We start from the raw sequence: 53,863 nt of genomic DNA on the forward strand, positions 1-53,863 counted from the left end.
ACCTTTTTTCTCCCCAATTTCGTGGTATCCAATTGGTAGTAGTTACAGTCTTGTCTCATCGCTGCAACTCCCGTACGGACTCGGGAGAGGCGAAGGTAGAGAGCCATGTGTCCTCCGAAACACAACCCAACCAAGCCGCACTGCTTCTTGACACAATGCACATCCAACCCGGAAGTCAGCCGCACCAATGTGTTAGAGGAAACACCGTACACCTGGCGACCTGGTCAGTGTGCACTGCGCCCGGCCCACCACAGGAGGCACTAGTGCACGATGAGACAAGGATATCCCTAACCCCATACCCTCCCTAACCCGGACGACGCTGAGCCAATTGTGCGCCGCCCCATGGGCCTCCCGGTCGCGGCTGTCTGCGACTGAGCCTGGGCTCGAACCCAGAATCTCTGGTGGCACAGCTAGCACTGCGATGCAGTGCCTTAGACCACTGCGGCACCCGGGAGGCCGGATTGGCCTGTTCTTTTGTCCTCAGGTGTAAGTCTCTGATTGTTCACAAGATGTCACAATGTTCTTTCTCTTAGTTGTCTGTTTTCTTGCAGTCGTTCTGTAAGAGTGGTCTTCTCAGGATGGCTAATCAGACATGTAGATGATCCCAGCGTGGCACTGAGAGCAGTGTAGATAAACAATGACTTGAAGAGAATAACGGGGTGGTCCTGCTTGAATTCACCTTCCTAGATACAGTACTTAGGACAGCTACTCAACCGTTGCATTGATTGTTAAGAGGTTCCTTTGTCTTCTTCAGCCTGGTATTGCATTTGGGGTCGTGACTTATCAGTAAACCTCGGCTGCAGCGCGCGGTCATCTAGTCTAGTATGTTAATTCTTAACTCGCATGCTTTATACCCTCGGGTAAAAAGGTGTGTTTCCATCTTCATGACATGCTCTCTGGGTTCCCTTGGGCGTGGCTAGTTACGAGGCAAGGTATTAGAATTTACTATGACACAATGCCCATCCAACCCGGAAGCCAGCCGCACCAATGTTTCGGAGAAAACACCGTACACCTGGTGACCTGGTCAGCGTGCACTGCACGCGGCCCGCCACAGGAGTCGCTAGTGCGCGATGAGACAAGGATATCCCTACCGGCCAAACGCTCCCTAACCCGGACGACGCTGAGCCAATTGTGCGCCGCCCCATGGGCCTCCCGGTCGCGGCCGGCTGCGACTGAGCCTGGGCTCGAACCCAGAATCTCTGGTGGCACAGCTACCATGGGGCGGCGCACAATTGGCTCAGCGTCGTCCGGGTTAGGGAGGGTTTAGACAAATAAAATCACTTATCGTCACAAAAACATTCTCTTTAATCTGGAGTTTTTCTACACTACGTAAAGTATGTAAACAAGTACACAAACTCTTTAAGTTAAAACGTTTTCGTTATAACATCATAAAATAGACATTTAATTTTCATATTCCATCATTATTCCCATCCATTCGGGTGATGAAATATATTGTCCCAGAGTCCATTTATTTGATCTAGTTTTGGGCTGTAAACTCTTCATAAGGCACAAAGACATTCCAGACACCCGTACTAGGTGTCATAAAACCACCACATTCATCCCTCCCCCTTCTGCGGGGGAGCTGATCTACTGTAGCCTGATCCTTTGACCCTCCCAGAAGTAATGACAGTGTCCTTTAGTAGTGGTTTCTTTGCAGCAATTTTACCATGAAGGCCTGATTCATGCAGTCTCCTCTGAACAGTTGATGTTGAGATGTGTCTGTTACTTGAACTCGTTGAAGCATTTATTTGGGCTGCAATCTAAGGTGCAGTTAACTCTAATGAACTTATCCTCTGCAGCAGAGGTAACTCTGGGTCTTTCTTTTCTGTTGCGGTCCTCATGAGAGCCAGTTCCATCATAGCGCTTGATGGTTTTTGCAACTGCACAAAGCTGTCATCAAGGCAAAGGGTGGCTACTTTGAAGAATCTCAAATATAAAATATATTTTGATTTGTTTAAAACTTTTTTGGTTACTACATGATTCCATATGTGTTATTTCATAGTTTTGATGTCTTATTCTACAATGTAGAAAATAGTAAAAATAAAGATAAACCCTTGAATGAGTAGGTATGTCCAAACTTTTAACTGGTACTGTATATTTAACCTAAATGTCCACAAAATGTATAAGTATACTTTCAAAAACGCATGTGAACAAAAATATGCATATTACCCAGCATCCTTTTCTGCAACTGAAGTTTTGATTTTTAATCTGATACAGTTATTCATTTAGCTTATTCAAATGTTTTGATGTTAATTTTCAAACTGAATATTGTTTTACTTTTACATATTACACATTATTGAAATGTTAATTTATTACAGTAAGATGAACATCTAACGTGTGAAATGCCAATGGTGCACAGTTCTCAAAAGTGTTTCTTTTAAGTTGTTGCTCCAGCCACAACTGCTTTGTAAATATCATGTTAACATTTGCTGAGAAGACACCTTGGTCAATCAAGGTAACCTTTACATGGCTGATGTAGGTAATTGGTAGAAGTGTATTTGTAAAAGTATACTTGAAACATTATAAATACAATTTGTTTGTCAAGAAAATAGAGGACTTCTAATTTAAATACAATTTTTGTATAATTCTAAATTATGTGAAATATATATATATATACAGTGGGGAGAACAAGTATTTGATACACTGCCGATTTTGAAGGTTTTCCTACTTACAAAGCATGTAGAGGTCTGTAATTTTTATCATAGGTACACTTCAACTGTGAGAGACGGAATCTAAAACAAAAATCCAGAAAATCACATTATATGATTTTTAAGTAATTAAATTGCATTTTATTGCGTGACATAAGTATTTGATCACCTACCAACCAGTAAGAATTCCGGCTCTCACAGACCTGTTAGTTTTTCTTTTAGAAGCCCTCCTGTTCTCCACTCATTACCTGTATTAACTGCACCTGTTTGAACTTGTTACCTGTATAAAAGACACCTGTACACACACTCAATCAAACAGACTCCAATCTCTCCACAATGGCCAAGACCAGAGAGCTGTGTAAGGACATCAGGGATAAAATTGTAGACCTGCACAAGGCTGGGATGGGCTACAGGACAATAGGCAAGCAGCTTGGTGAGAAGGCAACAACTGTTGGCGCAATTATTAGAAAATGGAAGATGTTCAAGATGACGGTCAATCACCCTCGGTCTGGGGCTCCATGCAAGATCTCACCTCGTGGGGCATCAATGATCATAAGGAAGGTGAGGGATCAGCCCAAAACTACACGGCAGGACCTGGTCAATGACCTGAAGAGAGCTGGGACCACAGTCTCAAAGAAAACCATTAGTAACACACTACGCTGTCATGGATTGAAATCCTGCAGCGCACGCAAGGTCCCCCTGCTCAAGCCAGCGCATGTCCAGGCCCGTCTGAAGTTTGCCAATGACCATCTGGATGATCCAGAGGAGGAATGGGAGAAGGTCATGTGGTCTGATGAGACAAAAATAGAGCTTTTTGGTCTAAACTCCACTCGCCGTGTTTGGAGGAAGAAGAAGGTTGAGTACAACCCCAAGAACACCCTCCCAACCGTGAAGCATGGAGGTGGAAACATAATTCTTTGGGGATGCTTTTCTGCAAAGGGGACAGGACGACTGCACCGTATTGAGGGGAGGATGGATGGGGCCATGTATCGCGAGATCTTGGCCAAAAACCTCCTTCCCTCAGTAAGAGCATTGAAGATGGGTCGTGGCTGGATCTTCCAGCATGACAACGACCCGAAACACACAGCCAGGGCAACTAAGGAGTGGCTCCGTAAGAAGCATCTCAAGGTCCTGGAGTGGCCTAGCCAGTCTCCAGACCTGAACCCAATAGAAAATCTTTGGAGGGATCTGAACGTCCGTATTGCCCACCGACAGCCCCGAAACCTGAAGGATCTGGAGAAGGTATGTATGGAGGAGTGGGCCAAAATCCCTGCTGCAGTGTGTGCAAACCTGGTCAATAACTACAGGAAACGTATGATCTTTGTAATTGCAAACAAAGGTTTCTGTACCAAATATTAAGTTCTGCTTTTCTGATGTATCAAATACTTATGTCATGCAATAAAATGCAAATTAATTACTTAAAAATCATACAATGTGATTTTCTGGATTTTTGTTTTAGATTCCGTCTCTCAGAGTTGAAGTGTACCTATGATAAAAATTACAGACCTCTACATGCTTTGTAAGTAGGAAAACCTTCAAAATCGGCAGTGTATCAAATACTTGTTCTCCCCACTGTATATATCTAGTGTACTTAAGGTGTATTCAAAGTATATTTGTTTTGCTCTTTATCGAATATACTTAGAACAAAAAGTGTCCCAATTTAGATCATTTTAAGTGTATTTAATATACTTAAATAAAATGGACAAATACATTAAATGTATTTAAAATGGTTCCAATTTAGATCGTTTTAAATATATATTTCAAATATGTTAGTAAAGTAGGGTTCTAGTTCTTGTACTGTTATTTGAGAGAATTCAGAAAAGGTTGGACACTTTTTTAAATGTACATATTGTTTTACCATTTGAGACATCGATTCAACATATTACCCCAACTCATTATATATTTCTGAAATTCTCAAATGTTTCCTAATCACACAAAATGTAATTGACTTGTCAATGGGGTACAGTTAGGCATGTAATAATGGTGTCCAAGTTTATCTAACCTGCTGTCCCAGTCTACCAAATGCAAACTGAAAATATGGTTTTGACTCAGTGTACACAAATGGGTGTGTCATGCCTCCTGTGAATATGATATTAACATTAGTTTGTTTGTGTGTGATTAGGAAACATCTTGAGGATTTCAGAAATGTATCATGTTAGGCTAATATCTAGGATAGATGTTGAAATTGGTTATAGGAGACGGAAATGCAAAAAGTGTGTCAGGACCCGGTGAGAGAAACAGTCACTAATAGTCGGCAGAACCCAGAAGATGAGGCAGACTCAGCAGTACTAGAGATGGTGGTTTAATAAAAGGACAAGATCTTCAGGCAAAGAATATAAATCCACCACGTCCACAAATAAAGCCAAGAGGCACAAAATGGATATCCTCCAAAAATACAAAGAAACTCCACAAAGTGGTAAAAACAGCAGGGAAAAACAAACCTCAAAAGACTACTCAAAAATACACAAGCACTAAACCAGAGAACCTCTGGAAAATCCAATAAGAGAAATATATGTTACAACAAGGCTGGGGCTGGGTGCTAACATACAAACACTGAGCAAAGAACTGAGGAACACACAGGGTTTAAATACTAACAAGGGAACGACACACAGGTGCAAACAATAATTAGAGCAAGGAAAAACAAAAGGTACAAAAAAGGTGCAATGGGGACATCTAGTGACCAAAACCTGAACAGTCCTGGCCAAAACCTGACAAAGTGTCCCAATTATTCCCGAATTCACACTACCTTTTAATTAGAATTTTGTTGACAGACCAGAATACATTAAGAGAACAGGTTCAGAATATATGGATCAATGAAAGAAAGCCATGTAAATATATACATATTCGTCATATGCTCAAAATATATTGATGACTGAAATACAGTGGTTTGAATCATCTTGAAAGTTGTCAAATTAAAGTTCAAGCCATAAAATATTTGGAAGGTGGAAAAAGTGTACCATAAGGGTTGAACAATAGACCTATAAATCTACCATAGTCCTCACTAAACATGGAACTGTATGACAACAGTCGTCATTGACCAGGCTACAGGTTTAAAGCTGCAACATGTAACTTTTTGGGTGAACTGACCAAATTCACCTAGAAATGTGAGTTATAGATCTGTCATTCTCATTGAAAGCAAGTCTAAGAAGCGGTTGATCTGTTCTACAGTGCATTCGGAAAGTATTCAAATCCCTTGACTTCTTTCACATTTTGTTACGTTATAGCCTTTTCTAAAATTGATTTTTCCCCTCATCAATCTATACACAATACCCCATAATGACAAAGCAAATCTCGCAAATTAACTCCAAGCTGTTATTGTTACCCTATGGAAGTAACGGGAATTTTAACAGTGGATACAGGGTTCTCCAGAGGGTGGTGCATTCAGCCAACGCATCACCGGGGGGCAGACTGCCTGCCCTCCAGGACATCTACAGAACCATCAAGGACCTCCCCCACCCGAGCAAAGGCCTGTTCACCCACTACCATCTAGAAGGCGGAGACAATACAGGTGCATCAACAGCTTCTATCTCCAGGCCATCAGACTTTTAAATAGTCACCAATAGGCGGCCCCCGCCCAGTACCCTGCCCTGAACTTTAATCACTGATACTAGCCGGCTACCACTGGATACTCAAACCTGCACCTTAGCGATTGCTGCCCTATGTACATAGTCATTGAACATTGGTTACTTTAATAATGTTTACATACTGTTTAACCCACTTCATACAGTACATTCGGAAAGTATTCAGAACCTTTGACTTTTTCCACATTTTGTTAAGTTACAGCCTTATTCTAAAATTGATTAAATTAAGGGTTCATAAGGGTTTCATCAAGGGTTCAATTCTCGGGCCGATTCTCTTCTCTGTATACATCAATGATGTCGCTCTTGCTGCTGGTGATTCGCTGATCCACCTCTACGCAGACGACACCATTCTGTATACTTCTGGCCCTTCTTTGGACACTGTGTTAACTAACCTCCATACAAGCTTCAATGCCATACAACTCTCCTTCCGTGGCCTCCAACTGCTCTTAAATGCAACCAAAACTAAATGCATGCTCTTCAACCGATCGCTGCCCACACCTGCCCGCCCGCCCAGCATCACTACTCTGGACGGTTCTGACTTAGAATATGTGGACAACTACAAATACCTAGGTGTCTGGATAGACTGTAAACTCTCCTTCCAGACTCAGATTAAGCATCTCCAATCCAAAATTAAATCTAGAATCTGCTTCTTATTTCGCAACAAAGCCTCCTTCACTCATGCTGCCAAACATACCCTCGTTAAACTGACTATCCTACCGATCCTTGACTTCAGCGATGTAATTTACAAAATAGCCTCCAACACTCTACTCAGCAAATTGGATGCAGTCTATCACAGTGCCATCCGTTTTGTCACCAAAGCCCCATATACTGCCCACCACTGCGACCTGTATGCTCTCGTTGGCTGGCCCTCACTATATATTCGTCGCCAAACCGACTGGCTCCAAGTCATCTATAAGTCTATGCTAGGTAAAGCCCCGCCTTATCTCAGCTCACTGGTCACCATAGCAACACCCACTCGTAGCACGCGCTCCAGCAGGTATATTTCACTGGTCACCCGCAAACCAACACTTACTTTGGCCGTCTTTCCTTCCAGTTCTCTGCTGCCAATGACTGGAACAAATTGCAAAAATCACTGAAGCTGGAGTCTTATATCTCCCTCTCTAACTGTAAGCATCAGCTGTCAGAGCAGCTTACCGATCACTGTACCTGTACACAGCCAATTTGTAAATAGCACACCCAACTAACTCATCCCCATATTGTTACTTATCCTCTTGCTCCTTTGCACCCCAGTATCTCTTCTTGCACATCATCATCTGCACATCTATCACTCCAGCGTTAATGCTAAATTGTAATTATTTCACCTCCATGGCCTATTTATTGCCTTACCTCCCCACTCTTCTACATTTGCACACACTGTATATAGATTTTTCTGTTGTGTTATTGACTGTACGTTTGTTTATGTGTAACTATGTTGTTGTTTTTGTCGCACTGCTTTGCTTTATCTTGGCCAGGTCGCAGTTGTAAATGAGAACTTGTTCTCAACTGGCCTACCTGGTAAAATAATAAAACACTAAGACAGTTGTGAAGAGGGCACGACAATGCCTTTCCCCTCCCCGGAGACTCAAAAGATTTGTTATGGGTGCCCAGATCCTCAAAAAGTTCTACAGCTGCACCATCGAGAGCATCCTGACCGGTTGCATCACTGCCTGGTATGGCAACTGCTCGGCATCTGACCGTAAGGCACTACAGAATGTAGTGCGTACAGCCCAGTACATCATTGGGGCCAAGCTTCCTGCCATCCAGGACCTATATACTAGGCGGTGTCAGAAAGGCCCAAAAAATTGTCAAAGACTCCAGACACCCAAGTCATAGACCGTTCTCTCTGCTACCGCACAGCAAGTGGTACCGGAGCGCCACATCTTGGTCCAAAAGGCTCCGTAACAGCTTCTACCCCCAAGCCATAAGACTGCTGAACAGTTAATCAAATGGCCACCCAGATTATTTGCATTGACCCCCTTTTGTTTTTACACTGCTGCTACTCGCTGTTTATTATCTATGCATAGTCACTTTACCCCTACCTACATGTACACATTACCTCGACTAACCTGTACCCCCGCACATTGACTCTGTACCGGTACCCCCTGTATATAGCCTCGTTATTGTTATTTTGTGTTACTTTTGTTTATTAAAAATAAAAATAAAATTATGCCAGGAGAATGATACCTGCCCAAATGCATAGTGTCAACTGTAAAGTTGGAGGAGGAATAATGGTCTATTTTTCATGGATCGGGCTAGGCCCCTTAGTTCCAGTGAAGGGAAATCTTAACGCTATAGCATACAATGACATTCTAGACGATTCTGTGCTTCCAACTTTGTGGCAACAGTTTGGGGAAGGCCCTTTCCTTTTACAGCATGATAATGCCCCCATGCACAAAGCAAGGTCCATATAGAAATGGTTTGTCGAGATCAGTGTGGAAGAACTTGACTGGCATGCACAGAGCCCTAACCTGAACCCCATCAAACACCTTTAGGATGAATTGGAACGCCGGCTGCGAACCAGGCCTAATCGCCCAACATCAGTGCCCGACCTCACTAATGCTCTTGTGGCTGAATGGAAGCAAGTCCCTGCAGCAATGTTCCAACATCTAGTGGAGGCTGTTATAGCAGCAAAGGGGGGACCAACTCCATATTAATGCCCCTGATTTTGGAATGAGATGTTTGACGAGCAGGTATACACATACTGTTAGTCATGTAGTGTATGTGTCGTGCCGGGTCCATACGTCAAGTTAATCTGACGCTCAAACCACCAAGCAGACAATGTAAGCACAAAGCACCATCAATCATAAATGTAACAAGGTAGGCGCTGTCTCCTCTCATAACACTACCCCCCTCAAGCAGGGCAGAGTCCCTTCGGCATCTATACAAATAACTTGGTGACATTTATTTATCAGAATTGGCAGTAGGAATTACAAAGTCTTTATGACTTTTTTCTTTTTTCTTGAACAGGTAAGTAAATAATAAACAAATGTCCCGTGCTCAACAACAATACAATAGTCTTTGTAAGTTCTCAACAGGCTCTCTCAGACTGGCTGAGCAGGAAAGCAATGGACATGGCCACTTTGAATTTTAGAACAAGACAGTGGCTGGTATAGCAGCAAAGGGGGGACCAACTCCATATTAATGCACATGATTTTGGAACGAGATGTTCGACGAGCAGGTGTCTACATACTTTTGATCATGTAGTGTACCTTAAATAAATGGTTGAGACATTGATCAGAAAACCAGTCAGTATCGGGTGTGACCACCATTTGCTTCATGCAGCGCGACATCTTCTTCGCATAAAGTTGATCAGGCTGTTTATTGTGGCCTGTGGAAGGTTTGTCCCACTCCTCTTCAATGGCTTGCTGAATATTGGCGGGAACTGGAACACACTGTCATACACGTCGATCCAGAGCATCCCAAACATGCACAATGGGTATCAGGTGAGTATGCAGGCCATGGAAGAACTGGGACATTTTTAGCCTCCAGGAATTGCGTACATGTCCTTGTGACATTGGGGCTGTGCGTTATCATGCTGAAACATGAAGTGATGGCTGCGGAATAATGGCACGACAATGGGCCTCAGGATCTCATGATGGTATCTCTGTGCATTCAAATTTGCCATTGATCAAATGCAATTGTGTTCATTGTCCGTAGCTTATACCTGCCCATACCATAACCCCAGCGCCACCATGGGGTGTTGACATCAGCAAACGTTGACATCAGCAAACTGCTCGCACACACGATGCCATACACGTGGTCTGCGGTTGTGAGGCCGGTTGGACGTACTGGCAAATTCTCTAAGACAATGTTGGAGGCTGCTTATGGTAGAGAAAGGAACATTCAATTATCACGCAGCAGCTCTGGTGGACATTCCTGCAGTCAGCATGCCAATTGCACACTCCCTCAAAACTTGAGACATCTGTGGCATTGTGTTGTGTGAAAAAACTTCACATTTTAGAGTGGCCTTTTATTGTCCCCAGCACAAGATGCACCTGTGTAAAGATCATGCTGTTTAATCAGATTCCTGACATGCCACACCTGTCAAGTGGATGGATTATTTTGGCAAGGAGAAATGCTCACTAACAGGGGTGTAAACAAATTTGTGCACAAGCTTTTTGTGCGTATTTAACATTTATGGTATTTTTTATTTCAGCTTATGAAACATGGGACCAACACTTCACATGTTGCATTTATATTTTTTGGTTCAGTGCATATCTGATTATTTGCCAGTTGAACAGATTTTTTTTTGTAGGCATTGTTGAGCACAGCGCTCAATGCACCAAGAGTAACTAGAAACTGTGTTTCCAACTACTAACGGTGGATGTAAATGTGGGAAAGGTTGGTCTCATCATTGAACGCCAATTTGTCTAAGCACAAAAGGCTGCTTGATACTAATATAGAATAATACTTACCTTTTTTCTAAAATGCGTACAACATCGTGTAAAGTAAGAATAAAATCTAACAATGTTGAATTACCCACAATCCTCCAAAAACTGAGCCACATGGAAAGATAGGAAGTGCAAGGAGAGTAAAACCAAAGTACCAATGAGTTAAATCACTCAAATGTTCTCTATCTTTGGATATCCACATGAGAAAAATTAATTTAAAAAAAAATTAACAATTAACGATTTGCATTCAATTTGTATTAAGTATATGTTGGTTGTTTTTTTGAGTCAATTTCAATTCACCCCAGAATATTTTTGTGTGTGTTGACTGTGTAACATTCTAAAGAAATTCCAATGAAATGTACAATCTTACTGCCCCAGAAGTCAGGGGTTCAATTCCCGCTTCTGCCTGTCCCACATTCGCTCCTTTTCTGTCTCCTCCCTTTTCTAATCTGTCTAAATAAAGCCTTCAAAAGATGAAGGATGCAATCAATCAATCAATATATAGGCTATAAATGATTTGCATTTCGTATTCATTTGATTATATGAGAGATACAGTCTGCAAAAAAAAAATATTTGTAGGTGTTTTAATGCTGCCTTTTACATGCACTGAACCCCCAAAAAGTGTTTTGACAACACTTAACCTAAAAACACTAATACTCAGATTGATTAACCACTTTGGGTGTTTCAGTGTACTTTTATACATTGGGGTTTACATTCAAACACCAGCTCTCAGGTTAGGTGCACTACTTTTCATGGTTTAATTACACAAATCATTGTGTTTTGAGTCTTTCTATTTTTACTGTGCAGTATTTCTCCCAGGGTGGGACACACAGTGCAGTGAGTGCACCCAGTATGCATACATGCCTGTAAATATATACAAAATGATCAACAACTTACATCACTACATTAAACATGTCTAACAAAACCAAACACAGGTAAATAGAACCTGTTGTTGTTTCTGTCCATGACGATGACATCACTCTCAGAGGTGCAGTCACAAAATGTAGAGATTCACACAAGCAAACCATTAAGTAATGTAGCGATTTTGGTGAAAAGGGGGGTTACATGCTTTTCAAAACAAACGTTTTATTCAAATGTGTGTGAACCTGTAAAGCAGAGGTAACATCCCATGCCTGTCCTATAAAAGTGGACCCTATACTGTATTTTGTTGTTGGTGGCCTCTGGTCATGGGTACTAAAATGTAATGAAACTCTCTCACGGTCATAAACATAACAGTAACATGGGGTGGGAAATCACAGATGAATTTCGGATATTGACGTCAATTAGCAACGAACTAACAAATGAAAACAGTGGTCTGTCACCAAGTCCTGTTCGAAAGTGTTAAATTCAGCACGCTCCTCCGAAAGCCAGGAAGGAATGGTCGGAGCCTACACACCCCAATGAGAAAGCTGTCAATGCCACTATCAGCAAGCCGGTAATTAATGAATGCCTTAGTCAGACTTCCAACACCGTTGGGAGGAGGATCTCAGTTACAGATGATAAAACTCTCAATATAACAGCACAAACTACGTTTCAGAAAAATGCCTTTGACCCGATTTACGGTCAGCTGTGATCCAAACACAATGTGACGCGGGAGAGTCAATAAAGTTTGGCACACGAAAAGCTCAGCTTGTAAAGGGAACGTATTGGAAGTTTATGGAATATTCTGCATAGCCTCCTTACAGTCAGGCGTTTCTGTCTTGTGTTGTGGTAACCAGCCACTGTTTGTACTGCTGCACAGTTATGCCCACACGTTTCCATGTACGCACATCACAGGGAAGGAAGAGGATTCACTGACTCGTAATAGGTTCTAAACAATTTCCTCCATCAATCAGAGGTTTGGTTGAGATGGTTTGACTCTCATAACACCATTGTACTACGTATTTGTAAAGCAGGTCCCCACGTAGACGTTATAGAACAGCCAACAGGCATCAATGTTGAAGTGACATATTAGTCAGACCTTCAGAATCGGAAGACAAGGGACAGGTAGGATACCCAGTTACCCAAATGCCCATCTCAAAAACTGCTAATCTCTATGCCACTACAATTACAAAGCAATTACTAAACAAATTATTATTATGAAACAAAAATGTTGTCACTGAGGTAATGACAGTGTTATTACACAGGCATATGAGCAATTTAATATAAAGTCTTAACTCTGTTCCTGTGTGGTACTTGCTGAACTAGTCACACCACTTGAAACATGTTTAAAGGTGAAAGCACTGCTTACATTTTGTCATCATAAAGATTAAGCCACAACTTTGCTTTTGATTTTATTTAACCATTATTTAACCAAGTTAAAGCTCAGACACACCGGTAGGATTGTCAAACGTTTTCCCTCTAAAGAGAGTGTCGGCAGTCAGTCACTTTAGTGTTCACACAGCAAAGACCTTGAAGTCGTCAGCTACTCAGCCTTGTGAAAATAATCCAAACCAGAAGGTGGCAGTAGCGTTGTTTGGCAATGCATGTCCGTGTGTGTTGCTTAGTTTATGGTCTAGATTTCAATGTTAGCTAGCTAGCTGCACTACTGTTGCTATTTTGTAGAAAGCCCTTGTTGATACTAGTCAGATGGCCACAACTAGATAAGTATCTAGCAAGATGACAAAGAAACAATTTAAATCACTCTCCATAATCCCATACTGCCAGTGCCAGCCCATAGCCAAATGTTTAGCTAGCTAACTAATGCTAGCATATTCGCTAGCTAGTACAACATAGTATCAGTACCAATGGTATCTAAAGATGAGCACGTCCCTGCTTGACTTCCAGCATACCCAACTTCTCATCAACCCAAACTCCCAGATATGTGTATGTTTTGACTTGCTCTATGGAATGATCTCTAAGTTAGCAATGACATGGTTTTAGTGTTTAGTTATGGAAAATACCAAGCATTGGCATAGGACCAAAAAAAGCTCTGAAGTCGACACTTGTGTGCTGCTTGTTTACATTGGCCCACAGCACAGCTACCCGCATGGGGGATGCACTATGTACTGTCCCGTCCTAGGTCTGACAAGAATTGTTGCTGTTTTCATTTGGTTTACATAATTAGCATACAGCCATTTAGCTGTGACAAAGGCCCCAGACATTGAGAAGAAGTCAACATTCAGGGACAATTGTTGCATTAACACGTTTATCATAATCTAAACTGCAATTAGGAATACCTTTTGACTTGTTATACTTTCATGCGATATGCTGTCAGAGGGAATTAAATCTCTCTTGACACCAGCCCAAATTAAACTCATGCTCTGTCAAACTCAGTTCCCTAAACAATACAGAAATACAGTATACACACCAGTATCTTAAGAGTTAAATATTTCACTACATACATACAGTATAACAAATGATGTGTAATCATTGAAATTGAAGGGGAAAAATCCTGAATAGACTATGGTAGGACCCCAAATACATAGCAGTTTCCTTTGCAGCTGTAATAAATGCATTCAGATCATATTTCTGTGTGACTGAACAAATAACTGTAGAGGTTGTGCGAGTTCTCCGTCCAGGAACACTGTCTGACTTCCCCAAACTGTCCATGGCAGCCTGAAGAAAGTATAACGTTGATGAAGATGTCAGATTAGAGTTTGACGAGTTCTTAGAAAAGGACAATAGAAAATGATGGCATTATATGAGAGATCCTTCTCTTACAAGTCCTGCTCAGATTTTCCCTGAGCGCGTTTTCCCCTCCCTCTCTGTATGTGTTCGTGAGAAGACGGTGCAACAGGAAGTCATCAGGGCAGAGCCGCCACACGAGATATACTATTCTATAACAATAACACTGTGGCAGCTCCTCTTACCTCTGTAAACCTTGATGTCTGACTGGCATAGAAACGTGTAGTAGGCAATCAACAGAGTCAGGAGAGGCACACATTCAAACAGAACAATATATCACAGTATTCTATGACATAGTGAACAGAGCATATAGACGTTATAATTTATGACACATTTACTTTTGCATTTTGCATAATGCTATTTCCCCCAAACACAAAAAATGCTTCATTTTGAATCACTTGAAATGTTGATACATAAAGAGACGTAACATATTATAAGACTTATTATGAGACATTATAAAGTCTCATACAGTACATGCTTATAATAAGTTGCAATGCTTTAAAGAAAGTGTTACTTATACTCCTAATAGCCAAGTATTTCTTAAGTGTATTCCTGTCTTTAGAAATGAACTGAAGAGTGCGGGTCTGGTTCTGTTGTAAGGGGTGTGTTTTTAAATGTGGACGTGTTAGCGTGCGAGAGTCGGGAGATTACAGAGCCCCCGTGTGTGTTTATCCCGCTGCGACCTTGCCAATCCAGTTTGCCGTGTTCTATTCAGCTTGACACAAAATCCATTTCCTGGTTACATAAACGGATGTAAACTACAAGGAATGTAATGAGCCCTCCTGTAAAAAAAGACACTGTCACATTCTACAGAGCACAAAACTTTTATCAATGGAAACACAAGAGGGTAAAAATGTCATAAATCCACCATATGTACACAACTACTAGGTAATGTATTCCTGAGCAAACATAGGCCGTTTCAAAGGCTGAATATAGTGTGATAAAATCACTTAGCTCTCAGTCATAGTGCCAACACGTGCTGCACAATCACTGATGGACTATTATCAATAAACTTTTCAATAAATGCATATGACCAAAATGTAATCGGAAAAAATGCACATACAAAAACAAAAGCCGCACACACAAACACACTTTGAAAAGTTATTATTGTGGGAACCAAAGAATTGATTCCCATCCAAAATCCTATTTTCTCTAACCCCTAACCCTAACCTTAAACCTAAGCCTAACCGTAACCCCAAAGCCATAAAACTATATCTAACCCGAACTCTTAACCAAAACCATAACCCTAACCCCTAACCTTAATTGTAACCCTAATTGTAACCCTAACCCTAAAATAGCATTTTTCCTTGTTGGTCCGGCAAAATGTCCCCACCAGTGGAGAGTCCTCCTCAGAGGAACAAAATTACCATCCTCCTCAGTGAATTTTTATAAAAATAAAAATAGTGAACCATTTAAAAAGTTATTATTTTTAGTTAAAACTATACTAAATATATTCACTTCATTAAATAATTGATTAAAACACACTGTTTTGCAATGGAGGTCTACAGTAGTCTCAACAGCCCTCTGTAGGGTAGCACCATGGTGTTGACTTCAATACAAAACCTAGGAGGCTCATGGTTCTCATCCCTTTTCATAGACTTACACAGTAATTATGACAACTTCCAGAGGATGTCCTCCAACCTGACAGAGCTCTTGCAGCATGAACTGACATGTTGTCCACCCACTCAAAGGATCAGAGAATTAATCTAGTACTGAAAGCTTAAGCTACAGCTAGCTAGAATTGCAGTGCATAAAATGTGTTGAGAAGTTGACTCAGATAAAGAAAGCCAATAGTTGAACAGTTTTGAAAAAATTAATTACTTAAAAAATGAAGGAGAAACAAGAGCTCTCTCTCTCGCTATGTGTCACCTCAAAATTATCTTGACCTGTGTGCGCCTATGTTGCAAACCTCCATTCATAGGCCAGGTTGTAGCAACCTCATGATGGATACAGGGAAAATTTGAGTATCATGTAGTAGACAAGATCTTGTTTATCCAAGATGGCTTAGCAGTCGGTCGTGTGTTTGTCTTTGTCTTATCCTGTGTCTGATCCCGTGTAAATAGACGTTTAATTTTTTTTCTTTCTCGTATACATTTTAATCTCACTTTCTATCTACGAACTAAATATACTTTCCTGCAACCCGCCTCACCCAATGTGGTACGGATCTGCTATTTTTATTCCTTATAACTGGATCCTCCATCAGGAGCTAGCCAGCTAACTAGCTACTAGTCTTTGTTAGCCACGGCTAGCAGTCTTCACCTTTTAACTCAGACACTGCCAGCTTTAGCTCTAACAATACATGCCAGTCTGCACAGCGCAATATCAACCCAGAGCATAGCGGACTGCTTCTCCCTACCACATCACCGGATTCCTGCCGCTTTGGATCATTACACCGGGTCATCGCAGCTTGCTAGCTGCTACCGAGTGGCTACTGTTAGCTATCGCCTCTGTTCCGAAGCAAGCACCAGCTAGCCTTGAGCTAGCCATGAACTAGGCCCATATACCAGCTAATTCTAGGGCTACAATACCTCTTTTGCCAATTGGCCTGGACCCTTTGTTGTCGACACGGAGCCCCGCCGATCCATCACGACTGGTCTGCCGACGTGGTCACCCGATGCGGTCTCAACGGGCTTTTCCGTTGCGATGTCGCCGAAGACCCATCTTCTTGCCCCGGCCCGCAAGCTGTCTAAGCGCCGTGTCTCCCACTCGCCTAGCATAGTACTGACTACTGAATGGCTCCCTGACTCACCTATTGCTGTTCTTTGGATCCTATGATCACTCGACTACACAGCTGATGCCACCTGGACTGTTTCAATAACACGGTACCTCATTTTGATTATCTGTCGGCCCCAGCCTCGAACTCCTGAGGTCCTGTATGTACCTCACTGACCCACACTGCCCATTCATCACCATTTACCCGTTGTTGTCTTAGCTCTCCCGATCAACAACTGTGACTGCTTTATGCCTCTCTCTAATGTCAATATGTCTCTCTCTAATGTCAATATGCCTTGTCTACTGCTGTCTCGGCTAGTCCTTATCATTTTATTTCACTGTAGAGCCCTCAGTCCCTCTCACCTTGCCTTAGATAGCTATTTTGTCACACCCCCCACACATGCGGAGACCTCACCTGGCTTAACTGGTCCCAAAAGAGATGAAACCTCTCTCATCATCACTCAACGCCTAGTTTACCTCCACTCTACTCACATCCTACCATACCCTTGTCTGTACATTATGCCCTGAATCTATTCTACCACACCCAGAAATCTGCTCCTTTTATTCTCGCCAATGACCTAGACGATTAGCCGTACCCTTATCCTACAACTCCTTTGTTCCTCTGGTGATGTAGAGATTAACCCAGGCCCTGAAGACCCCAGTACCACATCTATTCCCTAGGTGTTATCATTTGTTGACTTCTGTAACCGTAAAAGCCTTATTTTTATGCATTTTAACATCAGAAGCCTCCTCCTTAAGTTTGTTTTATTCACTGCTTTAGCACACACAGTCAACCCTTATGTCCTAGCTGTGTCTGAATCCTGGCTTAGGAAGGCCCCCCCCAAAAATCTGACATTTCCATCCCCAACTACAACATTTTCCGCCAAGATAGAACTGCCAAAGGGGGTGGGGTCGCAATCTACTGCATGAGTTCCGTCATGCTATCCAGGTCTGTGCCCAAACAATTTGAGCTTCTACTTCTAAAAATCCACCTTTCCACAAATAAGTATCTCACTGTTGCCGCTTGCTATAGACCCCCCTCAGCCCCCAGTTGTGCCCTGGACTCCATATACGAATTGATTGCCCCCCATTTATCTTCAGAGTTCGTACTGTTAGGTGACCTAAACTGGGATATGCTTAACACCCCGGCCATCCTACAATCTAAGCTAGATGTCCTCAATCTCACACAAATTATCAAGGAACCTGCCAGGTACAACCCCAAATCTGTAAACACGGGCACCCTCATAGATATCATCCTGACCAACCTGCCCTCTGAGTACACCTCTGCTGTCTTCAACCAGGATCTCAGCGATCACTAACTCATTGCCTGCATCCATAATGGTTCCACGGCCAACCACCAGCCCTCATCACTTTCAAACGATTCCTAAAAAACACTTCAGCGAGCAGGCCTTTCTAATCAACCTGGCCTGGGTATCCTGGAAGGATATTGACCTCATCCCATCAGTAGAGGATGCCTGGTTATTCTTTAAAAGTGCTTTCATCACCATCTTAAATAAGCATGCCCCATTCAAAAAATGTAGAACAAAGAACAGATATAGCCCTTGGTTCACTCCAGACTTCACTGCCCTTGACCAGCACAAAAACATCCTGTGGCGTACTGCATTAGCATCGAATAGCCCCCGCGATATGAAACTTTTCAAGGAAGTTAGGAACCAATATACACAGTCAGTTAGGAAAGCAAAGGCTAGCTTTTTCAAACAGAAATTTGCATCCTGTAGCACAAATTCCAAAAGTTTTGGGACACTAAAGTCCATGGAGAATAAGAGCACCTCCTCCCAGCTGCCCACTGCACTGAGGCTAGGAAACACTGTCACCACCGACAAATCCACGATAGTCGAGAATTTCAATTAGCATTTTTCTACGGCTGGCCATGCCTTCCACCTGGCTCTCCCTACCCCGGCCAACAGCTCTGCACCCCCGCAGCAACTTGCCCCCCGCTTCTCCTTCACCCAAATCCAGATAGCTGATGTTCTGAAAGAGCTGCAAAATCTGGACCCCTTCAAATCAGCTGGGATAGAGAATCTGGACCCTCTCTTTCTAAAATGATGTGTGTGTGTGTGTGCGTGCGTGCGTGCGTGCGTGCGTGCGTGCGTGCGTGCGTGCGTGCGTGCGTGCGTGCGTGCGTGCGTGCGTGTGTCAGGGTCAATTTTATTTCAATTCAGGAAGTAAACCAAATTCCAAATGTTCTAAATTGAAATTGAAAAGGACCCCAGGCCTGGTGTGTGCGTCATACAATATTAGCCTTACATCTCCGATAACATAGTGAAATGACATTACAATAATTGTGTGTAATTTTACCAAGCTAATACGTTAAGCTGAGTAGAAAAGTACAAAGTTACCCACATGTAATGATGACTGAAGTAGTAATCATGGTTACATTGCTTGAGAAAGTACAGAAATACATACAGTCAATGCTCTAAAGATCATACAAGGTCAACAAGGAAATATGATGTCCCTTACCATTTCAAACTGCCATAAGCCACCCCATGCAGTTTTAAACAAGAGCGTGGGGAACTCTGCCTTACACACATACAGGTTCTTAGTTTGGGTTGAGTGGCAAAATAAGGAACTTCCAGACATAATTTGTATTATCTCCTTCTCCAAACTCATAGTATCCAAAACTGAATCACATGGCAGTCTGGTCACGAGGTCACAAGACAATTAAACAATCAAACTAAACATACGAGTTCGTGCAGGTTCAAGGGAAACACTACCTAACAACTCAATTGAAGTTATATCATATCAACACAAAATAAAAAATCTCAAACTTAGTCAGCATTTACTAGATACATGGCTAAACTCACCCTGCACTCGCACCTGCACCTTCCCCCTGGCAGTGAGGGCCTTGTGGTCGCTTGTAGCTTTCTGTACCTCTTACTGCCATGCCCTCACACGTGACCTCAGCAATTGAGCTGTCTGTCTCAGAGCGCACAAGGGGGAGAGAAAAAAAATGGTCAGGTTTCGGGTGCTCCTTTAATGAAATGCTGACAAACGTAAAAACGAGTCCGTATAGGCATTCCTAGAAGAGATCAGTACATTTAATTTAATTGTTTTGTTTTAAAGGGGCAATCTGCAGTTTAAACAATAACAAAGTGTTTCACTCTCTCTGTTATGGTAAGGAGCTGAGGGATGGGGTTGGAGAAATGTCTCTGACAGAGCTATGGATGCAAGGACTGACCATCCATGAGAAAAAAAATATTTCAACTATGTTTTGAGGCTATATAGCGTTTGTTTACAATTAAATAATTTTAAAATAATGGAGTAAAACATGCTTATATTTTTACTTCTGATGGGGTGTGACAGTTGAACTAAGCTCATGAGGGATTTCTATATTCTTGATGAATTGATGGGGGTATATAGTATATCATTAATTTAAAGGAAAACAAATTGATGCAGCAATTGCCTCTTTAAGGTAAAACAAATGATCCTATATGAATTTTGTGTGTTTTGGTCTCTTGACAAAATAAATCATTATGAACTTCTCACCTTCTCCTTCTATCCAAATGTGCAGATTCATTGGGCTTTTAAGAATGTGTAGTGAATATGAGCATTTTTTTCTTTCAAGTTTTTTAGTCTTTGTAAAGCTATGCGTAACACAGCCTGTGCAGCTCTGCAGTGACTGATTCATTCATTAATATTATGTGAACATGTGGAGGAGGGAAATCCTTACATGTCATGTTGATTTACTGATGTTAATGTGAAAAGTTGAACTCTGATTGTGTGTCAAAGCCTTTCAGTAGATCAGCCCAGCACCTGTGTGAAGCAGGCTGTCCATCTATGCACAGTCACAAGGGGAGGGACAGACAGCCAGTCCAGATGTAGGCTAGAAAAGCCACATTGAACCATCTCTAAGCTCTGGATCTGCCCCATCTGGTCCTCACCTCTCCCCTCTCTCTCTCTCACTTCACTAAAGACTTTAAGTTTACCTGGTCAGTGGATGACCTGCATTTAGCTATTTCACCTATTCAAAACTGTTCAGTTCATAGCAGTCCGTTCACCAAATCAATTACATAAAGATGATGACATGAGTTTGTTGAGTTTATTGAGTTTAAGTCATTGAGTTTATTCAGTTAAAGGTCAATAAGATCAGGATTATGGGTTGTTGTATTGTGCCTTGTGAATAGATTCCACTTATTCTCATGCAACCCTCTCATAAGATCCAGTTTTGTACCCCTCTCAGCCTGTTAGAACACATACACTGTTTTTTCATGACCAGGGAAGTTCAGGATCACCAGTTTGACCATTGACTGGGATTTGCTGGTCCCCAGCGGTCACACCCCCCTCTGGGCCAGCCACACACACACCAGCCTCTGTCATGGTTCAGCTCACTTCCTGAATCTTGATTTTTTCTTCTTCTGATGAAATGGCTCCCTTGAACCAGGCTTTAATGTTAGTCATATGAATCATAATCTGAAGTACCCGCTAACTAGCTAGCCATTTCACATCCGTTACACTCACCCCCCTTTCAACCTCCTCCTTTTCCGCAGCAACCAGTGATCCGGGTCAACAGCATCAATGTAACAGTATAACTTTAGTACGTCCCCTCGCCCCGACACGGGCGCGAACCAGGGACCCTCTGCACACATCAACAACTGACACCCACGAAGCGTCGTTACCCATCGCTCCACAAAAGCCGCGGCCCTTGCAGAGCAAGGTGAAACCCTACTTCAGGTCTCAGAGCAAGTGACGTAACCGATTGAAATGCTATTAGCGCGTACCCGCTAACTAGCTAGCCATTTCACATCCGTTACACTAGGAGGAGTTCGACAAGAAGAGGAGAACCCGAAGTGCCTAATTCAGTACGTGTTGTGAATTCTTGTGCACTCAGGGTTCACTAAATCAAAAAAAGCTCTCATGTATTTAATCATATATCCTTTCAGTACTGGCATGTGCCATGGTAGTTACTATTTATATGAACTAAATTAGTTCATATAAATTGTTTGCAAATTGACTGACCACTGAAAGTAAATTTAATCGGGAAAATTATGTTTCGTATTTTTTTTAATCATCATTTAATAACGAATGTTGGCATTCTGGTAGGGAGCCAATTTTGAGAGTAAATCAACGTAGGTATGTTAAATAGAAGAATATTGTCTAGACGGATATCGAAATATTTAATAGTGAATTTAGGGGGTGGTGGGTGGGGGGTATTTTGTTTGAAAACACAGGCTGATTAACAATGATGAGAATTACATGAAATTACCCATTTCAGTTTTTGATCTCAAACTTAAAAGCATTGTATAATTGAAACATTAGCTTTATGATACATTGTGGATGTTGTTATTCTAAGTCAGAAGAAAAAAATGTGTATAGTTATAGACCTCAGTTGTTACCCATCAGGTTGCGTAAACATTCAACAACTTGAATCCAGGTCACTGACTGAGATATATTGGTCTTCTGCAGGATAGATGAGAAATATATGTAAAATGCAAACAAAAATCAAGCTTAGGCTGCAAATAACCTATGGCAAAGGGATAAGAATCAAGTAATAATGGTTACATATCTTGCATTACTCATCTCATATGTATATACTGGTTTATATACTATTCTACTGTATCTTAGTCCGTTCTGCTCTGACATCGCTCGTCCATATGTATATAGTCTTAATTAATTCCTACTTAGATTCGTGTGTATTGGGTATATGTTGTGTAATTTGTTAGATATTACTTGTTAGATATTTCTGCACTTTCGGAGCTAGAAGCACAAGCATTTCGCTACACCCGCAATAACATTTGCTAATCGTGTGTATGTGACCAATACGTTTTGATACGTTGCAAATGAACACGAGGTTATCTTGTATATGCGCTGTCCGTGGTACTGAAGTCTTAAAACTAGCCATATAAAGGGACCGCGGGTCCTGCATCGATTCATCGACAGCATGAAGCAACAGACAAGGCCTCAACAACATGTTTTGCTCCAACACAAACAAATAAAACTAACACATAAATCAACAAACACATAGGTCAATGAGTGACAAATCTCCTCGCTCAGACTAACACCTTTTCCACAATATTGTGCTTTGTGAGTGGTGTTGTGAGATGCTCAACAGTGATTAAAACGGACATAGATGCAGGGATCGGTCTCATGCACCTAAGGTGACAAAAAAAAGCCATAGCCTCTGTAGCTTTAGCTCAATCATGCTTATTTCGATTTTTGTGCAGACCAACTTGTAAACTATTATTTCAATGGCTTGTATTCCAAGATATTCGTTAAAGGTACAAGGCAGCCTCTTTTATCGCAATATCAAATCATTTCTGGGTAACAATTAAGTACCTTACTGTGATTGTTTTCAATTCAAATCGTAAAAAATAAACAAATAGCTTCTTAGCTAAGTGCAATTTCTCAAGCACGAATTGTGCTGGTGATGTCACCAGGCATGCTAAAACTCCATCCCACCAAATCGGTCTTTTCAAACAGCTATTACACTATATTATCATCATTTTCACAATTTCACAGTATTATTCCAACCTAATAGTGTGGAAATACACTGAGTGTACAAAACGGTAATGTGGATGCTACCATGATTTCACGTTGACATGAAGGCGCAGGGAAGCGTCATATTTACCAGTTTGTAGCGTGGTTCATTCTGCGTTGTGTATTTTTAATTAGGACGCTGCCACAACTGATGGTCTGCTCGTTGAAATCTTTTTATTTGCCCTGCACACGAAGAGACAACACAAACGTTACCCTTGGTGCAGTCACAGCTCTCCGGCACCTTGCTAGCCGAGGGTCAGGCAAAAGAGCGCCAAAAGGAATTAACAGGTGCTGCGTGCACACACTCGCTGCACAACAGCATATACAAGTAAAACTATACAGAACATAATTCTGACAAAATAAAAGACATACCTGCACACGAAGAGACAACACAAACGTTACCCTTGGTGCAGTCACAGCTCTCCGGCACCCGCTCCTCCGCTCTCTCCACTGGCTTCCAGTTGAAGCTCGCATCCGCTACAAGACCATGGTGCTTGCCTACGGAGCTGTGAGGGGAACGGCACCTCCGTACCTTCAGGCTCTGATCAGGCCCTACACCCAAACAAGGGCACTGCGTTCATCCACCTCTGGCCTGCTCGCCTCCCTACCTCTGAGGAAGTACAGTTCCCGCTCAGCCCAGTCAAAACTGTTCGCTGCTCTGGCACCCCAATGGTGGAACAAACTCCCTCACGACGCCAGGTCAGCGGAGTCAATCACCACCTTCCGGAGACACCTGAAACCCCACCTCTTTAAGGAATACCTAGGATAGGATAAAGTAATCCTTCTAACCCCCCCCCCTTAAAAGAGTTAGATGCACTATTGTAAAGTGGTTGTTCCACTGGATATCATAAGGTGAATGCACCAATTTGTAAGTCGCTCTGGATAAGAGCGTCTGCTAAATGACTTAAATGTAAATGTAAATATTTTTTTTTTATTAAATCCCAAATTACGGCGTGCGGTGTAAGGTCACAAGGACGAAGACCAAACAGGGTTGAAACCTCCCAAAAGGAGTAGTACCTCGAATAAATAACAAGCGCCAGATGATTATCACACGGGACGAGACCCGTAATCGTCTGCGCAATCCACAAGGGGACGAAAGCACAACACAATCAGCACATGGTGAACAAAGGGCACACATATACAAATACAATCAGTGGGAATAGTGGCCAGGTGTGCGCAACGAAAGTTCCAGAGGGATCCGTGACAGTGCTGTAATTTCTAAACGGTTTACCCGATATGGATGAAAATACCCTCAAATTAAAACTGACAGTCTGCACTTTTTTTGTATAATTTCAAATCCATTTCAAATCCGAAGTTCTGGAGTACAGAGCCGAAACAACAAAACTACATTTAGTAATGAATAAATTGGCTAAAGTTTAAATGGACAATTGTTTGGTATTTGGCAAATTCTAGCTAGCTCATGGTTAGCTAGTTAGCAACATTAGCCTGGCTAGATGGCTACACTATTTGTCTATCCATTAAAATACACGAGAAATGCATAAAACATGATTTTATAAACCAACAGTCTAGCTAACTAGTTAACTATCTATTAGTGCTGAGCGATTAGTGGTTTTTTGAGGTCGGTTCGGTTTCTGTTAGATTATTAAAAAATAATCATGTTTGTCTATTTCTGTTTAAAAAATATATTAAATACACAATACATTATGTAGGATGAATCCTGTAACAACACAGAATAAAACAATTAATAATAAATCCATGATGGTAGTGACTGCCCATTGCTGCTTATCACTTACTAACTGTCCATATTTTACTCACATGACTTTACTTTAATGAAATAGTTCAGTTGTTGTGTATATCGCATTTGTTTTATTTGATTACTTTAATATTTCATTCCAAGTCATCTAATCTCTGTAGAGCTGCTGCCTATCCTGTCTGACAAAATCACTATTTGAGTAGTTCTAGTAGTCAATAAAACATAATTGTATGACTGCTGAAAATCAACTATCATTTGGAGCATGCATTTGCAGGTAGAGATACCTCGCGATGCAACTGCTTTTAATTCCTCTCGATCGCGCGTTCTCTTCTCTCACAGATCCGACAAGAACCCGGCGCGCAATAGATTATGGTCATTGTGGTTAATTACCAGGTTTTCTGCACTAAACTATGTAGAATGTGGCATGTTAGAAACTACAACTCCCTACTACATCGCACAATTGAGAAACTGCGTGAGCGCACATCATTTATTTTTACGAAATGGAATTAAAATAATTTAACTGACATCTTTCAATGAGTTGTTTAAAAAAACAAAAAATAAACGACATTTCAGTTATTTGCAAAGCACTACTAGCTATGTAACTTAGATGGTGAAATATAACGCTCCACTCTCAAGTTGAACTTGAACTTGTTGACTGATGTCATGTTGGTGGCTGCTAAGAAGAAGGGAGCAGCTGAGGACCAGAAGACTGCAGCCAAGGCAGCACTGCCCCGTCTGTCAGGTAGTTGGTAGTTGGTACTCTATGTATTGGTAATATTGGTTGGTACTGTATGTGCCTTTAGGTTCCTCTCCGTGTGTAGGCTATTGTACTGGCCTGTGTGGTACAGTATTTCATATGTGTAGCAGTTTGTTGCATCATATTGCTTAGTTTATAATTTGTGTCAACTTTGAATTCAATCTAAGCTACAGATTGTTAGTTCCTCCATTTTGTACTTGACTTTTATAGATTCAGACCCGAAGACATTCAAACAGCAGTTTGTGCACAAGCATCCCAAGTTTCCAAAGGTCCCAGTGCTGGTTTATGTGCAGGCCTAAGTGACCACACACACTCAAATGGATCTACAGCAAGGGTAGGATTCTTCCATCATTCACACACAGTTGACATAGTTTAAACCACCAATGTTGTTAACAAAATGCTGTCTTCAATGCTTAAGCTGTATTGTGTATGGCTCAATTTGTGGAAATCCGTCTGTCCCATCAGCGCCGTATGTGGGGACGCTTTACGAGCTGTCCATCCCAGGATCCCTGTCTGCCCCGTGTGAGAGGCTTGACAAGGAGGAGGCCATAGCTGGATTTTTCTCCCGCTTCAATCTTGTGGGTGACTGAAGCCAAGTGGGTGACTTAAGCCTGCTTGATTGAAGCAAGGTGCATGGGTCCCCCTCCGCTCCCACTCCCCTCCACATCAATCTCTGTAGTTGGTTGCATTTCCTAAAGCCTAAGTAATTTACTGATATGATATCACATTTCGATACTTTGTATTGTTATTTTCAAGCATTCGGACGGGAAAGGAGTGTTACAAATTGAGCGAATCAAATCAAATTTTATTCGCCACATGCTTCGTAAACAACAGGTGTAGACTAACAGTGAAATGCTTACTTACGGGCCCTTCCCTACAATGCAGAGAGAAAGAAAATAGAGAAATAATAGAAAAGTAATAACACATAATAATACAAGTAATAACAAATACACAATGAGTCACTATATACATGGGGGTATCAGTACTGAGTCAATGTACAGGGGTACGAGGTAATTGAGGTAGATATGTACATATAACTAGGAATAAAGTGGCTAGGCAACAGGATAGATAAAACAGTAGTAGCAGCGTATGTGATGAGTCAAAAAAAGTTAGTGCAAAAAGGGTCAATGCAGATAGTTTGGGTAGCTATTGGTTAACTATTTAACTAACTATTTAGCAGCATTATGGCTTGGGGGTAGAAGCAGTGTCCTGTTGGTTCCAGTATCGGTACTGCTTTCCGTGCGGTAGCAGAGAGAACAATCTATGACTTTGGTGGCTGGAGTCTGGCATTTGTTTGGGCCTTCCTCTGATATCGCCAGGTATAGAGGTCCTGGGTGGCAGGGAGCTCGGCCCCGATGATGTACTGGGCCGTACGCACTACCCTCCTCTAGCGCCTTGCGGTCAGATGCCAAGCAGTTGCAATACCAGGCAATGATGTAGTCAGTCAAGATGCTCTCAATTGTGCAGCTGTAGAACTGAGGGCCCATGCCAAATCTTTGCAGCCTCTTTAAAGCGACTCTTTAATCAATGAGCAGAAATATGGGATAGGTGACCTCATGTACTGTTCAGTTCTAGACTGCAATTGTGTATTGCTGCTGTTTGCCTGATATCTAACATTCCATGATCAGCTCTGTTGACCGTGAGAGAATTTTGCAGAGCAAATGGGTTGGAGCATACTTTTAGGCTCTGAATGATGTGGCCCATTGTTTACCTTGTTACCTGGCACTGACCACAAGGGCGTTTCAAAGAGCTGTCAGTCAAGGCGAACTCATGAATACCCACTCAGCCCATTCTTTCAGGCTTCCTGATAGTTAGAGATGAGAGAAAAGGTACAATTTCCTTCAATTCTGAGCATTTTAATAGCGTAAAAATATTGAATGATGTTTTGGTCATTCAAAGGCTATTTTTTACACGGGATGACTGTGCGGGATCAACAGTTACAAAGTTATTGCATGGATGCTTGAAATCCGGTTCTGTTGAAACCCGGTCTCTGTCATGTATTGTAGGCCTATATCATCAGGCCTCAATAAGGGAATAAAACAATGGACTATCAGCTTATAATTATAATGAATAATAATGTATGGTTATTATTCATAATTATTACCATGATCATTTTTGTATAGCCTAGAATATTCATAATTCATAATATAATATAATTATAAATTAATACTGACATATTTTACTTGTTGATAATTGTAGGCTATATTCCTGTATAATAAGAAGTAAAACTACAAGAAAAACCCAGTCCTGTCTACAATAATGTTTTTTTTTCTATTCATGAGTATGATCCTCTGTAGCCTATATGTAGGCTAAACACATTAGGACCTTTTTTTTATTCATAGCATATGAAAAATACATGTTCTTAGATCCATTTGAAACTCGTCCCCTGCATTTAGCTCAACTGTAAATGACACAAATTCGTTTGAAATCCTTAATAAATGACAATATCAGATCATTTGAAAGAATGGATGAGTAGGCCTTTACACCCAAGCTTTATTTGCGTAAATTCAACACAGTTCAAATTAAATATTTCCTCTCTCATTTGCTGCTTGTTAAGATATTGAATGCTATTGAATTTGAATAAACAATAGATTTCATCAGACACTAACTATCATATGATATTTCATCATGGTTGTGGATCATCAACTACATTCAGCAGCGGGACGATTTTTTCTTGAGCTGATGATCAGGGGGCCGGGACATAATTACAAATTATTTGTAGACTGAAATTTGACAGCAAGAATCCCAAAGAGATATCATATTTGACTAAATCATAATCATTTCAAACCTTGCATACGTTTGTAAATGTTCACATGTTTCTCTCTTTCTCTCTAGTATGTGTGGGAATCCTTGAGAACAGATTTCTAAACAGATAAAATTAAAATTACTTGAGCTGATTTCCTGGTGTTTTTACAGTCTTTTATGTTTAACAATTATTATTATTATATGTTTTTAATAAAAAATATGTATTTATTTTAGCTCAGAAAACTTGGGGGGACAAAGTAAAACCTCCCGCGGGCCAAATTCGCCCCGCCGGCTGCCAGTTGGGGCACACTTGAATTGGTGTGTCGGAGAGACAGACAGAGAGGGAGAGAGAAATGGGGGGAGGGGAGCTGACAGCTCTACAATAAACCACGAGTCAGACGCTGACGAGCTATGATGCTATTTGACACTTCTGTTTCAAGATAAATCATAACTTGGGACAACAGAAGGCTATTCACATGTGGAGAGTGGAAGGTCTGGAACTGCACGATAATATAAATATAGCTGCATTTATTTTATGTCTATTGCGCAGGTTTTGCGGATTTCATTCTTCAATAATTCGTACTTTCAAGCTGGATCCGCTATATAAATAAGTGAGACCTAATTAGCGCTCTTCTTGCGTTTACATTAAAACGTAGCCTTACAATCTGCATCGACGGGATAGGAGCTTATTCATCCAAACATTAGTAACAGACAAACTACAATTAACATCAGGCTGTTATTTTCTTAGAAGAAGCAACAAATGAACTGCAAGGTGGTGCTTATTCATTCCCGGTATTTGACTCATTACATTTTGTGCCATATTTTGCTCTGTGATAATATGTCCGCTAGACTATATTTGTGTCTCAAAATAATGATTATTGAATTTACATGTATTTTGCCCTATAATCAATTCATTATTTTTATAGAACTAACTTATTGCTTTCTCTAGCCTCCATAATGGACTTGCAAGTTATATTCGAGGAGATGACCCGGCCAATGCCAAGGAGTATAGGCCTACTATTGGCGTCTTTGACTTTTCTCTTTGCCATGCTCCTGTGGCGCAGGATCAGGCGGAACTGGGAAGTACACAGCCCGCCTGGACCGTTCGCTTGGCCGGTCATTGGGAACGCAGTAGAGCTTGGCAACACTCCTCACCTCTATTTCTCTCGCATGTCACGGAAATATGGGGATGTCTTTCAAATCAAACTCGGCTGCCGGGACGTTGTGGTACTGAATTGCGACGCAATCAGGCAGGCGCTCATCAAAAAGGGATTTGATTTCGCAGGCAGACCTGACTTTGCCTCGTTTCAATATGTTTCCAATGGCGATGGCATTGCTTTTGGTACATTTAGCGAAGGGTGGAAAGTGCATCGAAAAGTGGCCCAATCTACTGTTCGGATGTTTTCTACCGGCAACATGCACACCAAAAAGGCCTTCGAAAACCATGTTGTCTGCGAAGTAAGGGAGCTGCTCCATATTTTCCTGGTAAAAACTAAAGAGCACCAATATTTCCAGCCGATGACATACTTGGTGGTATCAACCGCTAACGTAATGACCGCGGTGTGCTTTGGAAAGAGGTATTCATACGACGACGCAGAGTTTGCGCAAGTGGTGGGACGAAACTATCAATTCACCCAAACAGTGGGAGCTGGAAGCATCGTGGATGTTATGCCTTGGCTCCAGTATTTTCCCAACCCAATAAAAAACATGTTTGAAAACTTTAAAGAGCTCAACCAGGAGTTCAGTAAATTTATCCTTAATAAAGTTGTCGAGCATCGAAAGACCATTCAGCCAAGCACCATCCGGGACATGACAGATGCTTTCATCATGGCATTGGACCATTCTCAGGACAGCTCACCAAGGGTCTCACCAGGCAAAGATTATGTGCCACCCACTATCGGTGATATTTTTGGAGCAAGCCAAGACACACTATCTACTGCACTCCAGTGGATCATTCTGATACTTGTGAGGTAATACATATTCATTTTGAATCAGCTAAAGTGAAATTAAAGTACTATTTTTCCCATATGACATGTTCTGTTAACAATCGCCTATGTGTAAAATTGAGAAAGCCCTACATGTAAAGTGAATAAATTATATGCTAAAGTGGAGAAAGCAATTTTTTACTGGGAAAATTACTTAACCTCCTAGTATTTCACCATCTCACAATCAACATAAAAAAAACGAATGAGCAGTTATGCTCGTACTTGCTCTTGAATTCGGCACTTCAGTAGCAGAACTATGATGTTACGTAATAGTATTAAATATCAGAAGCGCCCAGGCAGGTATTGGTAGCCTAAAATGAGGGCTCGGCTGTTTTTTCCTAAACTATCGTTTCAGGAAATAACGTATTCTGAGCAGTAGAACATGCTGTGTGTTGCCAGTAGGATTAACAGTAGGCATACTGTAGCTTGTATGCGCAGGAAAAATAAAAGCGTTTACATACCTAGTAATTAAAGCAATTGTTCTGAAGCTGATTGAGAACCTTATTAGTGATGAATGTGTTTTGTTTTATTTCTATTTTGATGTCTGCATTTTCTGTAATTTAGGACTCATCTGTAAAAGACACCTTGGTCTCAGTATGACTCCCTGATAAAGTAAAGGTTAAATAAAAAGTAAATAAAAGTGATAATGCCCTCGAAGCCAGTGTTTGTAGGATATATTGGCACGATTTGATTTAGTCTCAGGACTAACAATCGGGAATTGTCACTTAATTATTCAAGTGGTGGGTCTAATCCTGAATGCTAGTTAAAAGCGCATTCCAGACGGTGTGTATTCCACAAGTTACCACCACCTAAATATATGACATTAAAATGCCCATTTACTCTGTTCCATCTAACTGCGCAATCCACTGTCTCATCAGCCCAGCCAAGAAATAAATAAACTTGATCTCAACTATAAAAAGCATCTATATATTATCTCACATTTCTTTTAGACTAACATTTAGTTTTCAACAGCGGAGATTTGTATAAACCGTGCTGTCTGTCTCTTCGACATTTGCAACATTGTTTCAATATTCAAATTCGATCTCCAGTTGGCCCATAGCAATGAAAGTGTCGGGAGTCGGGATGGGACAGACAGACAGACAGGCAGGCAGAATTTCTCAACCAGTCAAAATCATGATTAAGCTGGCATACTTTTTATGGATATATACAAAGAAATGTCAATTAAAAAAAGGTCAAATGAAACGAAGTGCAGCTACTTTGCAGTCTTTCCAGCGTCAGTTTGAAGTGATTGTGTTAGCTGTGTTGTTGGCTAGCTCCTCTGATCAACAGTGTCCTGAAAAGGGACCACATTTTCTATGCCAGACGAAATCGTGCCTCATTAGCTCATTGTTATGGATGTCTCCAAATAAATGTCTCTAGAAAACAGTTAAACAAATAAAAATGCAGCTACTTTGCTGTTATCTGGCTGCACTTTTTGACGTGACTAAATTAGCCGTAGTTGGCTAGCTACCCAGCTAGCACAGTGGATCTGGGCCGTTTCGGGCTGAGAGTCGGGGCACGAAGCTGAGAGTCAGACTCGGTCGACGGGCCGCCTTTGGCAGTATTACCACAGATAGATGAGTAGAACATCTTTGGTATTACTTATGGATAGGATTCCGGGCCGATTCAATCAGTTCCGCCCCCCCGGAAGAGGGCCACAACTGGGCCGATTCGTCATTGCTAGCTGGGTAGAAAGTAAGGGATAAGAACGTTGCCAGCCAGTATGGAAATGGAGCATTCAAAACTAACTGGGTCGCGTCCATAAATACAGAGCAAAAAGACTGAACAACTGGGTCTCGTCTCTGGCAAACGAACCAATAGAACAAATTACCAGCCGGCTTGGGTAGCAACCCCAGATTAGTGTTGGGACTACATATCATGGAATGATGAAATAGTATGAATAAATTCATCAAAATAAAGTTTTTAATGAAAATATGTCAATCATTATCTGAATATGTTGGTAACCCATGTTTAAAAGTGATAATGCCCTTGAAGGTGTCATTGGAGGATATATTGGCACAGCTTGCCGGCTCTTGACATCATCTCTGGCCTAACAACAGCCATGCAAATATATCCTCAAAACACCGGCTTCTCTGCAATTACAGTGCATTTGGAAAGTATTCAGACCTCTTGACTTTTTCCACATTTTGTTACGCTACAGCCTTATTCTAAAATTGATTAAATCGTTTTTTTATACACATCAATCTAAACACAATACCCCATAATGTCAAAGCAAAACATTGAAAAAAATAACTGAAGTATGACATTTACAGAAGTATTCAGACCCTTTACTCAGTAGTTTGTTGAAACACCTTTGGCAGCGATTACGGTCTCGAGTCTTTTTGGGTAGAAATCTACAAGCTTGGCACATCTGTATTTGGGGAGTTGCTCCCATTGTTCTGTACAGATCCTCTCAAGCTCTGTCAGTTTGGATGGGGAGCGTCGCTGCACAGCTATTTTCAGGTTTCTCCAGAGATGTTTGATCGGGTTCAAGTCCGGGCTCTGGCTGGGCAACTCAAGGACATTCAGAGACTTGTCCTGAAGCCACTCCTGCGTTGTATTGGCTGTATGCTTAGGGTCATTGTCCTGTTGGAAGGTGAACCTTTGCCCCGGTCTGAGGTCCTGAGCGCTCTGAAGCAGGTTTTCATCAAGGATCTCTCTGTACTTTGCTCTGTTCATCTTTCACTCGATCCTGACTAGTCTCCCAGTCCCTGCCGCTGAAAACCATCCCCACAAGCATGATGCTGTCACCACCATGCTTCACCGTAGGGATGGTGTCAGGTTTCCTACAGAAGTGACGCTTGGCATTCAGGCCATCGAGTTCAATCTTGGTTTCATCAGATCAGAGAATGTTGGTTGTTCAAAACTTATTCCATTTAAGAATGATGGAGGCCACTGTGTTCTTCTGGAGCTTTCAATGCAGCATAATTTTTTTGGTACACTTCCCCAGATCTGTGCCTCGACACAATCCTGTCTCGGAGCTCTACAAACAATTCCTTCGACCTCATGACTTGGTTTTTGCTCTGACATGCACTGTCAACTGTGGGACCTTATGTAGACAAGTGTGTGTGTAACGGCTTTCGTCGGTGGAAGGAGAGGACCAAAGCGCAGCGTGGTTAGTGTTCATCTTAATTTAATAATAATCAAAAAACAGAACACTTCAAATACAAAACAACAAAAGTGAAAACCGAAACAGTTCTATCTGGTGCAGACACACAAAGACTGAAGAGAACCACCCACCAAAAAAGGACCAAGCAGCGTGGTAACAGGCAGCAGCAGCAGCGACCTAAATCTCAGGACTCCTGGACAAGGGAGGAAATATTAGACGGCAAGGGACCATGGGCACAGCCGGGTGAATATCGCCGCCCCAAGGCAGAGCTGGAGGCAGCGAAAGCCGAGAGGCGGCATTATGAGGAGCTAGCTCGGCAGCGCGGCTGGAAGCCCGAGAGGCAGCCCCAAAAATTTATTGGGGGGTGGCACACGGGGAGTGTGGCAGAGTCAGACCTGAGCCAACTTCCCATGCTTACCGTAAGGACCCGAGAATGGAACCAGAGCAGTCGGCGAAGTTGAGGTGTGAGTCTGAGAATGTTGAGGAGTTATTGGACAGATTGGAGGAGAGTGAATGGAGGGGAGATTATGAGACATTCGAGGAGTTGTTGATGAAATTGGAGGAGAGTGAAGAGAGAGAGCTGTTGGTTTGGCGTAGTATGCACGGCATTCGCCCTGAGGAGCGTGTTAGCTGTCTGATGCCACCGGTGTCAGTTCCTAGTACTCATCCTGAAACATGTGTTAAAGTTCCGGCACAATGGATGCCGGCTATACACACCAGGTCTCCAGAGTACCTTCACAACCCGGGGTGTTCTGTTCCTGCTCCCCGCACTCGCCCTGAGGTGCGTGTTCCCAGTCCGGTACCACCAGTTCCGGCACCACGCACCAGGCCTACTGTGCGCCTCCAGAGTCCAGTATGCCCTGTTCCTGCTCCCCGTACTCGCCCTGAGGTGCGTGTTCCCAGTCCGGTACCACCAGTTCCGGCACCACGCACCAGGCCTACTGTGCGCCTCCAGAGTCCAGTATGCCCTGTTCCTGCTCCCCGCACTCGCCCTGAGGTGCGTGTTCCCTGCTCGGTACCACCTGTTCCGGCACCACGCACTAGGCCTAGAGTGCGCCTCGGCAGGCCTGAGCTGCCTGTCTGTCCAGCGCCGCCTGAGCTGCCCGTTTGTCCAGCGCCGCCTGAGCTGCCCGTCTGTCCAGCGCCGCCTGAGCCGCCCGTCTGTCCAGCGCCGCCTGAGCCGCCCGTCTGTCCAGCGCCGCTTGAGCCGCCCGTCTGTCCAGCGCCGCCTGAGCCGCCCGTCTGTCCAGCGCCGCTTGAGCCGCCCGTCTGTCCAGCGCCGCTTGAGCCGCCCGTCTGTCCAGCGCCGCCTGAGCCGCCCGTCTGTCCAGCGCCGCCTGAGCCGCCCGTCTGTCCAGCGCCGCCTGAGCCGCCCGCCAGTCAGGAGCCGCCAGAGCCGCCCGCCAGTCAGGAGCCGCCAGAGCCGCCCGCCAGTCAGGAGCCGCCAGAGCCGCCCGCCAGTCAGGAGCTGCCAGAACCGCCCGCCAGTCAGGAGCTGCCAGAGCCGCCCGCCAGTCAGGAGCTGCCAGAGCCTTCAGTCCTGAGCTACCCCTTAGTCCTGAGCTACCCCTCAGTCCTGAGCTACCTCTCAGTCCTGAGCTACCTCTCAGTCATGAGCTACCCCTCAGTCCTGAGCTACCCCTCAGTCCTGAGCTGCCCCTCAGTCCGGAGCTGCCCCTCAGTCCGGAGGAGTTTTTTCAGTCCAGAGGCGTCCTTCAGTCCAGAGGCGTCCTTCAGTCCAGAGGTGTCCCTCAGTCCTGTGGGCCCATTTATTAGGGTTCCCAGGCCAGGGTCGGCGGCGAGGGTCGCCGTTCCTAGGAGGCCACAGAAGCGGACTAAGACTATGGTGGAGTGGGATCCACGTCCAGCGCCGGAGCCGCCACCGCGGACAGATGCCCACCCAGACCCTCCTCTATAGGTTCAGGTTTTGCGGCCGGAGTCCGCACCTTGGGTGGGGGGGGGGGGGGGGGGGGGGTGAGGGGTACTGTCACGTTCTGACCATAGTTCTTTTGTATTTTCTTTGTTTTAATGTTGTCAGCGTGAGTTGGGTGGGTATTATCTATGTTTTCTGTATCTATGTGGGGTTTCTCGTTTGGCCTGATATGGTTCTCAATCAGAGGCAGGTGTTAGTCATTGTCTCTGATTGGGAACCATATTTAGGTAGCCTGTGTTCTATTGTGTTTTGTGGGTGGTTGTTTTCAGTCTTTGTGTGTCTGCACCAGACAGAACTGTTTCGGTTTTCACTTTGTTGTTTTGTAATTTGAAGTGTTCAGTTTTAGAGTATTATTAAATAAGATGAACACTAACCACGCTGCGCTTTGGTCCTCACCTTCTTCCACCGACGACAGCCGTTACAGTGTGTCTTTCCAAATCATGTCCAATCAATTGAATTTATCACAGGTTGACTCCAATGAAGTTGTAGAAACATCTCAAGGATGATCAATGGAAACGGGATGCACCTGAGCTCAATTTCGAGTCTAATAGCAAAGGGTCTGAATATTTATGTAAATAATGTATTGTTTTAGATTTTGTTTATTGTTTTTGTAGAATTTTTTTTAAGGGGGCAGATCAGTTTTAATAGTGTGGATAGATTGTAGATTCCATCAATGTAATTGTATGCTTCATTTCGAATCCCCCATACATTTTTTTGTAAATATATATACATTTCTTTTTTAAATATATTTTCCTTTATTTTTTCCCCTAACCCTACCACCCCTGAGCTAATTGGAGTAAACTAATAAACAACAACACTTACACTTCTACTTCCAGCTTATACATACTATATACATTTTACGGACACAATGTATTTTACAATAGTTATCTTTTGTTTGTTTTTAATTCCATCCTTCAGCTACCATCAACCCCTCCCATCTGAAGCCCATCCAGTTGAATTTATTTTAATTCATTTATTTAAGATATTTGTAACTGTGCTGTTTCACAAAAGTTCTGAATGTATATACATTTTACAGACACAGTATATTTTACATTAGTTATCTTGTTGTTTTTGATTCCACCCTTGAGCTACACTCAACCCCTCCCATCTATCTCTTAACACCATCCATTTTTATTTGTATTTGCCATATATTTTTCAACTGTGCTGTGATGTTTCACAAAAGTTCTGAACCTTTCTATTCTCATAGTTTCTACAGATTGTATATTAAAGATAAACATTTTTGCTAAAAGTAGTATTATATTATTGATTGATTGACTATGACTTTTCAAATCCCCCAGGAGTGCTATCTGCAGAGTTAGCTCCAGGTAAATGTTGCACTTTTTCAACCATTCATGGACCTGCGACCAAAAACAAGCTACATATAGACAGTACCAAAACAAATTATCTCTTCGCACCAAAATCTGCAGAGCTGGGATGGTTGTATCCCCCATATATATAACATTCTATTGGTTGGAAGAATTTTGTATAATCATTTAAATTGAAAAATTCAAAGTTTTGAATCCGGCGTTGTTTTGCATATCAGTTCATAAACCATGTGCCATGGAATAGGTACATCGAAAATCTCTTCCCAACTATTTTGCATTCTACAGTATGTAGCACCTCTGTGTAACGATCTGGGTGTCGTGGGTGTGAAGTCAGGCGCAGGAAACAGAGTTCAAGATAGTGCTCTTTAATGCACACACGGCGGACATAGGCCACCTCACAAAACACTGGGTGCCGAAAAACAAATGCCCCAAACACGGGGACTAAAACAGTCCAGCAAAACCCACGAACAGGAACAAACACGTTCGTCTCCAACATACACAAATGTTACCACAAACAATCCCGCACAAAGAAACAGGCGGGCCGGCTGACTAATAAAGCCCTACTAATCACCACAAACGTATCAATTCATAAACCATGTGCCATGGAATCGGTGCATCGAAAATCTCTTGCCAACTATTTTGCATTCTATATGGAACCTCTGTCAATTTGTTGGTCCTTAAATGAAACTGGTATACTTTTTTATATATCACTATTTTCTTTGAAAATCTTTCATCTTTAATGCAGGACTAACAGACAAGTTCCTTACTTTTTCCCGCTTCCAATTGCCTCTTCCATTTTTGTGGAAATGCTGCAATTAGTTGGTTGTAATTTTGGGTAGCGCAGACATTTCCATATATTTTTGTTAGCTGCGTGTGTGACATAACTCCACCAGTCCTATTTGTGATATAATTTACAAAGATTATATATATATTTTTTTAAATAATGTATTTTTAATCAATTAGTTTAACCACAATATTTTCTGTATTATTTGTTCTGTCTTTTCTGATGGATTAAACTGAAATTGCAACCAACTTTCTATGGCTTGTTTTGAAAATAGTAATATTTTGGAGGGTGTAATCTGAATAAAGGGAAAAAGACCATTCTTGAACATGGGGTGTGTAACGTAGATGCAGGGAGTCAGGAAGCAGGTGGAGTTAGTGAGTTTAATAATGAAGAACATGAACGATACAAAACAAGAAAAGCATCTAAACATGAACAAAATTGCCTGGTGGGTGATAACAACAAAGTGCTATATACAGGGGAAGTAATCAGGAAGGTGATGAAGTCCAGGTGTGCCTAATGAGGCGCAGATGTGCGTAATGAAGGTTGCCAGGTGTGCATAAGGATGGTTTGCCAGCTGGTCCAGACGAAGGACAACGCCGGCCAGGAAGACGGCCCCAAGGACGAGGAGTGGGCCGGTCTGGACGGCGAAGGTGGAAATCTCTGATGTTGGGATCTAGAATGTCGTCCACCTTAACCCAAAACCGCTCCTCTGGACCGTACCCCTCCCAGTCCACCAGGTACTGTAACCTACCTCCACAACCTCTGGCGTTCAGGAGGGAACTGACGGCATAGGTGGGACTACCCTCGATGTCCAGGGGAGGCGGAGGGGTGTTGTGGGGGACAGCATCAGCCAGGGGACCAGGAACCACCGGCCTAATGAGGGACACGTGAAAAGAGGGTGAGATCCGGTAGTCATTGGGAAGCTGTAATTGGTAAGTTACCTCATTGACCCTCTGGAGGACTTTGAATGGCCCCACAAACCGGGGGCTCAGCTTCCGGCAGGGCAGGCGGAGCGGGAGGTTCCTTGTGGAGAGCCAGAAGCGTTCACCAGGATTGAAAAGGGTGCCTAACTGCGGTGGCGAAGATACCGGGCCCACTTCCTCTGCCGGACCTGACTCTTGACTCCTCAGCAACCTCCCCAGCTCCTGGTTGGTCCTTTCCACCTGTACGTTGGACTGAGGCCGCTACCCGGATGTGATGCTTAACGTGACCCCCAGCTTCTCCATGAAGGCTCTCCATACACGTGATGTAAATTGGGGACCCCGGGTGGAGACTAAGTCCTCCGGAAGGCCACAGTACTGGTGTTTTGCAGGTACTATTTAATGAAGCTGCCAGTTGAGGACATGTGAGGTGTCTGTTTCTCAAACTATACACTCTAATGTACTTGTCCTCTTGCTCAGTTGTGCACCGGGGCCTCCTACTCCTCTTTCTATTCTGGTTAGAGCCAGTTTGCGCTGTTCTTTGAAGGGAGTAGTACACAGCGCTGTACGAGATCTTCAGTTTCTTGGCATTTTCTCACATGGAATAGCCTTCATTTCTCAGAACAAGAATAGCCTGACGAGTTTCAGAAGAAAGATCTTTGTTTCTAGCCATTTTGAGCCTGTAATCGAACCCACAAATGCTGATGCTCCAGATACTGAATTTGTCTAAAGAAAGCCAGTTTTATTGCTTTTTTAATCAGAACAACAGTTTTCAGCTGTGCTAACATAATTGCAAAAGGGTTTTCCAATGATCAATTAGCCTTTTAAAATGATCAACTTAGATTAGCTAACACAACATGCCATTGGAACACAGGAGTGATGGTTGCTGATAATGGGCCTCTGTAGGCCTATGTAGATATTCCATAAAAAATTTACAACAGTAACAATGTATTTCTGATACATTTTATGTTATTTTAATGGACCAACAATTTGCATTACTTTCAAAAACAACGACATTTATAAGTGACCCCAAACTTTTGAACGGTAGTGTAGGTCAACTGGAATATGACTAAAGAGTTAGAAAAATATGACTAAAGAGTTTCTAGATCATCTATGAGGCTGTGGAGGGATCCAAATTGTGGATTTAAAAAAAGCATGAATCATCAGCATACAATGACAACTTTTTTTTTTTTTTTTTAAGGCATTGATTTCTAACCCCTTGATATTATTGTTGGATCTGATTTTAATAGCTAACATTTAGATGGCCATAATAAATAGATATGGCGATATCTGGACAACCTTGTTTTACTCCTCTTGACAGTTTAATACTTTCAGAGAAGTAGACATTATTTACTATTTTACACCTAGGGTTACAATATATTTTATTATTATTATTTATTTAACCTTTATTTACCTAGGCAAGTCAGTTAAGAACAAATTCTTATTTACAATGATGGCCTGCCCAGCCAACCTGGAAGACGCTGAGACAATTGTGCACCGCCCTATGGGACTCCCAATCACGGCCGAACTTCAACCATTTTATAACAGATTCTCCAAAATTGAAATATTCCAGGCATATATTCCAGGCATTCCAGTCGTACTTTATCGAAAGCCTTTTCAATGTCAGCTATGAAAACCAGGCCTGGTTTCCCACGTTTTTCATAGTATTCTATTTTTTCCAGGATTTATATTATATTATCTCAAATGTATCATCCATATAAAAACACCTGTCTGATTGGGTTAAATAATATCCGACAATACCTTTTAAATTCTATGCGCTATGCATTTTGCAAGAATTTTTGCATCACAACACTGAAGGGGCCTCCATTTTTTTTTTTTAAAAGGACTGGATTTTCAGTAATAATGAAATCAGACCTTCTTGATCAGTATTTTTTTTAGGAGTGGTTAAAACATGCTAATAACAGTCCTCTGAGTATATCAAAAAAGGTTTGGTATACCTCCACGGGTATGCCATCCAACCCTATAGTTTTCCCAGGTTTTAAATGATTTAATTGCATCATGAAGTTCCTCCTCTGTAATTTGGCCTTCACATGAGTCTTTCTGTATAGCTGTTAATTTTACATTATTAAAATAAATACAATCCATACAGTTATCTTCGGTTAATGGAGATGGAGGAGACTGAAATGAAAATGTGGTGTGTTTGGTGGTGTGTTTGGGATCATTGTCATGCTGAAAGACCCAGCCACGTTTCATCTTCAATGCCCTTGCTGATGGAAGGAGGTTTTCACTCAAAATCTCACGATACATGGCCCCATTCATTCTTTCCTTTACACAGATCAGTCGTCCTGGTCCCTTTGCAGAAAAACAGCCCCAAAGCATGATGTTTCCACCCCCATGCTTCACAGTAGGTATGGTGTTCTTTGGATGCAACTCAGCATTCTTTGTCCTCCAAACACGACGAGTTGAGGTTTTACCAAAAAGTTATATTTTGGTTTCATCTGACCATATGACATTCTCCCAATCTTCTTCTGGATCATCCACATGCTCTCTAGCAAACTTCAGACGGGCCTGGACATTTACTGGCTTAAGCAGGGGGACACGTCTGGCACTGCAGGATTTGAGTCCCTGGCGGCGTAGTGTGTTACTGATGGTAGGCTTTGTTACTTTGGTCCCAGCTCTCTGCAGGTCATTCACTAGGTCCCCCCGTGTGGTTCTGGGATTTTTGCTCACCGTTCTTGTGATCATTTTGACCCCACGGGGTGAGATCTTGCGTGGAGCCCCAGATCGAGGGAGATTATCAGTGGTCTTGTATGTCTTTCATTTCCTAATAATTGCTCCCACAGTTGATTTCTTCAAACCAAGCTGCTTACGTATTGCAGATTCAATCTTCCCAGCCTGGTGCAGGTCTACAATTTTGTTTCTGGTGTCCTTTGACAGCTCTTTGGTCTTGGCCATAGTGGAGTTTGGAGTGTGACTGTTTGAGGTTGTGGACAGGTGTCTTTTATACTGATAACAAGTTCAAACAGGTGCCATTAATACAGGTAACGAGTGGAGGACAGAGGAGCCTCTTAAAGAAGAAGTTACAGGTCTGTGAGAGCCAGAAATCTTGCTTGTTTGTAGGTGACCAAATACTTATTTCCCACCATAATTTGCAAATAAGTTCATTAAAAATCCTACAATGTGATTTTCTGGATTTTTTTGTCTCATTTTGTCTGTCATAGTTGAAGTGTACCTATGATGAAAATTACAGGCCTCTCTCATCTTTTTAAGTGGGAGAACTTGCACAATTGGTGGCTGACTAAATACTTTTTTGCCCCACTGTATATATATATATATACAGTGGGGAGAACAAGTATTTGATACACTGCCGATTTTGCAGGTTTTCCTACTTACAAAGCATGTAGAGGTCTGTAATTTTTATCATAGGTACACTTCAACTGTGAGAGACGGAATCTAAAACAAAAATCCAGAAAATCACATTGTATGATTTTTAAATAATTAATTTGCATTTTATTGCATGACATAAGTATTTGATCACCTACCAACCAGTAAGAATTCCGGCTCTCACAGACCTGTTAGTTTTTCTTTAAGAAGCCCTCCTGTTCTCCACTCATTACCTGTATTAACTGCACCTGTTTGAACTCGTTACCTGTATAAAAGACACCTGTCCACACACTCAATCAAACAGATTCCAACCTCTCCACAATGGCCAAGACCAGAGAGCTGTGTAAGGACATCAGGGATAAAATTGTAGACCTGCACAAGGCTGGGATGGGCTACAGGACAATAGGCAAGCAGCTTGGTGAGAAGGAAACAACTGTTGGCGCAATTATTAGAAAATGGAAGAAGTTCAAGATGACGGTCAATCACCCTCGGTCTGGGGCTCCATGCAAGATTTCACCTCGTGGGGCATCAATGATCATGAGGAAGGTGAGGGATCAGCCCAGAACTACACGGCAGGACCTGGTCAATGACCTGAAGAGAGCTGGGACCACAGTCTCAAAGAAAACCATTAGTAACACACTACGCCGTCATGGATTAAAATCCTGCAGCGCACGCAAGGTCCCCCTGCTTAAGCCAGTGCATGTCCAGGCCTGTCTGAAGTTTGCCAATGACCATCTGGATGATCCAGAGGAGGAATGGGAGAAGGTCATGTGGTCTGATGAGACAAAAATAGAGCTTTTTGGTCTAACTCCACTCGCCGTGTTTGGAGGAAGAAGAAGTATGAGTACAACCCCAAGAACACCATCCCAACCGTGAAGCATGGAGGTGGAAACATCATTCTTTGGGGATGCTTTTCTGCAAAGGGGACAGGACGACTGCACCGTATTGAGGGGAGGATGGATGGGGCCATGTATCGCGAGATCTTGGCCAACAACCTCCTTCCCTCAGTAAGAGCATTGAAGATGGGTCGTGGCTGGGTCTTCCAGCATGACAACGACACGAAGCACACAGCCATGGCAACTAAGGAGTGGCTCCGTAAGAAGCATCTCAAGGTCCTGGAGTGGCCTAGCCAGTCTCCAGACCTGAACCCAATAGAAAATCTTTGGAGGGAGCTGAAACTCCGTATTGCCCAGCGACAGCCCCGAAACCTGAAGGATCTGGAGAAGATCTGTAGGGAGGAGTGGGCCAAAATCCCTGCTGCAGTGTGTGCAAACCTAGTCAAGAACTACAGGAAACGTATGATCTCTGTAATTGCAAACAAAGGTTTCTGTACCAAATATTAAGTTCTGCTTTTCTGATGTATCAAATACTTATGTCATGCAATAAAATGCAAATTAATTACTTAAAAATCATACAATGTGATTTTCTGGATTTTTGTTTTAGATTCCGTCTCTCATAGTTGAAGTGTACCTATGATAAAAATTACAGACCTCTACATGCTTTGTAAGTAGGAAAACCTGCAAAATCGGCAGTGTATCAAATACTTGTTCTCCCCACTGTATATATATATATATAAATAAATAAAACTCCCCATGGGTTACTGCAGCTATTGTTGCCAGCACTGCCACTACCTGGGTGGAGGCACCCCACCGGAATCCCCACCGGCTAGGTACAAGGTCGTCAAGTTTCTCATTAGCAGCTTTGAGAAATTCCTTGTATATTATGCTCACCTATCAGGGGGCTTTGGCTTTTAGGACCCACTCTGCCAGGCAGGCCCAGAATATTGAGGGGTTGGTACTGCTTTAGTGGGTCCATAAAACAGGTAAGGCCTTCTCCTTAATGTATGGGTCGCTCAGTTGGGTTTCTAAGGTATAGGGTTGGGGATCGTTCCATCATGATAGAACAATAAATAACTAAACTATATTTATAATTTATTTTAAAAATGATATCCCATATCTGCACAAAATTGAAAGCTCTCTCTCACAACCCCTGCTCGCAGACACACATGGGCTCTGGTATTCGCACCCATTTCCCTTTTCACTCATTTAACTCCACACTTTTCCAAACACAAAAACACACACCCCACCTTCCATCACAATACACCCACACATACCCACATACTGTGCTTTCTATGTCCTCTGTTTGCTCTGTTTTCATCCCTACCATGTTGATCCTGAGAACTTTTTTTTTATTTGCAAAAATTTCAAAAAACCTGTTTTCGCTTTATCATTATGGGGTATTGTTTGTAGATTAATGAGGACATTTTTTATTTATTTAATCCATTTTAGAATAAGGCTGTAATGTAAAAAAATGTGGAAATAACCTGTAACCTGCTGCCCATAGTTACCCACCAAAAATGATTTATCACTACTGTATTGAGAATGCCCTCAGTGTTGAAATAGAGGTTAGCTTCTCAATAGGAAATGATTTAATTACCTGTGATCTGAGTGTTCACCTTTGACCTATTCCTATAGGTTTCCTCATATCCAGCTGCGTCTCCAGGAGGAAGTAGACAAAGTGGTCGACCGGAGCCATCTGCCCATCATCGAGGACCAGTCGCAGTTGCCTTACGTGATGGCCTTCATCTACGAAATGATGCGCTTTACCAGCTTCGTGCCGCTCACCATCCCCCACAGCACCATCACCGACACCACCATCATGGGCTACACCATCCCCAAGGACACAGTGATCTTCATCAACCAGTGGTCCAGCAACCACGACCCCACCAAGTGGACTCACCCGGAGACCTTTGACCCCCTGCGCTTCCTGGATCAGGACGGCTCGCTGAACAAAGACCTGGCCAGCAGCGTGCTCATCTTCTCCTTGGGAAAGCGGCGGTGCATCGGAGAGGAACTGTCAAAGATGCAGCTGTTCCTATTTACAGCATTGCTGGTGCACCAGGCCCACTTTAGTCCCGACCCGGACAAGCCGCCCACTATTGACTACACCTACGGACTGACCCTGAAGCCCAATAACTTCTCCATAGCAGTGAGTCTACGGGACAGCATGGAAGTCCTGGAGAAGGCTAGTCAAAAGCCCCTCTATGGGGGGACTCAGGAGGACACGGGCAACTCCAGATCAGACTGAGAATAGAGTCACTAAATGAAGCTTGAAAGAAAAAAACACTGAAGTAGATGAATTAGCTGCAGTTCATCCTGATGTGCCATCAGGTATCAGCTACTATATAGTTATTATAAATGTATTTATGATCTGAATGTAATGGATGTCACCAAGGACGGCCCTGGACGTTCTGCTGCCCTAAGCGAGACAAAAATCTGCAGCCCCCTTGCTATCCCCGCTAAACTATGTACAGCAGTGGTCGGCAATAGGTTATGCCTTGGGCAAAAAAAAGTCTCACCTGAAAGTCGGAGGAAAAGAACATAATAGCAGCCCAGTTCATAGGCCTACACTACAAATTAAAACAAAAATTTTAACACATCTAGTTAGTAGGCTATATAATCAGTTCAATGTCAATAACATAGCCTAATATGATTTCATTGATAAAATCACCAATGTCTCTATTCAATTCGTTTTTTATATTTTTGTGTGCTTTGATTGGGGAAAAACATCTTGCAATCAACAGAAAATGTTGGGCTGTAAAAAGAGGATAGTGAAAATATAAGTTTCAGGGAAGAAAGGGCAGAGAAATAGGCATTCTTACCTTATTCTTAATGTCAAAACGCTGTTTGCAAATCATTCAATCTTAGACATCCTTACGAATCTAAGCATGGAACTTTCAAAAGTTACCTTTCCCGTAGCTCTACCTACGCAGGAAAATATCAGCTTCAAATGCTGGCTACTCCTCCATTGCATAACCCAAGAACAGAAGTGCTTCCCTAAAAGCTGCCTGGGTTTAAACAAACATCTTCTCTTTTCAGGGAGTGAAAATGTCAATTAACAGCGACAGACTTTAGGGACAGAATAGCAACGTCAATTTGTTTGTCTTCTTGAATATTATAGGCTGCAGCTCAGCTTCAGAATGTCATGGAGAGGAATCAATATATCCCGATATGCATCGGAGTCATGTCTTTCGCGGGCATTTTAAAGCTTGTTTCTACCACAAGGCATCACAGAGTTAAGCATTGTTATAGAAGTCTTTATATAATCTGGATACTTTTTATGTATTTATTTCAAAATATAAAGCAAACAAATATATATCATTTTTGCCCTTTTCTTTAACAAATGGTATGGGATACCCTCACTCAATTTGAGCCCAAACACACCAAGCCATTCCCAGACACGGAGTTATTTAAGGAGTGCATGCGACAGTTATTGGAGGATTTGGCTATACCGACATCTATGCATAGCATAATTGTGTTTGTCAAACAGGTAGGCCTACCACGTTTTTGAATAGGACGAAATAGGCTCCAATTTATATATGCAATTCTATGATTAGGGCCATAAAAAATGTTGGTGGGCGCGTGCACATATGAGGTCCCTTACCGGGTAGAAAGGAATTTTACTTTAACCCCTGCATCGGAGAGTTACAATGTTGCAATCACTATGCAGCCAACTGCCTATAGAAGGAAACCGAGTTTCTTACTAATAATATGCCACCTGTTATATCACACATGGCACGACCCCACAATTGTTACAATTATAATAAAAATAACACTTTTATGTAACATATTTAACATATCATTTAATCCCACATAGCGCAATGTTCTGGGTGGCCAATATGCGTATCAAGGCCTCTGCAGCACCTGTTGCCAATGGAGTCTCACCGTCAACAGCCTGTAGGGCTTGGGCATTAATAGTTGGCTTGGACACCAGGCTGATCTCTAGCTGGTTCCACCTCTGGAAAATATCTAGGCGGTCATGCGACTTCTCACGCGAGCTGAGGTGGCACAGATTCTTCCAGTCCCTGGTTCCATCCCTGATCAGTGTAGATTTGTACTCGTGTGAAAAAAAACACAGAAAGCTGCATTGTTTTTGCTTGGAATAAACGAGCCATGGTCACGCCACTCTCTCCCCGTTCGCCATCCTCCTATTGTATTGGGCCACCGAAAATATTCGTTGCCCCTCATCTCTTTGGAAATTCCACTCCTTATCCTGATGTGGCCCAGCCTGCACTAACATATCCCATAAATATGTTTTTTTGTCTGGGAGTCGGATTTAGCAGCAGCAGCCACATGGCGCGACAAATCTGAGTTGGGTTCCCAGATAGTAGTCTCTGCCGACATTGTTTGGAGGTGCGGCTAGACTGGTGCGACAATCTGTTGTTGTCCACCCAGAGAGCTGTCATCATCGGTGGAAGTGGATGGCTCGGACTCCTCCGATTCGCCGTCTTCTTTGCTAGAACCAGCGAACGGGGGCTCGTCTGTCTCTGTGAATTTATGGCCTGTCCTTGGAGGCTTGTTGTTCTCCACACAGGCTGATGGACATTGCTGCATGCAGTAAATCTCTGGCTTAGAGATTGTGCCTCTTTTCTTATTAGTAAAAAACAACAACTATATATTCGCTTCCTGGTAGTTTCTGTCTCTTAGACATGGTAGCAAATCTGGTTGCAAATCTCTATACAGTAGCTTCATTTTTTAGCTGAAATCGTTTACACTAGTAGCTAGCTAACGTTAACAAGCTAGGTTAGGCTACTGCCTTAATCACTAATCATCTTCATTACACACAAACATTAAAAAATACAATCGTTTAATTGGCAGATTCATTTTAATTAATGTTTCACAATTTGATAACCCCATGTAAAAATATACATATCACCATAGGATAGTGAACTTCGTGAGAAGCAGGACTGGGGTGGAGGTGGGAACTGCAGCAATTGCTATGAGCTGGTATCTAGCAGTGTGCTCCCCAAATTCAAGTGCCGCCTGGCAATCTTGCCTAATAATGGCAGGGCCGGCCCTGGATGTCACGCTGCTTGCTAAGCAAGTGCCCCTTCCTTCTGATTTTCCTCACACCTAGGATTTGAACCCAAGACTTCTGCCTTGCTAGCACATTTTCCACCCCTTGCGAAGTGTCTTACCAGTCGGCGCCACCGAAATGCCATCTATCCGGCAGCGCAAGTGGGAACACTTCAGGCCGAGGAGTGAGTTTCACACATTCCCATGCACTACATGAACACTCTTTTCATACATCTATATTTTCTTTGTTTTACAGGATATCACGCAAATAACTATGGCTCACATTTTTTTTTAAATAGTAAAAATCAAGTATTGCACAAGTATTGGCATATCCTTTACTGGAACCTAACATAACATAGTGTAACGACCCTGGGTTTATAAGCGCGGAAATCGACTCTGCCGCACGAGCATGCTTTTGGTGGGCTCCCGAGTGGCGCAGCGGTCTAAGGCACTGCATCTCAGTGCTAGAGGCGTCACTACAGACCCTGGTTTGATTCCAGGCTGTATCACAACCAGTGATTGGGAGTCCCATAGGGCGGCACACAATTGGCCCAGCGTCGTTAGGGTTTGGCCGGGGTAGGCCGTCATTGTAAATAAGAATTTGTTCTTAACTGACTTGCCGAGTAAAATAAAGGATAAATAAATAAAAAATAGTGGGTGCATGGTATTGTTGTTTCTTGGGTAGTAACATATTTTGAGGCGTGCCTTGTAAGATGCTATATTTGTTGTACCTGTGAGTGAAAATGCTGTACCAACTTAACTCCTATGTGGTAATAGTGCCCCATCAATTTAAAATGTAAAGGAGACAGATTGGAGTGGCAGCAATTCTTAAACTTTAAATGGTTTGGTCCGTTTTGCCCTGTAGTCGCTGCCAGTTTGGAAGCCTTTGTTGAGGCCACTAGAAGAGCAAGTGATATAAAGAACCAAATATTAATTAATATGCTGTAATGTTTGTAAAAACTTTACCTAGCAGCCAACCTGCTTGCACCAATTCCTTGTAATTACAGTAAAATACAAAGTCCTCCCCTCAATTAATTTAATTCATTCATCTATTCATTCAAATTACGGTAGCATTTACTTTTTTTTTTTTTTTTTTACAATATAATACAGTACATTTTCTGGTATTACTGTGTGTCATTACATAGTACTTCCTTTTTTTGGTTACTACATGATTCCATATGTGTTATTTCATAGTTTATGTCTTTATTATTATTCTACAATGTAGAAAATAGTACAATTAAGAAAGACCCTTGATTGAGTAGGTGTGTCCACATTGTTTGACAGGTAGGGGAAGTATTCACACCCCTGAGTTTGTATATTTGGTCTTGTGTTTTAGATTTTTGTCCTGCTGAAAGGTAAATTAATCGCCCAGCGGCTGGTGAAAACCAGAGTCCACCAAGCTTAGCTCCATCATTTCTTCTCCTGAAAAACTCCCCAGTCCTTAACGATTACGAGCATACCCATAACATGATGCAGCCAGCACTACACGTGAAAATATGGAGAGGGGTATTCAGTAATGTGTTGCATTGGACTTGCCCCAAACATTACACTTTGTATTCAGGGCAAAAAGTTAATTGCTTTGCCAATTTCTTTGCAGTATACTTTAGTTCCTTGTTGCAAACAGGATGCATGTTTTGGAATATTTTTATTCTGTACAGGCTTCCTTCTTTTCCCTGTCATTTAGGTTAGTGTTGGGGAATAACTACAATGTTGATCCATCCTCAGTTTTCTCCTATCACAGCCATTAAGCTCTGTAATTGTTTTAACGTCACCATTGGCCTCTGTGAAATCCCTGAGCGGTTTCCTTCCTCTCACGCAACTGAGTTCGGAAGGACGCCTGTCTCTTTGTAGTGACTGGGTGTATTGATACACCATCCAAAATGTAAATAATAACTTTGCCATGCTCAAAGGAGTATTCAATGTCTGCTTTTTTTTTACCCATTTACCAATAGATGCCCTTCTTTGCGAGGCATTGGAAAACCTCTCTGGTCTCTGTGGTTGAATCTGTGTTTGCAGTGGGATCTTACATATAATTCTGTGTGTGGGGCACAGAGATGAGGTAGTCATTCAATAATCATCTCTATTATTGCACACAGAGTGAATACATGCAACTTATTATGTGACTCAAGCTAATTTTTACTCCAGAACTTATTTAGGCTTGTCATAACAAAGGGACTGAATACTTATTGACTCAAGACATTTCAGCTTTTCATTTTTAATTGTGTGTAAACCAGTGACACAAAATCTAAATTTAATCAATTTTAAACTATAATACAACAAAATGTGGAAAAAGTTAAAGGGGTGTGAATACGTTATGAAGGCACTGTATATCTAACCAGCTCTTTAGTAAGTAGGGGTTCATTCTAACTAAAGAAAAAGTATAGTGTCAGAATAAACATAGAATGCTGATACTGCAGTGTTCAGTGACAACACTTCCATCTCTCAAATTGACTATGGCTGAGATTTCATATTTTTAAATAACACGTTGAATTGTTTCAGGAAATAAAGGTTGTTCTATTTTCTGAAATAGCAGAATTATTATAAATACAGTGTCTGATATTTTGCATGACTTTCTAATTTCAGCAAGCGAAGGTATTGTATTATGGGCACATAACCATGTAATGTTGGAACCAAGGGGAAGTGTTTAGGTGAGTCCTTTCTCTGTGTTACGTTTTATATCGCCCAGAAGATCCTGTACTTGATCAATGAGAGGCTTGCAGCCAGACAGCCAGCTTGGAGTGCGTGACAAATTCTGATAAAGCCAGATGATTGCTGATACGCCATTTCTCATGCTCTCCCCTTCACTGAATAGAAAAGGAGGAGAGTCAAAGAAAAGTATTTGCCTCAGATCTCAGCTAGCGGGAAAGAAAAGTGTAGAAAGACAAGACCCAGGAAATTTGGTACCTGTCCAATAATAGGGTGGTTAGATTTTTTGGAAAGACCTTTCAAAACAAACAAACAAGCCATATTCCAACATAAAGCAGAACTATGACTTCATGGTTCAATGCTCTTATCAGTCCTCATCCTGTACACGTGACCAAGTTGGCATATGACTATGAATGGTCATGGACATGTTGAATGCACTGTAAACATCCTGGTGCAGGCAGACAACATTTGGCATTGAATGTTAACCCTGACAATGTCAGCCTCGGGGTTATTACGACAGCACAATACAGCCTCTCCTACTACTGCCCACATTATTACCCACACAAGCCAGGAGAGAGTAATGAGTGTCCGGCCTTGCATCTGCAAAGGAAAGAAGAAGCCTTATAACTCTGACACTCCAGGCCACTGCCTGAAATGATCACAAACATCTGTGAGGAGGGTGGGAGTCATACAAACCTAGAGAGCAGGCGGGTTGGGTGTGTGGGGGATGGGGCACAGTATAGAGGTTTAGTGGAATAGAAAAGAGTTCTTCAACATAAGTCCACTTCCCCACTACAGTAGAACAAGACTGACCATATTTACAGTTTCCAGCCACACCTTGATCTTGAATGGGCTAAAAACATAATAAGACTATCTCCTAACTAGTCATATCCTAACCAGTGATATCCTAACCAGCCACCTTCAGTTAAAATGGCATTGTGATCATGGGTGACAGTGATTCATATTTGGGGCATTTTATGTCTAAAATGCAAAATAAAATACCACAATTAAAACAAAAACTACAGTAGTCCTGATATGACTCATGAGCAGCGGTGTAAAGTACTTAAGTAAAAATACCTGAAAGTACTACTTAATAAGGTGAAAAATCTGTCGGCGGCACTTAACCTTAACTTACTATGGCTGACCTTGTAAAACAACACATTTCACTGCACCTATCCAGTGTGTGACAATAAAAAATGTATATTTTTTTTTAAATTGCGTTCTATGCAGTCCTACTGCAGAACAGACAGTGAGACCGACCTGCCCAGCAGCGTAGCGGACTTTGTTTACGTAAGACAATAAGTCGCAATATTTTTTTACTTGAGAAATACTGCACCAAACAGCTTAGCTATATGTAAAATGTGTTGTATAGCCCTCATATTTAGCCTCACATTTAAGTGTTTTACCATTTTATTAATGAAAAACAATTTGACGTGAAAAGTTGCATTCATGACTTTTATTGACTAAGGTCCAATAAACAAAATCCTGATATTCATATAAATGCATTTTGTGCTGTTAGTACAGGAAATGTTGGCTCAACTAGTCAGTGACAACTGTGTTGAATGTAGAGTTTGTGACAGCCACTATGAGTTTATTACAGACACTATGTCCTGGGCTAAAATTTGTGAAATAAACTAATATCCACAAAACAGTCATACCACTTTCAACCCATGTCTGATCTGGCTGTAAGGGACAATCACAATGCAATAATTCTGTATCATCTTCTATGTAGAGTTCTAACAAGACCCCAGATTGGGACAAACATCAGTTTTCTTCCTGAATTCAAATGGAATTCACCCCAACCGTGGTATGCAGTCACTGATGTTTGTCCCAAGGCTCTCAGGGAAAGGGTGGGTGCACGCACCAAAGGAAGGTCACTTCCCCCCCAAACCAGTCAGGTTCCAGGCCAATTGGCACCTCCTCATCTGGGCAGTGAGCTCTGTAATTTCTCCCTGTTCCAGGTGTCAAATGAACATTTCATAACCAACAACAGTCACCAGTCTGTTATTCCATCTGCAGTCTCATCTTCAAGACAAGCATGCAGACATCATGGTCAGAGATAGCGTTATAGCCACTTCTCTGACCCACATCTGGTTACAGCCACAGAATGCAACACTGCGATTAAACACAAATCAACTTTTCAGTCCAATATGAAAATGAGGAAGCATTTGGTCAGAAGTTGCAACAGGATTACTTTCACTGACATGGAATACTGTAGTTCCTTGCTGTGTTGAGGCAAATTCCATTAATTTGGTTTAAATCATCAGGCTAAACCATCTTTCCCAGGATTTCTTTTGAGTTGTTATAATACTGAATAGGTAGGTAGCTATTTAGAGTGAGTCTGTGCCATGGCAATACCCTAAAACATGACCAGACTAGAGGGAAGTAGGCCTGAATATGATCCAGTGACAAATTCCAAATGGCTCTGTCACAAACTGTACAGTCTGCACAAAAAGGGGAAGGGGCCTTACAAAAAAAAAACACTTTACCTATGATAGTCAGGTCAGAACTTGCTTACATACCTTGCTTTTCCATTGCATTTGTACTGAGAGAAGGGTAAATATTCGGTTGATAATATAATTAAAATATCCCCATTACATATTAATAAAGTAAAAATAGTTGTGTGCATGAATTGCAGCAGCATCATCTCTCACACAAGCATGCACATAAACAGTAGGCACATACTCAGAACTTGGGGCACATATCAAGATTGCACATATTTATTGACTAATGGCAGACTCAAATACCATTGATCAGTGGTGTCTATATAATGTTTTATGTATTTCATTTACAAGATCATTTACTTCACTGCAATGTGCACCACCCTAGATAAAACTAAAGCATACATTCATATTGCTGGAATATAGAAAAACGTGTTAAGCAAAAACAAGTTCCATTCTTGTAGTTCACCTGTTGGATAAAGTACGCACCAGTTAATGGTTTCCAGAAGACTAAATTATACTTAAGACAACATAATAAAGAACCACAGATTCTTATAGCCCATGCTTTCCCCCCAGTAATCCCAAAAAGAAACCATACAAATGAAAAAAACTAAAAGTATTAAAATCCATCTCACCATTTGCTTTTTTTTAACCCCCCCAAAAAAGAGAATAAAACGGCATTCAAAATTCAGTAAAACCTATCGACTATGATATAAAATCTCGGACATGCACATTGCCCATGGACTATTAGGCTACAGGATCTAATCTCAAATCACATTCTACGCTTAAAAAATATCCTCTAGCTAGCTGGAATGTGATGAGCAACACCCCGACCTTGTATGAACGTGAGGACCCAAGGAGCCGTCTAGGG

At 42.1% G+C, this 53,863-nt stretch overlaps 1 protein-coding gene and 1 long non-coding RNA gene across 2 annotated transcripts; one reads left to right on the plus strand and one right to left on the minus strand.

The window, feature by feature from the left end:
• Positions 1 to 23,587: 23,587 nt before the first annotated feature.
• On the minus strand, positions 23,588 to 23,863 carry LOC139570686 (uncharacterized). The gene is made up of 2 exons (XR_011674143.1): positions 23,806 to 23,863; positions 23,588 to 23,678 (listed from the first exon to the last, which is right to left on the minus strand). It is a non-coding gene; the product is annotated as an uncharacterized lncRNA (long non-coding RNA).
• A 5,253-nt stretch (positions 23,864 to 29,116) lies between these two features.
• On the plus strand, positions 29,117 to 53,641 carry LOC139570687 (cytochrome P450 1B1-like). Its single transcript, XM_071392783.1, has 3 exons — positions 29,117 to 29,441; positions 29,599 to 30,619; positions 44,525 to 53,641. The coding sequence occupies exons 2-3, from the start codon at positions 29,607 to 29,609 to the stop codon at positions 45,135 to 45,137; spliced, it is 1,626 nt and encodes a 541-aa protein (XP_071248884.1). The 5' UTR covers positions 29,117 to 29,441; positions 29,599 to 29,606; the 3' UTR covers positions 45,138 to 53,641.
• Positions 53,642 to 53,863: the final 222 nt, after the last annotated feature.

The sequence above is a fragment of the Salvelinus alpinus genome, chromosome 3 (assembly GCF_045679555.1).
Source record: "Salvelinus alpinus chromosome 3, SLU_Salpinus.1, whole genome shotgun sequence".
Classification (NCBI taxonomy): domain Eukaryota; kingdom Metazoa; phylum Chordata; class Actinopteri; order Salmoniformes; family Salmonidae; genus Salvelinus; species Salvelinus alpinus.

Bases quoted from the DNA above. Each gene is read 5' to 3' on its own strand.
- LOC139570687 (XM_071392783.1), top strand. From the start codon at position 29,607: ATGGACTTGCAAGTTATATTCGAGGAGATGACCCGGCCAATGCCAAGG. The intron at 30,620-44,524 runs GTAATACATATT...CTATTCCTATAG, and splicing joins ATCATTCTGATACTTGTGAG to GTTTCCTCATATCCAGCTGC.